This window comes from Barbatula barbatula, assembly GCF_947034865.1.
Source record: "Barbatula barbatula genome assembly, chromosome: 12".
NCBI lineage: Eukaryota > Metazoa > Chordata > Actinopteri > Cypriniformes > Nemacheilidae > Barbatula > Barbatula barbatula.
This window is the reverse complement of record NC_136775.1, coordinates 12119147-12189718: the sequence shown is the minus strand read 5'-3', so window position 1 is coordinate 12189718 and position 70572 is coordinate 12119147. Positions and strand designations below refer to the sequence as shown.

General features: G+C 38.9%; 6 protein-coding genes across 9 annotated transcripts in view; 1 reads left to right on the top strand and 5 right to left on the bottom strand.

Moving 5' to 3' along the window:
* atp8b2 (ATPase phospholipid transporting 8B2) overlaps positions 1–24341 on the bottom strand; it is a 28647-nt gene extending 4306 nt beyond the window's left edge. The window contains exons 1-27 of the mRNA XM_079469656.1: positions 24205–24341; positions 22371–22438; positions 14705–14763; positions 14463–14576; positions 14015–14113; positions 13782–13843; positions 13512–13584; positions 13173–13243; positions 12707–12786; positions 12084–12242; positions 11525–11613; positions 11027–11223; positions 10117–10325; positions 9681–9715; positions 9339–9507; positions 8977–9165; positions 8363–8478; positions 6975–7139; positions 6787–6898; positions 6557–6662; positions 6234–6459; positions 5879–6062; positions 4266–4489; positions 1022–1105; positions 687–932; positions 390–528; positions 1–68 (exon numbers count right to left, since the gene is read on the bottom strand). The exon at positions 1–68 is cut by the window's left edge and continues 63 nt beyond it. Of these exons, the coding sequence (XP_079325782.1) occupies positions 1–68; positions 390–528; positions 687–932; positions 1022–1105; positions 4266–4489; positions 5879–6062; positions 6234–6459; positions 6557–6662; positions 6787–6898; positions 6975–7139; positions 8363–8478; positions 8977–9165; positions 9339–9507; positions 9681–9715; positions 10117–10325; positions 11027–11223; positions 11525–11613; positions 12084–12242; positions 12707–12786; positions 13173–13243; positions 13512–13584; positions 13782–13843; positions 14015–14113; positions 14463–14576; positions 14705–14763; positions 22371–22395 (3300 nt within the window). The 5' untranslated portion in view covers positions 22396–22438; positions 24205–24341. The remainder of the gene's footprint in view (positions 69–389; positions 529–686; positions 933–1021; positions 1106–4265; positions 4490–5878; positions 6063–6233; positions 6460–6556; positions 6663–6786; positions 6899–6974; positions 7140–8362; positions 8479–8976; positions 9166–9338; positions 9508–9680; positions 9716–10116; positions 10326–11026; positions 11224–11524; positions 11614–12083; positions 12243–12706; positions 12787–13172; positions 13244–13511; positions 13585–13781; positions 13844–14014; positions 14114–14462; positions 14577–14704; positions 14764–22370; positions 22439–24204) is intronic.
* Positions 24342–26472: 2131 nt separating this feature from the next.
* Positions 26473–30009, bottom strand: aqp10a (aquaporin 10a). Its single transcript, XM_079469579.1, has 6 exons — positions 29837–30009; positions 29072–29198; positions 28851–28988; positions 28654–28772; positions 28219–28436; positions 26473–27557 (listed from the first exon to the last, which is right to left on the bottom strand). Exons 1-6 carry the CDS (start codon positions 29930–29932, stop codon positions 27332–27334), a joined length of 924 nt encoding a protein of 307 aa, XP_079325705.1. The 5' UTR covers positions 29933–30009; the 3' UTR covers positions 26473–27331.
* Positions 30010–30568: 559 nt separating this feature from the next.
* Positions 30569–41026, bottom strand: LOC306901967 (uncharacterized protein). Of its 2 annotated transcripts, none has more exons than XM_079470205.1 (7): positions 40959–41026; positions 34449–37168; positions 33096–33300; positions 32798–32896; positions 31521–31746; positions 31245–31361; positions 30569–31117 (listed from the first exon to the last, which is right to left on the bottom strand). In XM_079470205.1, the coding sequence occupies exons 2-7, from the start codon at positions 36896–36898 to the stop codon at positions 30960–30962; spliced, it is 3255 nt and encodes a 1084-aa protein (XP_079326331.1). In that variant the 5' UTR covers positions 36899–37168; positions 40959–41026; the 3' UTR covers positions 30569–30959. The 2 variants fall into 2 exon arrangements, with proteins under 2 accessions (XP_079326331.1, XP_079326330.1); XM_079470204.1 differs by lacking the exon at positions 40959–41026 and adding an exon at positions 39342–39685.
* Positions 41027–42779: 1753 nt separating this feature from the next.
* ltap1 (lipid transport auxiliary protein 1) lies at positions 42780–48903 on the top strand. The gene is made up of 7 exons (XM_079470530.1): positions 42780–43046; positions 43333–43434; positions 46362–46470; positions 46572–46625; positions 46700–46866; positions 47057–47115; positions 47210–48903. Exons 1-7 carry the CDS (start codon positions 42984–42986, stop codon positions 47415–47417), a joined length of 762 nt encoding a protein of 253 aa, XP_079326656.1. The 5' UTR covers positions 42780–42983; the 3' UTR covers positions 47418–48903.
* tuft1a (tuftelin 1a) lies at positions 48632–61684 on the bottom strand. The gene is made up of 12 exons (XM_079470529.1): positions 61287–61684; positions 56131–56196; positions 54672–54791; positions 54400–54486; positions 54223–54288; positions 54024–54116; positions 53196–53306; positions 51141–51364; positions 50947–51052; positions 50774–50857; positions 50307–50401; positions 48632–50190 (listed from the first exon to the last, which is right to left on the bottom strand). Exons 1-12 carry the CDS (start codon positions 61341–61343, stop codon positions 50118–50120), a joined length of 1182 nt encoding a protein of 393 aa, XP_079326655.1. The 5' UTR covers positions 61344–61684; the 3' UTR covers positions 48632–50117.
* An 819-nt stretch (positions 61685–62503) lies between these two features.
* LOC306902169 (uncharacterized protein) lies at positions 62504–66245 on the bottom strand. Of its 3 annotated transcripts, none has more exons than XM_079470531.1 (5): positions 66099–66245; positions 64263–64553; positions 63927–63974; positions 63650–63817; positions 62504–63236 (listed from the first exon to the last, which is right to left on the bottom strand). In XM_079470531.1, exons 1-5 carry the CDS (start codon positions 66166–66168, stop codon positions 63169–63171), a joined length of 645 nt encoding a protein of 214 aa, XP_079326657.1. In that variant the 5' UTR covers positions 66169–66245; the 3' UTR covers positions 62504–63168. The 3 variants fall into 3 exon arrangements, with proteins under 3 accessions (XP_079326657.1, XP_079326658.1, XP_079326659.1); XM_079470532.1 differs by having other exon boundaries at positions 62504–63151; positions 66099–66227; XM_079470533.1 differs by lacking the exon at positions 66099–66245 and adding an exon at positions 64647–64693.
* Positions 66246–70572: the final 4327 nt, after the last annotated feature.

The following is a 70572-nucleotide window of genomic DNA, read 5'->3' as shown; positions in this document are numbered from 1 at the left end:
ACAGATGACCGTTGCCAAAGCAATGGTCAACCACACCAATGGCTGTCCCAGTGTGTTATGAGCACTACCTGTGGTCACAAATAACACACACACAAAAAAACACAGCAAATGGTCACATAGATTACCACGTTATATGCAATATGCATTTTAAACCAAACAAGACTCCATACTCAGTTTAAAAAGCCAGTTCTCTAGCGTGTTAGGCAGATTAAAAAGGTTTAAATTGACATGTAAATATCCCTTTCAAATTCATTCTACAACCTAACTAAACCAAATCATTTCCAAAGACGATTTCCAGATGTAAGAAGGTATGGCAAGTAAGCTTGGGATTCTGGCGAGTGTGGGTTTGTTTGTTCATATGCACACAGCTGGCTGAAGTTTTGACTCACCCAGGAAATGAAACTGCTTGGGGAAGATGCTGAAGAGAATACTGGAATGCATAGCAAAGAGAATCGTGAAGTAGGTACCCAAAGAGCCCCATATAAAGAAGTGATTGATAGCTGTCCAATAACCAGTGTCCAAAGCAATCTATAGAGCAAGTAACAAAAGCACTTTAGCAGTTAAAAACTCAGAAAACGAACACGTTTGCGTAATATGTAGTGTAATACAGAGTAGTGATATCAAGTATTATGGTTAATTGCTGTGTGACTTTAACTAAACTCTATAATCTGTCTACATGGACTCACTTGCACGCTGACGACGATGACAAGGGCCGTCGCTGTAGTTACTGCAAAAGTCTGATAGTCTGCGAGGGGAATGCCGTTGCTCTGCGTTGCATGAGACAGAACTCCATACGGGATGAAGAACAGAACCACAGAGGTGTAGATTCCTTGTGCGATGCAGATGAAGAACTCACGTTTATTAAACAGCAGGTTCAGCTGACCTGGCTCATACAGCTTTGGATACTCAAGGCTCCTCTGTTCAGGAACATCCTGAGGGAAATGAGGAGCAGGTGAGGTGGTTAAAAAATAAATAGGTTAAGTAATTTTTGTCGATATATATGGAATAAGGGACTATTTACCTGATCGAAGATGCCCATTGCCAACACAGGCAGGGATGTGTACACAATATTGTAGAGCGTGATGAAGTACTGGTCGTAGACAGTCTAAGCAAAGAACAACAGAGAACAAAGCAAACAAAAACTTTTAGATATACAGACACAGAAAAAATAAAGAGACCCTTTCAGAGACCATTTTTTCAAATGTTAAAATGGACTATTTCTTAAATATTGTTTCTATTTGCATTTGCAAAAGAAAACAGGAGAAACAGGTCAAACTAACTCACATCTCAAATACTGCAAACGAAAACAAGATTTATATTCACTTTTAAGCAATACAATAGTAATATTTGTATATGTATTTGGGAAAAGATGAAAAACATTTTTATCGGATCACCTCGATTTTTATCACAGTTTTCATGCGTCTTGTCGTGGTTTCAGTCTTTCACATTGCTGCTGGATAACTTCATGTGATTTTGTTTCAATTTAACAAACACTGGACTGGAATGACAACAATACATCTAGAAATGCTATTTTAATGAAAATATTGAATGCTCTCTTAATTTTTTATGGATTTACAACATTACTAACTGTAACAATAATGTACCTCTACAGTACACATTTGTAGATAAAGGGGAACAATATGCAAAGTTTGGGAAATAAAAAAGTATATTTATACTGTAAGTATTTTAATATTAAGGGGTAACTGTGGCATGAATGACCTGCAGTATGCTATACAACAATCTTTGCGTGAACATACACTACATTTTTGTAATCACAATGTACCCAGAAATAAGCTATTGTGGATATGAATTATTATTATTATTTTATTACTTAAGCGAACATGAACTAAAGGGAAATGATGTGTTCAGTCTTTGTGCAAGCAAAACAACATGAACGAAGCATGCAGACTGTCAGTCAACTGAAAATCTTACTTTAGGATACATTTTTACAAATAATTTATTTTAATTATGAGTTACTATGATGAGTTTTAATGTGTAAAAAGGGTCATATTAATGTTTATGTTTCGAGACTATAATCAAATATTTCAAGAGCGGTTTGATTTGGATATTTATATGGCAGTTCCCCCTTTGCAAATTGTTCCCCTTTATCTATATATATATATATGTACTGTAGAGGTACATTATTGTAACAATTAGTAATGCTGTAAATCCTGTTTAATTATGCGATACTTTGTGGGCCGTAATCTAAAGTGATACAGTTTCATTTTAATAGGGTACAAATGTCATTTCTACGGTAAATTACACGGTGCAAAAAAAATCTCTTTATAGAAACACAAAATCTGTCTACTGTTCATAGTTATCAGAAATCAGCTAAAGCCATTTTTTTATTTACCATTTTCTACAGAAAAGTATCCAACATAATGGAAAGAACATTATATAAGCTTGAGCATAACATAACCTAAAAATATAACCTTGATATCTTTAATATTGTCTGAATGTCCTTGATATCTTTAATATTGTCTGAATGTCCTTGATATCTTTAATATTGTCTGAATGTCCTTGATATCTTAAATCTTGTCTGAATGTTTAGGTAGCCAACTTTCTGTACATTTGTGCAAAATAATAAAACAGTGTCAATTCAATTATTAATTTCAGTATTATATTTATGTTCAAGATAATAGCATTCCAACATCACTAACCAGATCAGTCACTGTTTTCGGTAGAGATTATATTTCTATATGGCAAATATTTTACTAGTAGGCGGAGTAGAGTAATACCAACAGACCCTACAGTTATGACACATGCTGCTAATTCTGTGTAATTGAATCATTCATCGAAAAGGGTGTGTTCAAAATAATAGCAGGGTTAAAATAGAGATGTAAATCATTCTGTGAAAAAGCTGGTGTCAAACAAGTGGCCCTTATTTAAGGACAAAGGCAGCAAATCTTGTATTGTTCATTTCTCTCTGAAAATCGGAGTAAAATGGGTCGTTCCAGACATTGTTCAGAAGAACAGCGTAATTTCATAAAAACATATAAAGAAGAACAGATAAGGATAGGCCGCTCAGTTAGAATGATATAAAATGCTTTAAATTGTCAACCAAAACCAGAAAGACGTGGAAGAAAACGGAAAAATACCATTTGATTGGTTTGAAGAATAGCCAAAATGGCAAAGACTGGCAAAATGGCAAGCCAATGATCAGCTCCAGTGTGATCAAAGAAAGTCTGATGCTGCCTGTGAGTACTGTAACAATTAGAAGATGCATATGTGAAGCTATCGGCAAGAAATAGCAAAGTCCTATGTGCGAAAGAGGATACGATTTTCCAAAGAACACATTGACTGGCCTAAAGACTAATGAAAGCAGGCACAGTATACCTTGAAGACAGTGAAGCATGGTGGCGCAAGCATTATGATATGGAGATGTTTCTCATACTATGGCGTTGGGCCTATTTTTCGGATTCCGGGGATCATGGATCAATTTGAGAACATTAAAATACTTAAAGAGGTCATGTTGCTTTATGCCGAAGAGGAAATGCCCTTGAAATGTTTGTTTCAACAAGACAACGACCCCAAACACAGCAGTAAGCAAGCAGCATCTTGGACCAACAAGATTAACGTTTTGAAGTGTCCAGTCCAATCATTTATTCATTTACATTTATTCATTTGGCAGACGCTTTTATCCAAAGCGACTTACAAGTAGTTTTTTTTACAGTGACACATTACTGCAGAGCAATCAGGGGTAAGGTGTCTTGCTCAAGGGCCCTTCAGTCATGACCTGCTGGCACTGAGATTTGAACCTGCAGTTTCTGATCACAAGCCCAACGCTCTAACCCAATTTGTAGGGTGACATCACAAATGCTGTTTCTGGGGCAAAACCAAGAAATGCTAATTAATTATGGACTGTAGTACAATCGTCCTTGGCTAAAATACCTTTTCACAAGAAGTTGGTCGACTCCATGCAACACAGATGTGAAGCAGTTCTCAGAAACCGTGGCTACACAACTAAATATTAGTTCAGTGATTCACAAGAACGCAAGATAATACAGTTTTCTTCACTTTCTGTAGAGTAATAACAAATGTGATGCTATTTTATTTAGAATAGAATGAGCCCTGTTCCCAATACGTTTGTGAATTGACATAAAAGTTATAATAAGGATTTTAAGCTTTACTCACAGCCAAATTGCAACTGAACTGTATTTTCACTATACAAAATTCCTTTAGTGTTGTGGGAAAAACACATAAAGGCTCAACCCATATGTCTGATGCTAAATGGATGTATTATTGCTACATTTACCAGCTCTCACCTGTGCTGAGAATCCACAGAAGAATCCAAACCAGAAGTGCACCATAGTAAAGGCAAAGTTCTTGTAGAAGAAGTAACAGAGAAAGCGACACATTCGCAGATAGGACCAGCGTCCGTGTACCAGCAGGAGTCGCTGCAGGAAGCGGAACTGGGAAAAGGAGTAATCTGATGCTAATACGGCCTGGATCCCCTCCTGACCGCTGATGCCCACGCCGATGTGAGCCGCTACAGGAAGACACATGCATACAGGTTCAGCTGGGTGACATGATAAGATATGTTTGGGGGTACTTTAATTCCAAACAGTTGAGAAGCACTAAACTACTACTACTGTAGTTGTTGTAGGATGACTCAAGAAAAGCAAGGGTCATGGGTTCGACCCCAGAGAATGCACAGACTAATAAATACTGTAGGTATAGAATAACTTAAAATTTCAGACTCTGGATAAAACTCTCTGTTTTTAATTTATAAGCATAAAGTCATGTGAACTAGTGAAAATGCATTTGTTTTTTTAAATAAATATTTTGTATAAATCTTATGATAAACTGAACTCTGAGATTGACACTTGACCTCACACAACAAAAAAACAAATACAGCCCTGCACACACCCACTGCAGCAAACAAACAAGAGTATGGAACACTGCTGCAGAGGCAGAAACCTGTGCGTGTTTGTGCGTTTCAGCACAGGATGGTGCAAAGAGATTTAGACATAAACCACATCCGTCACATCTTGTTGTTATCCATGTTCACAGGACCCTTATGAAATAAAGTTGTGACACCATGAGAGCCCACGGTAAGAATCCTGAGATGTTTTTGCTCAGCCAGGGGAAGTGACACAACCACACAACAACAGAACAAACGAACATCTCAAACTTTTGGTTTCTGTGGGCCCACTCTGGTTCTTACAGTGGCGGCTGAATGTGATGAGGGGTTTAGATTAATTTCAATTAAAGGTTGGATTAACCAATCAACATGAGATGCTTTGGGCATCCAAGGGTTTGGGAAGGACAGCGGCCATTTGTGATGTGTGTAATATTTGCCAAGTCTCTTTATTCTTATCAAAGCTGAGATTCAGTTTATACTCCAAACACATCAATGCAACATTCATGGGTGGTAGTGTATCCTATGGTGTGAGATTGCAAAATTTAGAAAACAAACTGTTAATATTACATTGTTTTATATATTATTCATAATACAAAATAGCATAAGAAAGATTTATCTTCATTATTCGTTTTTTTCTAAATCTTTGCAGTCACAAATATGCTTATTACTCTGTCAACTACCCAGATACTAAAGTTTTAGGATTTATGAATAAAGACTTTACTTGTGCAAAGTCGGATATCCCATTTGGACACCACTGTATTTACTGGAATACGATACAAAAATACGAATCAGTGATAAAGAATCAGTGTTTAATTCTGTCAAAACTGTTTAATAATAATGATCTGCAAAATGTTTGATTCTGTAACCATCTCTGCATTGATTTATGATGCACTCAACACAAATCTGCATTTCTGATCGATAAAGTCAAAGCAAAACAATTCAGCCTTAACTTACCACAGTGACACAGACAACTTAATTCACCAGGCAAACATAATGTTTAAAGAACTCTCTTACTCTTAATCATGCTAACGTCATTTGCTCCATCTCCAATGGCGAGTGTGACGGCTTTCTTATGGCGTTTAACCAGCTCGACCACCAGAGCCTTCTGTAAAGGAGTCACCCTGCAGCAGATCACTGCCCTACATGCACATGCCGTTTCCAAAAACTCCCGCTCCATATCCGCCTCCAAAGCATGAGCCTGCAAAGAGACAGTGAGAGAGAGAGATTCCTAAACAAACTAAACAAATTTAATGTATTTGCTTTGAAAATGCATGAAATGAACAAAATTAAAGGTATACAGCAAAAAATAACATGTTTATTTCCCTCTTCACATCCTCCAATTACATCTCAGGAATCAGGTGTCACCTACCAGGCTGTGCCCGCTGATGATGAGGGCAAACTCTCCACCGATTGACTCTAGCAGGGATAAGGGCGGGGCTTGAGGAGCGGGACATTTACTCTCATCAGGTGTACAATTAGCAGGACCACCTTCACATCCATTCCCAAACCCACAAGCCCCACCCCAACCCTGAGCCTCTGCTTCCTTCCCTCCATCCCTGGTGCGTGCTGACTCTAGCATCCGCTCTCTGGCTTTTCTGTCAAGATGTAGCCACAAGAAAATGATAAGAGGATGAAAAAGACACTCAGTGTCAGTATTTCAGTTACTGATGGATAGACAGATGTCAGTTGTACCTCAGTTCTTCACGCACTCTTTGGACAGTGTGTCCATTAACAAAGAAGATCTCCGTCATGTCGTCTCTCAACATCTTACAGGAATAACCAATATTCACTGCCGTCTCTGTCACAGAGAAAGAAAAAAACGTAATAAAGTTATACTAAACATACATCTTGTTTTATCCACGTTTGATGCAAAGTATAAAGCTATTGTGGTCATGTGTACCAGATCTAGACGTGATTCTTACCCTGCTTGTCTCCAGTTAGCACCCAGATCTTGATGTTAGCCAATGAAAGAATAGCAATTGTTTCAGGAACGCCCTCTTGTAGTTTATCTTCTATAGCTGTGGCCCCCAGCAGCTATAACAGGTCACACGTAAACAACAATAAACAAAATGATTCAAAGCTAAACCAGATCATTTCTATACAAACACACCATCATGTCCTGTTCGATCTCCTCATAGGCGGCAGCCAGCCGGTCATCTCTGGAGTCTGTGGCTTTATCAGCACCACGGTAACGTTCAAACCACTTCTCCCACTGTTCCTCAGACAGATCCCGATACGCCACAGCAAGCGTTCGCAACCCATCGCCCGCATACTCCTACATCAACATACAAACTTCTCAACATGAGCTCAAGGTAATAAAACATTTAGTTACTATGCTTATCAAAAGAGAGCAAATGTTAGAATTCAGTGTTAACTTACTACTGCAGTTGAGCATGGTGCTTAATAGTGTTGTAGTACTCAAAACTAGTCTTAAGACATTTTTTCGAGGTCTTGACCGCATCTGTCAATCTTGTTAAAACTCATCTTGATTGAATTAATATATGAATTGTTAAGGGCACAAATACATGTTTTTATGTGTCTTTGGTGTGTTACAAGTTGCCCATGCAAAACAAAAGATGCAATCTAAAAGCGAATGTTCACCCAGACCTGCCTGAAACACCTTGTGTAACCACACTCCCACAAATATACGTCATTTCGTAGAATGATTTGATCGCCCATATGTATACGCAAGTAAGGTGGGCGTACCTGTCAGTTCAATTTCTTTGGAAACTGATGCTAAGAAGCGTTACATATCCAAATTGTACACACGCTTGCAGTATTCGACCAATCACTATGCACTGCTTAACTGGCCAATCATAGCACACCTCGCATTTCAGAGTGAGGAGCTTTGTAAAAAATCTGCGCGTTTCTGAGAAGCGGGGCAAAGAGGAAATACAAACATGCATGGTATGTGGAAAATACAGCGTTATTGAACCTTAAATCGTGACTTGCATTTCCCACAGACACACTACGGCAAAAGATGTAAATAACTGACTTAAAACCATTTTTGGGGATGGTGAAAATACTAGTGTTCTAATTTGGCCACCACTGTATAAATGAATCTGTGAAGTTCTAAAACACCCACAAGAGGGCTCTGTTGTTTAACTTATAAAGTAGGAAGTAGACTGTAGACCTCCTTGAGTGTCATTTTAACCACCAGCCACAGGACAAACAAGCCAAGGTGAAATCAGATATTATAACTCTGGATAAAAAAACGAATCACATTGTTTGTGCAAATCTGCTGGTGCAAAATCTCTATATATTTAAATGCAAACACACATTTAGACAGAAAAAAAAAATATATATACTAACCTCACTATTCTTAGCTTTGTATACTGTGCTAGGCTTTAATGGACTAGTTTTGATGCACTTATGTATTTTGTTGCCTATGTTGTTATAATTTCTTCCAATGTTTCCTCATCTGTAAGTCGCTCTGGATAAAAGCGTCTGCTAAATGACTAAATGTAAATGTAGAAAAAAACAGGAAAAAACACTTACATTAAGGTGGTCTGAAGTGACGTTCATCAGCTCCTGGTTGCAAGAGTGTAGTCTTTCGAAAAGCACCGTGTCTGCGCCCTTACAGTACAGACGAATCCGGCCTTCTGGATTTCTTACTGACACAAACACACACACACACACACAGATTCTCAATTACAGATGTTCTTGTTTTGTGTTGCTGATGTGCTCCCAATATAGCTAACACATCTCCTTTTCAAATAAACACAAACCACCAGCAATAATTTATCGTAAACAAACACAAATGAAATGCCTGCTACACCGAGATCACCACTTACCCAGATATGAAGGGCATTATTTAGAGTTACATGAGGGTTTCTGACAAACACAACATTAGTGCTAATGTTCGACTTATTTATGATGCTTGGCAGGGCAGCCTTAACACTGCATCCAGATTTCTCAGTCCCACAGGAATTCTACTGCCTGTTTCTCTGTCACAGTATTAAGCCATCTGGCATTATGGCAATTTAAGACAACATTTAAACGTGAGCTTTCATTGAAAAAACTTTGCTTGTGTTTGCATCTGTACGAGTTACATGTTTTGCCTTTGATTTCTGGTTTCTGAAGATGCATGTGTGGATATGTGCTTGTAATACCTATGACAGACATTCTTTTGCGAATGTTATTGAAGTCCAGGATGGCAAGGAGTGTATATGTCACTGCATTGTCGAGCTCTTGGGTGGTTATGGTACCCGGTGTCCGAGAGCGAAACACAAAGCCAAAGTTACGAGCAGCTGTTACCAACGCTCCTTCATCCGGAGACTGAGCCTTATACAACAGTTCTCCTTCAGAGAGAATGAGACACGGACAGAGAGTAAAAACACATAATGACAAATCAGATTAAAACCCATTTCCCTCTAACAATATTAAAGGTAGCCGCTTCCTTTTTTAAACTCTGTTTTATCTCATATTAGGCATCAGCTGGATAAAGAAGCTTGCGAGTAAGGCAGGTTCTTACCCTCACTCTTCTCCTCACTCATGACAGTGTGGCAGAGAGACAGCACCCGGAAGAATTCATGCACGGCTGGTTGCCCCACCATCACTGCCTCCAGCAGGGACTGGTCATAAAAACAGAAGCCACGGTCGGCAAAGGGGTTCCATGCGCTGAAGTCCAGGGGCTGAGGTCTCTAATAGATTCATAAGAGAATAATAGATTGTTAATAAAACAAACATTTAAGTAATATCTAAGAAAATATGTATGACACAAAGATACTAGATTTATATTTTAAACTTAACTTGAACTACATGTGGTTTATTAAAAAAATGTTTTGCCATCAGCAGCACCACGTACTTAACTCACCTTTTGCGGGGACCCCGGAATGTCCATGACCTCACCTGAAATACGCAACCAACATGTAACACTATGAAATATAATGTAAAATTTGTGTATATAGGGTATATATAGCCGCGGACAAAAATTAAGACACCATTTCAGAATTCAAAAACAGTTTTTGTATTTATAATCACAACTACTAACAATATTTCTCCCAAATTTCATACCAAAATGTTTCGATTTGCATTTATTTGCAGAAAATGAAACAGGTCACATTAAAAAAAAAGATGCTTTGTATTTTTTCAGACCTCAAATACGGCAAAGAAAGCATGTTCATATTTACTTTCAAGCAATGTATTTACAACAGTAAAATTGAGAAAAGCATGTATTTGATATAAAAGCATGTATTTGATATACAGCTTTTCCAGAATAGCAATAATGCGTTTTCATGAGTGTGCCTCACCATATGCATGGCCATTGATGGAGCACTTGTTGAAGATCATGATGTTCTGAGTAAGGGTTCCCGTCTTGTCACTAAAGATGTATTCCACTTGTCCCAGCTCTTCATTAAGTGTGGTGGTCCGGGCCTCCGCTGCTGTGTTACTACGGCTACAGAACATTCGCCGGTCCCAATTAATAAAATAACTATGACCCAAACGAATCACCTCCACACTAACACATTCAGACACGTGGAGAGAGAGAGAAAAAAGACAGGAGGTTGTCATCACAATAAAAATGTGACTATTTTCTATTTGCTTTTTTGTGGAAACAGACAAAATTGGTCAGTGAAAATGGACAGTGATTAAAAACAATTCAAAACAATTTTGGTGGTTCAGTCCCTTAAAATACTTTGTTTCTTCCTGAAAGTGACACAATATAGAAGTGGCAGAGGCTATGAGTGAGTGCATGCTGTGCCATGATGCTGCCCAGAGAATTCTGCAGTTCTTCCTTATACGTCTGCAGAGGTCAGAGGAATTCATTACAGCACCATACACCAGAGTTAGAGCTCCTTCAGACAGCTGGTTTGGAAGGGGTAGGTTAGGTTTTAGTGGTTTTACATTGAGTGTGCAATAATAAGGGGCTAATGTTATTTCTAAATGAACAAAAGGAGAGTGACGAATAGGGGACTATAACTTACCTGTTAGCGAAAGTCTGAAGATACATGAAAACAACAAAACAAGAATAAACTGAAAAATGAATAGGGTCCTATCACACTTAAACAGTTGAACTTGAATGTGCACCAGCAAAAATGTGCTCTGGAATAGTCCAAAGCAATCCGTTCAATAACGCAGAAGTGAATGTCTAAATAAGGTGTCGTTGGCATCTTTAAACCCTTTTACAACACTCTCCACACATCCTGCTCGATCTCTCACCTGACGTAGAGGGAAATGGGCACAACTGTGTTGAGGATGATGACATAGGACCAGAAGGAGAGAAAGGCAGAAAACAGGAAGTTGTCCACAGGAGGGTCCCATGGTAGGAAACTTTGGAATAGAGCACCCACTTCTTTTTCCCATACCGCATTCCCTATAGCCAAGATCACTCCCATACACACCAGGAACCCAAAGATCTAACAAAAGAAAAAAACGGAGAAGCAAGCAAATAAGGAAGAGGTAGCATTTTAAAGCCAATGAAATTAGCAGAAAATATTCATGTGATTATTTGCAGCGAAAACCTGGCTGTCTTTTTGCCACCACAAAAACCCATACAGTCCCTAATTTAAAATAAGGTTGTTTGTTGACAGACATGTAATTCATTTCAGACAACGTGCTACCTAAAAACCCACGGTACTTTTGAACCTTCACAAATTGAACAAGCCATACTAATTGCCTATGTGTGTGTGTGTGTGTGTGTTTTAAAGAGTTTCTCACCCATAAAACCAGTGTGTTCATCAGTCGATCGATACTGGTCCGCTTGAACTTAGTGCGACCGCTGTTCTGCATCAGCTTGGTGTCAGGACCTGGGCATTACCATCACCATAATGACAGGTTAAAAACACGTTTCCTATCCAAATGGGACATTCCATAGACAAAGCGTTTACGCACGGCTAGTTATAAATACAACAACCTAACCTTACCAGACACTAACCTTACCAGAAAGCTTGTTTTTTTTGTTGAACATTTCTTTTAGCTTTGTACATTCATATACCGTTTTAAAAATTAGTACAAATGCTCACTTTGGGTAAAAGTTTGTCTTAAAATAGTTACAGTTACACACATGAACATTATGCTAATTATAGTGTATTTTTGATCCCCTTACCGGTAAACACAGAACTAAGAAAGATTTAAGAGCAACTGATGATAAACCAGGCCCATTTAAAAAAAATAAAAATGTCATATTTGTTTATTTTATATTTTATTGCTAGGACGTTCAAGAGCTTGAGGATCTTCAAAAACTGGGTCAAACCTGTAAACACATACACATATTAACCTGCAAATATAACAAGGCCATAGCAGCTCTCCGTGTTGCGCAGTACACAGCCACGCAGCAGCATGTTCTGGTTGCTGAGGGCATATTTACAGTCTTTCCAATACAGAGTCCCCCAGAAACGGTCAAGCTTGTTGTTGGGGGGCTCACACACCACTTCTCCTGCACATGCACAGAGAGCAAATAATAAAACAATAAATACTGAAATATTGTACCATTTGATGTAATGTAATATTTACAAATTAGTAAAACGTGTGAGTGCGCAGATGTGTAAGACTTTGTGAATGATGTAGGCTCTGATTCTGTCAAGTTTTTTGTTAAAATGCCTGCACCTGATTATAATAGAAAGTGCAGCATTCCGGGACTCTGATCATTTTGAGAGGTGTGTGGGTGGTCTGTGCTGACACAGGTTTGATGTAGTGAATGTGTGGCAGCCGCTGCTATGAAACTGCCCACCACACACACTTTTTTATGCTTGCTGTCTCTCTTCACCTGTTCTCTTCACCTTCTTTTGCATTTCCTAACAATTTATAACATGTTTTTTTGTTCCCCTCTTTTACTGATCCTGTCATTCTTATCCTCCCTGACACACACATGTACACACACAGGGTTTGCCAGGTTCGTACCATTAAACTGGGCCAGACTGTTAGGATCTCCCAGCTCTGAGGTGACAGACAGAGACTGACGCACCTTCATGTTTGTTTCACTATGACAGAGAAACAAAGAAATTAAACAAAGCAACAAACAAATCATAAAAAGTTAAAGTATGGCCACACATTAAAGGTCTGGGATTGGCAACAGTATTCACTATGCTGTGCATCTTAAATTGCTTGAATGCAGAAGCAGCACAAAATCTGCCTATACAAAAAAGAAAATAAAATCAATCCTGTGAAATAGCTGCTTGTAACTATAGTGGGTAACATGTAAAAAAGAAAACTACGTCATCATTTAAAAGTATGGTTCTGAAAACAAAACTAGAACTAAATTTTACAAAACTACATGAAATGTTGAAAACTACATGAAATCAGATAATACAATTACCTTAGCTGCATGAAATCATGTCACAACTGCAGATGAAAAGAAAACAATTACCCATCTAGTTCTGCAGTCTCAATGTAGCACAGGCTGTGAGGTTCACTGCTGGACAGCAGGAGCAGGTCAGCCTGTAACACATAAACAAATGCTGGTTATTCTCAAGAGAGAGAGCGTCAAAGTAACCTATCAAATCAGACCTCAGTTACTGGATCAAAAACATGGTGCTTTACAGCAACATGAGTATTCAAGTGTAAATTCATCAGACATTGTAGGTGAGTATACCGTACATTGCCATGAATTACTGAGAGCTGATGTCTATTCATTGAGCATGTTTAATGGAAGGCCATTTATATTGGGGTCAGAGGAAGATGTCATAAAACACCACAGATGACTCACTGCTACAAACTGATTGTTCTCCAACTTGATGATGTCACCCACTCTGACATTCATCCATTTCTCTTTCTGAAGACTGAAAACGAGAAAAGAAAATAATGGAAACTCCTTCCTGCTTTGTAAGGCACTGTAGGCCTACAATTGCATTTTTTACGATACAAATGCATTTTTCTACATTGAATTTTAAAATTTTATATTAATAGAATGATCTCTCTTGTCAATGTGATGTTAAAGGAAATATAAGGAAGCATACAGTATTAATATAAGACTCACATGCCACCGATGAGGACCTGAGACTGACGGTTATTCACCTGGTTGTCACTTTTGTGACGAAACTGTAATGCAAAGAGACAAAAGTGAAGTGTAAGCAACTGTTCATGAAACTTGTGGTGTGTTAGGTGGTCGTCGTTGCTAGTGTATGTGAAATTTGTGTGTGGAGGGGGTTTTAGGATTTACAGTAAGTTACAGTATGTGTGTGTGTGTGTATGTATGTGTGTGTGTCTCACATAATCATCAGTGGCATCTTTGACTGCAGTGATGGTCAGCACCAGCACTAAAGGCACGATGGTGGTGAACCAGGATAATGAGGAGATCTGTGGAATCAACTGAGATAGAGACAAACACACATTTACCCTTTTAAACATTTCTGTAGCACATTTAAATTCTCAAAATCTTATCAATTCAATCTACGAAGGGCAATTCAATGTTTTTAATGTTTCAGTACAAAGACAGATAAGCAGATTTCCCATGAGCGCCTAGCTCTCTACTATTCGTGTATCTCTTCACATAATTCAACACACTTTTCTGCATCCACGTTTTTATTTCAAGCTGACATCACTGAAGCATCAATCCTGGATGCTGATTTATACACGATTACACACAGCTATTACCCCACTCTATGTAATCCTTTACACACTCATGTGTATTAAACACTGCAGTAAAAGCGTACAGTACCTGTAGTATGAGTAGAAACAGGAAGTATGTGTTGGCAACTTCCTGGAACTGCTCAAACAGGTTGACAGCTAAGAAGGTGACAATGTTGTACTTTGAGGTCATGATGCAGTTGCTCTGTGGACACACAGGGAATAGGGACAGTGGACAATGACAACTTAGTTCAATGATGTGGGAGAACAAGATTAAGAGAGTAAAATAAAAAATCAGTCTCAAACTGTACAGGTTGTGCGTGTGTCACTTACAGCATACTGAAACTTCTCATTGTACTCTCTGTCGTTGGCTCGGACTCTCCTTTCCTCCTCTGTTATGAAACCAAAACACATGTGACTAACAGGAAAGACATAGGCCTACATTTTTAAAGAATAGAGTCCCTGTACATTATTTCAGACGACAAGCAAACAAAACAACAAATAAATTACATTAGTTGGCAAGTTAAAAGTATGTCTGGCCAGTATTATTTTGGGTTACCAGTAGAAGAACCATTACTTGGCTAAACTTAAGTGCTAAAACAAAGTTACACAATGTATTCAACAAATTGATTATTTAAAAATATATATTTAATTAAATTCAACAAATTGTTTATTTAATACAATTATTATATTATATAAATAAAATATAATATAAATAGTTAAATTATTAGTTCATTAATTCGGTCCAATGAAATCGTCTATACAGTTGCCATGCAAAGAAAGTGGTGGGGAGATGTACATGAAAAATGTATAAATGTCAACTGACCCTACACGCAAATGCACACACACACGCAAATACACAAAACTCATCCAGTGATATACCGTACAGTCACTTTCTGCTTGAAAACCACCTGTTCTCTATGAGATGGAAACTATACTCCATATCCGATGGTGGTACAACAACTCCTATCAAGTGGGAGAAGAGCCGTGTGGTTGCTACATCAAGCACAGCACGGCTGAGAAATTAAAGAGGTGGCTGATTGTGAGTCCGAATTTTTTTTGCATTATACTGAAAACAGAACTAACCGTGACAGAGAATAGACTGTGGTTGTTATATAATCATAAACTTCTGCTGAGAGCGAAACTCAATGTCGAGAGCAGTTCGGGAGCTCAGCTTCACCTCAGCCTGTGTCTTTCCAGCCAGAGTAACATACAAAACAAACACACCTCCATCTATCAAAGAAGAGCTTTTTCCATTGCTTCTCTCCCCTTCTAAAGAGGAGAAAATGGCTCTCTCAGATTCACTTTGCCATGCATCTGTCGCAGTTCATTTCTGCTGGGTAATGGCCACTGTGTCTAGCAGAACGTTGTTTGTGTGTTGGGGGTGGGTTGGTCGTTGGTGTCATCAGACAATACTATTGTTGGGCGACTGACTCGCTTCTTAAGGACAGAGTGAGTTATCAATTTGAATCTGATTTGGTCTTTAGAGAGACTAAAACTCACTCTTATCTGTCATCACTCATGCACCATCCACTACATAACCTTAGGTCGTTCACACTGATAAACACATGGTCACGCGTGTCTCTGTATATCTGCTTATGCAAAAAGATGTAGAGAGTGAGGTTTCTTTTTGTGTATTGCGGAGGTCTAATTTTGCAGTATGTTGCTTCTTAAATATTGATGAGAATCTGTTCAATACAACGAGGCTGACCTGATCATAAGAGAGGCAAAAAAGAGACCAACTATGGTCATCATACCCACATACAAACCTAACACGCTTTAAAATGTATACGTTAAACAATCTTCCAGAGAGAGATGAATCTCAGTTTGCATTGAGACCTAAACCATACCTTAACTTTGATTATAAACCTTCAAAGAGAAAGAAAGAGGAAGAGTGACAGAGAAGTGTCTGTTGAATAAGCTGCACCATTTATGTGCATCATTAAAGGTCAAAGCCCTGCTCGCAAACAGATATAGCCAGCCTGTAACCTGTTTCCTCACATCTGGTCTGGTCCTGTTCTCTTTGACTGAGACGCTCAATGTCTGTGGTTTCCTGTGTAAATTCAGGCCGGCTCTTGTATGTGTTTCTCATCTGTACTGCCCGGAGACAGGTTCACAAATACGGCCCACACATTGCCAAAAGACTGCAACACACACACACATATACAGACTAACACGTACAGCGTGCATAAAAAGCATCTCCAGCTATATTTGACTTCTAATGACAAGAGAAAAAACACATTATTAACTTATATTAGTGGTTGACCTATATTGTCTTTCAATGGTTGATTCTTGCATTATATTTGGTTCCCGATGCTGAATTAGTCATTAGCAGTAGAGTCACAAGCAACAGGATGTAATTACACATGCTGATATTTGGTTTGACAGAGTGATTGCAAGTATGATATTGCTTTTTACCACCATGGTCTGACACTCCACGGACAAATGCAGTTTCTATTATGTACATTTTCTATAAACCTACCGATTGACGGAGAATGTGGTCTTATGAGCCTTTCTCACGCTTCCGGGTTTTTGACTTCTGCATCATTCGATGCAGGGTAAACAATCTTCTGGTTACAGCAGTATCCAAGTCTACCAAGAGTCTCTGGATTAAATGTCTTTGTATAAACAATGCAATCGAGCTTAATAATTTATTACCGCCTGTTAAAAATTAAGATCTTCATTTAAAAACACCTCGCAGCTAAGAGGGGACTCTAATACTGCTGTTTTGGTCTTGAAAATTCTGAGCCGAGAACATTTTGTAATCGTGCCGTGTCGAACCAGGCTCATGTGGAAACATAACTGTAACCGTTTAAGACTGTGCTTAGAACCGTTCGGCGCGACGGTGGAAAAGCGCTCTTTGTTTCAGAAAATGTCAAAAAATGTCTTCTGTTGTCTGTTCTTGCTAGTGCTTCTGACATTATCAAAAATATTTTAATTATGTAAAATATATAAGATAAGACGTTTTACTCGCGGTTGCATTGGATCATTGGCATGCATTTTATATGCATGTTTTATTATTATAGTATGCTCTGTGTTTACAGTGATAGGGGAGTAAATAATTGTTAATGTATACAGTATTAAAATAAAGGGAAGGCCATGATTATTCAAGATCATTAGAATCTAATGTGCAGTATTGAAAGCGACCCATTAAAACATTGGAGAAGGACAATACAGCTGTTTAACGTAAGCATTCATTTAAATGACAGTGACGCATCGTGTTAATATTAATGTCTTTGGTATAATTTACAAGCACAAAAACTGTAACCTTAAAGAGTTTGATCCCATCACTCTACCCACTTCCCCAAGGTCACATTATTCTTCCCACATTCCTCCGTGCAGGCTATCTGCTGTACTCCGTCATCAATCCGGATGGAAACCACAGTGCTGTTGCCAGAGTCTGAGAGTGCATTACCTGCCTATTGGCTGCTGATGACATAATGCCTGTCTGAGGCTCTGGTTCCAACTGAAGAGCACCTCAGCAAAACTGGCCCATTAAGCACTTTCTAACACTGCACCCTTACTAATACGTCCAAGGACAGCCCTGTGAAAGCCGCAGTGGGGCGAAACGCTGCTTGGGTGACAGAAGCAGTAATTCAGCGCTACTGACAAGGACATGTTTGATTGCAAATCTGTGCAGATTCAAACAGACCAGCAATTTATTGGAGGGCAGTGATGCAATAAACATAATTTACTGTGTCAGCTACTGCCACATGGAAGAATTTCATTTTATATGTCATGGAGATTCTTCTCAAGTCCATTGCGATTAATGTCTGGTGACACCAGAAGTCCAGAATTCACACACTAGTCATTTTAGACAATACTGATTCTTCAACCACTTGTAAGCGATGTAAATAAACAAACAATTCCTGTCAAATGCTTCAATGATGTTTAATGTCTATTACGCTGATAGACATTTAGGCGACTTGCCATGTGCTCCAAAATGAAGGGGACCCCTCATAAGACATGATTCAATTCTAGCACTGAGTATCGCTAAAGCACCATTGATGTCCTTTCGACAATTTCTAACTATTTGTCACTGTTTATGCCTCAAAGAGCCAAACCACAGGCTCAAATTAGCGTCATAGTGGGTGAGCTAATTGCTACAGAGCTTCAACCTTTTTGAACACACAGCAGTATTTCAGCCAGAGCCAAATGTTGTACATGACTCCATCCTTAAACAGAGGCCAAACTCTCACTAATGTCTTCATTAATAATTCTCTGTGTTTGCTGAAAGGGTTGTGTGTGTTCTTCTTATTTACTTAGAGTGTCTAAAGCAGAAAGAGGATTTGTTTTCCAGAGACTGATATAGAGCACAATAGTGTACGCTGCAGTGAAGAAACATGTACTAAGTTGCTATACTAAGTTGCACAGACACTAGTACGATGTAAATGCTGCGCAATCGTGAAGCATTTGTTTGACAATAACAAGTCTGCCCTTTACATGACCTTGAACTCATATCCTACTCATTCTGCACCATTTATGTGAAAATTCTATCTTTTTGCAATCTGCTCCCTTTTCCTCATTCAATGTTCTCTTTGCTTGTGGTCAATTACCCGACTGATCTCTCTGTAGATAAAGTGCTAACCTACTGTATCTACTTATACAGTATATCCCTATGCTCTGCTGGACTGACTAAACACATCCATAACATTTTAAAACAACAGACAATATGCATAAAACTGAACATTAAACTAAAAAAAAAATTCTAAACAAGAAAAGATATGAAAGATATTTAAAAGCAAACTACACTTCGGGTTCTTTGTCACATCAGAGCTGTGTGAAAAAAATACAAATACAGTTTACTGTGCTTGACAGCCAGACATATTTTCAAAAACTTATGTTTGACCTTACAGCTAAACGAAGTATGGTGTGAGTTGTCTATTTTAACTGTAAAACGAAACTGATACTTGTATCGAGTCTTGTATACCTGTACACAAGGCGCACATCACTGATGAGTCATCCTGGATGTTTTTAGTGAGCTAATCCTAAAATGACTGATAATATGAGGTCACAAAGATATGCTAGATGCTGTACTTAAAGGGCTAGTTCACCCAAAAATGAAAATGCTGTCATAATTTCCTCACCCTCAGGTTGTTTATAACCATTTAAAATGTCTTTGTTGTGTTAAACACAAAGAAAGATATTTGTAAGAATGTTAGCAATTTTCAGTTCTGTGACATCATCCACTACCTTTATAGGAAAGCAAATATTGTAAATTTTTTTGTTATGTTGAACACAAAGTGAGATATTAAGGAAAACAAACAGTTTAGGGCACATTTGACTACCATTTAATGATTACCATTACCATTAATTGAACATTCTTCCAAATATCTTTCTCTTTGTTCACCAGAGCAAGTAATTTAGGAAATTCTGAATTTTCATTTTTGGGTGAATTATCACTTTAAGATATCTTATTATGAATTATAAGACATAAATAAAGCAGGCAGACAGACAACTTGGATATTTCTTTGTTATTCTGTACATGCAAAGTCATTAAAATAGCCTCAGATGACTGATCACTAAATTCAAATGGCTACAGGAGACCACAGAGAAATTCCCTAGACCTATTACCTGAGTGCATGAAACCTGCTGACAATTCAATACAAATAAACTAGAGATGGCAATTATGGCATAGTGAAATACAGAACAAAGTTCAGATTGACTAACTTTACAAACCAAAACAGCTACAGTAAACATCCCCCTGCACTGATTCATTTCACTGATATAGGTTACAAAAACTTTATATAAACTATTTTTTCTTCGCAAAACAAAAACTGAAAACATACTGTAGTGTGCTGCAACAAAACAGCACATTAAAGTGCATATGTTGCAGGCTGTATTTGTAACATTAAAAATGACATTTAGACAGGGCCAATTATACAGCAACCTGACCTCACGCTGATAAGCAATTCACACTGGTGATAACAGATCGCACATTTAACACATTGTAATATAAATTATTGAAACAGCATGAAAATACTGGTGAGTTGGATCGAACTCAGTCGGAGTATTGTGAGAATATTTTTATGACGTAGATAGCAGAAACAGTTTATATGCAAAAATGCTCACTCTCAAAGCAGAAACAAGGTCTGCAAACATTTCTATAACATTAATAACAAAACCCTAGAGTTTTTTATATTTAAATAAACAAAATGATAAAGATTGCGTGTGTAGTGTGAAGAAAAATACAGATGATGACAATCCTCAGCGAGGGGGGGGCATGATGAAGATTATCATCATCACAAGGTCATGAAAACGGGACACAAACACACATACTTATACAGCGTTGAGTGATTAAACTGTTTTAAGGTGATTATGTGAAACATGAGGGTGAAATAATGAATGAATGGACACATTTATGATGAGCACAAAGTGTTTTTATTCACATATGTCAAACAGGAAGGGTAAACATTGACGCATTTGTTTATAGTCCAAGTTAATGTGATTGTTATAAATAACTACATTTGTTATTATACAATTGTTTAGATGGTCTATATTTTGATCAAATGTACGTCTTGTTACATTTTAGAAAAACAAAAATAATGTATAAATATCTCAAGTAAAAGTTGGCTACCTGCGCGTTTTCTTATTTTTGCCGAGCTGGATAATCCCTCTTTCTTCCGTTTTAGAGGGAGAATGATTGGGAACCACTTCTCCGGGATGTCTTTCGGGATAGTCATGATGTCCCACAGTTGTTGTGTTTACAGAGCTCTGCGCACACAGCAGTCGGGACGCGCGGAGCGTCGGAAAAGCTCGCGCAATGACGGACACATGAAACTACAGTCGCGGAGTCTTCGATCGCTCTCTTATTTCATTTGCCGCAGCGTGGTCGAGGTCAATCGGGGTGAGGTAGTCCTATCCAACACATCTGAACTGGATGTAGTTATAAAACGACGTATATTCTACACGTCATACAAATGGCCTTAAACCCTCTTCCAGTCAGCGATATCTCCTAACTTCGTTCGTTTCAGATACAATCTGACTAACGCGGTCCTCCATGTTTACTTGTATTTGAGGGTTTTACAACTTCCAGATTAACGTCACAAATACTAAGACAAATAGGCCTACTAACTGTCGTAAAAAAATCACAATCAATTATTTTATTGACTGCGAATTATTCAAGTTCATATACTAACAACATTCTCATCCGGAGGCGCCAGGGGACGTACGCCGTTGTTTTTATATGACATAACCAGAAAGTCTTTTTATTGGCTGAGGACAGGTCCAATAGGATTTAGCTGATGAGGTTGCCAGGGCAACTGGCACTGCAGAACTGTGCGTGAGCACGATAAACTAACAACCACGCAGACTCCATGGCGATTAAATTGGGATACGGTAATGAGATTGAGAGCCTCAATGGCTCAAGACAGATAGGTCGTATCGTTTCTTGTAGGATAGGTGAGGAGGGGTACAAAGGGTGGCACTGCGGAAGACATCTGGACTGGTCTGGTGCCTGTGCACGTGCTGTATGCGTCTCACAGTGAGTAGAGAGAAAGGGGCAGTCTCCTGCCAAGGGAAAAAAACGTACTGACTGCTAAACACTGTGCTTTGCATGCACGTGCAGCGGTAGATTTCTATGGTTTATAGCCTACTGTAACTTCTGATGTTGCAATGCACCACACACAAACATTGTCTCAGTGAACATGCTTTAATCTATATGGAATAGTTTCCTAAATGACAACTCAAATGACAAGCACAGTTCATATCAAATTGCCCCATGTAACAGAATATACCAAAATAAATGAAAAATCAACCAGCAGAGGCCAGGAAGGTTATAAAAAAGTCTCTTAACCCCCGAAGAACTGAATGTGTATCATTTCATTAGAACAATACCCTCATGCATTTTCATTTATTCAAGCGAGAAATCAAAGAGGATCAAATATATTTTGAAAACGTTTGTTTAGTATTCATAAGAGGTAAAAAAATACATTTTGAAGTTAAATTCAAAGCACAAACCGGCAATGTGTGTGCTTAGGGAGAGAAACTAATTGTTTACCTGTGGGAGGTCTCTTTCTGAACATTTCCACACCCCTGAATTTCTGCCGCTCCGTCCCATGGGAAAATCTACACCAGCGGGCAAAAACACACGCAGTGAGAGAGTAACACTGTCAAGAGGATCTCAAGGGTAAAACAAGGGGACACATACCAACAGTTTACGCTCACTCAGGAAATTCAATGATATTTAATCCTTGACCACTGTGTGTGCAGAGCCGTCAGCTAAAACTAAGCCACTGGTAATGAACCTGCTGCCGTAAACTCCATACTTGACTCTACTTGATACTTAAAACATTACATCCATTTTGCGTGTATTACACAATATCATAGGATGCAGACTCCATCATGACATGAAATATACCTGGTTCTTTGGTAAACATTTTGAGAAAAGACATTTAAAGTGGTTACCTGTAGCCCTTATTCTAGGGTGAACTTAAATGCTAAGTGATAGGTCTGGGGAGGTCTTGACCAGAAGCACATAGAGGTCTGTGTGTCTGGTTACCAATAAATCTGTCTCTGAAGACGCCACATACTGTCTGCTTCCATCTTCTGCTTATGTGCACAATAAATACATAGAGAAGCAGAGCTCATCTACCTACCTATATTTTACTAAATACTAGTAGTTATATATATATATATATATATATATATATATATATATATATATATATAGTGGAAATTCAACAATAAATAAATAAATATGTATCAAAACAAACATAACATTTGATCTTTGTGTTCTAAGAAAATAATATAGAAGTAACAGACAGATGATGAGTCTAAAATTAATATAAAAGCATCACTACCAAAAAAAATAATAAGTAATGCTGGGTTACAAGATCTATGACCCCATCCCCTGTCTTATCACCACTGTAAAATAGCATTGCCGTTCTGATCTTGACTTTAACATTTTGAATATAAACACAGTCAGAGAAATGAACATCTATAATTTGACAACAGATTGCAGTGGTGTAAAACACGTAATTTGACTCAGCATTTATAAAAAGCATCATGCAGCAGTGTGCAGACACACAAACACAAATTACACATATGCTGTATGTATGCAATATAAGAGCTTATCCATAGCTCAACTGGTAAGCCATTGTGCTACCAGCACTAAGGTCATGAATTTATGGCGACCGAATGAGTTCTGTACAGAAGGCTAAAGGTAGGCTAACAGATAAGCATAAACCAACCGAAAATAGAGAGGCGCAAGTACTACCAAATTATTATAAAAAAGGGTTATTTTAAAAGGACCACACCATCTTCCATCCTACAATATTAGTTTAATCTCTTATTTTATTTTTCACGTTCATGACTTAAAAGGTCAAAAACAAATCAAGACCACAAACACAATAAGTATACTATATCTATATTTATACATACAGTATAAAGACGTTTTTGATTCCACTTTTGTTGTTGTTTTTTCCCCCTGGGAAATGATTACATTGTTGGTTCTCTATTAAAGCACATTTCTTGCCTGCCATTCAGAATTTTACTTTCCAAAAGGAATTTCAAGAAGTTGCTTAAATCCTTGGTTCAATTAAGTTTATAAGACACGTGGAAATGCCTACGAAAACTCTGAACCCATATCGCAGAAACATTCAGTTTGACATAACATAAAAAACTTGTAATCGTTAATGACCTCTCGTTTAACATTTTATTGAAGGCGTGTCAATACAAAAAGTGTTTCAAAGTATTATTTTGCACGTTTATTGTCTTAAATAGGATTAAATACACACATCTATAGTGACGTGACATTTATACCGATATCTGTTATTATCAGACGGCGCTGAACTGCTTCTTGTTATGAGCGGGTAAGAATAAACCACCGTTACCTTTATCAGGTCCTCCTATATGCATTTAGGATTTCCGTCATTTCTCTGTCTGTAGGCTAAGGACTTTTCCTTCTCTACAGGTATCCAGTCGCTTTAATGCAACATAGGTATGTCATACGTCCCTTCATCATCAAAACATCCTTGTAAAGGTGAAAATGTATCGGACACGATAGGTCAGCAGATTCTCGTAATAGAATGAGGGAGGGAGGGGGCGGTGTTTTCATCTGCATCCGTGCCTTCCGATTTACAGGCAGGCTAACATCAAAACGCTCTTCTATGTTTTGTGGGTATATGCTTCTTGACAACTGCACGCTTCTAAGTGCGTTCATTAATGGACCTCGTGTGCTAAGCATACCAGTTACAATGTGAGATAAGAGGTGTAAAATACGGTGCAAGTTTTCTTCGCGATGCTGCACAGCCTGACTTTCACCATGTGCTCATTGTTTTGGTTTGTCGCGAGCGCACTCTGCTGGTCATGCGCAGTAACGCTTGTATTTCTAATCGGTGTTGATGACAAACAGTTCGTCTAAAATCAAATAACAACGTTGTATCACCTTATTATACACTATAGCTATTCTTTTTCTTCTTACTTATGGTTCGCTTATGGAGTTGTCGGAACAACTGATGGTGCGTCGTGCTGGTTGGCTAGACTATTCAATTTCCAGCTGCGTCCCTACGTAACACGTTGTAGCCTAACGTCACCGTAGAATGAGGGAGGGAGGGGGCGGTGTTTTCATCTGCATCCGTGCCTTCCGATTTACAGGCAGGCTAACATCAAAACGCTCTTCTATGTTTTGTGGGTATATGCTTCTTGACAACTGCACGCTTCTAAGTGCGTTCATTAATGGACCTCGTGTGCTAAGCATACCAGTTACAATGTGAGATAAGAGGTGTAAAATACGGTGCAAGTTTTCTTCGCGATGCTGCACAGCCTGACTTTCACCATGTGCTCATTGTTTTGGTTTGTCGCGAGCGCACTCTGCTGGTCATGCGCAGTAACGCTTGTATTTCTAATCGGTGTTGATGACAAACAGTTCGTCTAAAATCAAATAACAACGTTGTATCACCTTATTATACACTATAGCTATTCTTTTTCTTCTTACTTATGGTTCGCTTATGGAGTTGTCGGAACAACTGATGGTGCGTCGTGCTGGTTGGCTAGACTATTCAATTTCCAGCTGCGTCCCTACGTAACACGTTGTAGCCTAACGTCACCGTTGATTTAGTTGACTATATCATGTATATATTATATAATTTATTTTGTAATTAATTCATATTAATATTATGAAAATCTAATTATTATTCTGTGCATATTACTTATTTATATTTTTAATATTGATTTATTATTATTTGTGGTAGGCTACTTGCAGTGCAGATTTTTGGGGTTAGGTTAGAAACGTTTGTTGTTGTCAATCATCTTGAACTTACAAACAGAGTACATCATCTTGTCATACTCTTTTTTAAGCGGTCACGATATGTATGTGCCTCTTGATTCACCTGTTGTTATGCCCATGTTCCTGTTTTGCTAAGGTGCTGATGAACCAAGTGGTTTCTATAGAAGATCAACAGAGCATATCTACATTTGTTCATCTCTTATCTCCCCTAAATTTCTGCAGTTTGTGACATCCAAAAATCTTGCTATTACCATATTAATAGTCTAATTATATGGTTTTCATCTTTAAAATACCTCAGAATGACAGAACGTATTTAAGTGTTCAAATGCTGTGTTTATTTTAACACAAGCCGTTGTCTATTTTATGAGTAATGGCTGCCTCTGGCTTCATTTGCTAAATGTCTGGGCCAGAGTGTACATGTCAGACATTTCAGCTCAGTGAACACATATTGAATACAGCTTTACAGCTTTATACAGCACACATATTGCAGCTTTATATTGATCAAGTTGTTATTGCCACTGTATTCAAATGGTAGGATCCAATGCACTTTGCTGTATTGGGAAATCTTTTCCCTGAACAGAAGGTAAATGTTGGTTTTCCGAATAAGTACAATCATTATAACTCTCTTCCCCTTAAGTTAAGACATGTATTTACTTTAAGGGGGCTTCATACATTCTCTTTGCCCTGTAAGCTCTTTGTTTGTAAATTTGCACCAGAGGACATAAGCAAATATACATACTGTACAGTGGCTTTCAAACCTGTGTGGTTCTGAACTTGTACATGTGTTGCATTTGAAAGAGAGCAAGTGAGAGGTCAACTACTGATAAACAGAAAATATATATAGGGTCATTTTAAACCTCTCCGAACCAAATAATAAAGGGACAAAAATAATTTATTGGTAAACACAATTGTATACCCAGGCACGCACGCACACACACACACATACATATATATATATATTTTAACAGAGAGAAAATGTAATTACAGTCTTAACATTAAGCAAAATCAGGTAACCAACTGTCAGCATGCAGTAAAATACAGAATACATGGTCTAATTGACATTCCCTAGCATAAATATCAACGGATTTTACATAATCTCTTGTTACATATATAATTGGTTATCATATAAAAAACACAAACAACATAGACCTAGTATAAAATAAATAGTTGCTGTGCAGTTTTAGTCTAAGTCTGAAATAATATGCAGATTCTTTACAAAGAATACAGTTTTTTATTTGTGTCTTGGAACTGTGTATTAAATTTTAGATTGTACTGAACTACTAAACCTCATATATTGTACTGTAGCTGCCACCAGTCTACCAATAGATTAAAGGAAATATTGAAGATGTACATTTTAAAATATTTTATACACTTTATGAGCTTCTATATACATTTTAAGTCAGCTCTTTATCAAGTTATATATGTAAAGCAAGCAATTCCCCCAATGTCCTAAGTGTCCTTTAAGTCATCGTTATTGAATTGTGTTACACATAGGGATGGGTATCATTAAGATTTTAACTGTATTACTACTCTTATCGATACTGCTTATCGGTCCTGTACTTTAACGGTTTTGAGCAGACGCTTCAGTACCAAAAGCAAAACAGATAAGGGTGGAGCTTATCAATGCTCCGGTCTTTCATAATTTAGCCCCAGGGCTCTTTTAATACCGGGTTTCAGTACCCATCCCTAGTTACACATGAATGTTGTGACCAAACCGTAGTGTCCCGAGGTTTTCACAGGTTTGATACTTTAAGGTACATCTCGTCCTTTTTGGATGATTGTTGCGGGTCATTGTGCTCCACAACCTTTGTTTGATCTTTAACCTCCTCGCATTCAGACTCGGTGTCACCATCCACCTCAGTCAAATGCCATTGAATGAAAACCATATATATGATTGAGCCCACCACACCCCCTACCATAGGGGCCACTATTGGTATCCAGAAGAAGTAGTTGTAGCATCTGTGTAGTTCATAAGAAAGACAGAAAAGTTTAAAGTCATGTTAAAAAAACTAAACTTAAAGTGATAGTTAACCCAAAATTTTTAATTCTGTCATCATTTACTCAACTGTCTTGTCATTCCAAACCTGTATGACTTTCTTTCTTCACCAGAAAAAAAAGAAGATATTTTGAATAATGATAACTGGCCCCCATTCACTTGGTTTTGTGTCCGTCCATACATGTGAATGAGGGGGCAGTGCTATTCGGTTACCAACTTTATTCACAATATCTTCTTTTGTGTTCTGCGGAAGAAATAAAGTCATACAGGTTTGACATGACCAGTAAGTGAGTAAAAGATGACAGAATTTTGCTTTTTGGGTAAAATATCACTTTACAGAAGTAACATTAGTATAGTCCTTTATATTTCAATGTGATCACAGCACTGGCTTTTAAACATTTACTAAAACATAAGAATTGACCAATGAGTCCTAGTAGTACATACAAATCATAAAGCTCTTAAGAAATTAGGTTATTTTTGGCAGAGCAACAAAGCTGAGCAAATAAAGTTCTCTGTCAAGTCATTTATGTGAGGAGAGATAAGTACAGAGATAAGAGGAATGGGGTAAAGTTAAAGAAGCCTTTAATAAGAGATAATAGACTGTTGGCAGATCAGAGTACGTACGTAAAGACTTCAAAGCCCCAGCCTGCAGTGAGAGTGAAGAGACGTGGACCAAGGTCACGGGCTGGATTTATGGCTCCTCCACAATTAGCCGACATTGACATGGAAATGCCCAAGACAACGGTTGCTACGATAGGAGGGAGCAGTGCATCAGGTGCAGGAGCATTTCTTTTATCACTCAGAGGTAGAATGCACAACATCAGCATGGCTGTACCAACCACCTAACCAGTGCACAAAAAAAGTCAGGTCAAGTGACCCAGCATGCATTTCTGGCAATATCTGTGTATTAATGTTATAGTGACTAATGGTTGCTTAATGTTATCTTTCGTTGTGGTAATTGCATTAGATAAGATTACACAGACTTATGTAATATCATTTGTCCTGTGCATGCAGTAAATACCAAGCCCGTGTCCAATCTGCAATGGCATTTTATCTGACCTGATCCAGAAAGTTGGTCTGCATTGACACCACGTCGGTTGGGTAGGTGGCAAAGATGCTTGCAGTTTCATTAGGGCCATATACAGTCAGAACTCCACCGCTAAACTCCATAATTGCATCTGGAGGAGAACAGAAGAGAACTGACAGTTTCAAAAACATATTTGATATTATTTTTAATAGGTTTTGTATTTTCTTACCATTGTAGATGAGAAAGACCAGCCCGGAGGCAAGGTATGCCCCCAACACCTGAGCCAGAGAATACGGCAACAACTTACTCCAAGGTAGATCACCCAACACACAAAAACTCAGAGACACAGCTGGATTTAGATGAGCTCCTGAATGAGAAGATGCGATACAGTTGGTAAACAAGTAGTATTTCAGCAAACCACTACAATATCAATGGCAATCATTGTTTTACCCGAGACTGCCCTGCTGAGGTACATTGCTGACATGACACCTACAGAGAAGGCCATGTTAACAGACAGAAATTGTCCTTTAGTTTCTCTGCTGGTTTTCACTTGGGCTGCTGCAGCACAACCAAACATCTATAACAGAAGAAAAACATGATATATTAATGATATTGTTTGCGTTATATCGTTTTTGTCCAGTTACTTCACATCGTACAATAGAGTATATGGTCCTTGATAATTATTTGTTGACTGTATAGTACCATATAGATAACAGGCTGCTGCTAAATTAATTAAACAAACACACTGTTTCAAGGTGGCAAACAGAGAACCTTACGTCAGTTGTGAAAGCTATACTATCTTATGGTGTAACACATACCCTCTAATAAAATATGAACACTCCCCCTCTTTTTCCGTTTCACAATATTATTTATAGAGAATTATGTAATTAGATTCTACTTTGATGTGGTCCGTTATTGGATACAAATTATTGTATTAAATGTATTTGTTGTAAAATGTTGAAAAAGCAGCACATAGAAAAAGTCTCAGCAACAAAATATATGAGGAATTTTCCTGTCTGTGTTAGGAATAATAGTTTAAATTTGTTAAAATTAATATTTTTCAAATACTATTCAAATACACTATGTATGAAAATTCACTTCAAAATAAAATTAGCTGAAAGTCAACATTAATGGAACAATAATATTTACAAAATTCTATAAATCAATAACTATGCTCAAAGTTCATTTAAAAGTGCAAACTATGAAAAAACTTACCAGGAGGACAAAAGTGCCCAGGAGCTCTCCAAAAATCTGTCGAACCAATTCATTTTTCACCTTCATCCTCTTAATCGCCTTTTTAACGTGGCTCATGTTTGCAGGTTTTTTGGATTTCTGCTGTCTGTGCAGAGATTGTGAACTCACTCCTGTCTCTCCAGGCTCAACTTTAAACCCTCGTTTAAATAGATTCACGTGGTACAAACATCACTTACATCAACCAGTCAGCATTCACATCCGCTAGTCTGATCTGGACTATTAGACCATAACCCCTTTATAAATCATTACTGATCATGGAGAACACTGAGATAGTAAAAAGTTATTTATGATCTATGATCTTCTGTTATAACACTTTCAGGGGCATTAAAAGGCAATCCAGATGATTTTATGTAATCAATTTGACATTGGAAGGGTACATTACATATTAGATGATAATCTACTGCATGGTTTTTAAAGTCACCATCAGTCCGATATACTTCAGAATGTCTGAGTTAACACCATTGCAGCTTCTGTTTCATATTGACTTACAAGTTTTTGTTACTGTAAATAAAAGTTTTAATGTAATGATTAAAGCTCATTAAGGTTTAATTCACAGGTTTAATTTTAAAGTGAGGACTGGATAGGAGTCTGATCAATGCTCTGTGGTACGATAGATATTAAACTTATCAAACTGCAGAAAAGTCTTGTTTGGCCAATGAAATATAAGAAAGTCATAAACACAAACAAGAAGTTAGTTAACATTGGCTTTAATATTTTAAAAAATGAGGACGGATCTGTGCTGTACAGGCAACATATTCACATATACACAATTTGTAGCAAAAAATATATGGCCTCTGACTGATTGTAAAATATAACTATCAATAATGTGAGTGTATAAACATTATTTCAAATAACACAGTAATATTGAAAAGAAACTGGCCTCCCGTACTCAAATGGTCCTTGCAATTAGGGTGTGATCGTTCATAGATATCTTCTAACTTCTGTGAAAGATACACTTTCTAAATGTGTAGCAGACATTTTCCACTTCATAGGACACCATAGGTAACAGCAATTTCGCATTGCAAAAAACAGTATCCATGACTGAATCACAAAGTGCTTTGAGAAGTGAGCAAGGAAAAAGTATTTAAATTGGTTGGTGAGGACGGTGTAGTAAGACCTCCACGGGTCCAGGGGTCAGTTTTCTTATTAGATTCCACGCTTCAAGACGCCTCATGCCCATCAAACTCTGACCTTGCACTTCCAACAACTCATCCCCAGGAAACACTTTATTCACTGGTCCACCTGGAAACATCCAATAATTGGATCAAATTATTGATGAAGCTGTTGTGATTGGTATGAAGGTGCTCCTCTCAGGTATTGCACGATCAGATAATATCTAATAAATATGTTGAACAATATTGATTCTCACCCTGGAAGATTTTTTGTACAGTCAGGGGTTTGTCTCCAGAGCTGGAATCCAACCCTCCTTCCAGACTAAAGCCAAGATCATAGCTGGACTTGTTTAGGGTGACATACATTCTCTTGCCTACAGGGGGCACACACACAGAATACAAAACAACTGAATCAGATTTTACAAGTCTCTCTACCTCTTTTTGTTTTGTTTTGTCGAATACTCTTCACAAGCTAAGTAAGGAAATGCATTAAGTTTTGTATTTGGCTCTTATTATCAGATACTAGTAGCAACCTGTCTGTGGTCTGCGAATGGCCTCTTTTCTGTGTTGTGTCTCATTTTGGTCGCCTCTCTGCAGAACCACCACTGCCATGGTCTGACTCCTTGTTTTCCTCAGCATTCTCAGAGCCTCCCAGTGAGCACACTTCTGCAGGAGCGTGCCGTTGATCGACAGAACCCAGTCACCCTCAAAGATAGAGCCTTCCTCTGCTGCCACTCCACCAGGAATCACTCTGTGGACCTAAAAAATGAGATGGGTATAAATCGCCCCAGTTATGAAACACTCACATTTAAACCAAACAGACATGTAGACATAATACAATTAAACAGAACTTTTTTCATGTCATACTTTTTGGAGCATTACACCTTATCCTACACAAACGTGATGCGATGAGATTCCTGCGATAAGCAATTTGTTTGTCAATACCGAACGGGAAAAAACGGGCGGGACGTGACAATCACAAAACACAGCCAATCAGAACAGTATTTCTCTATGCATGCACCTCTCATGCTGCAGCTGAAGAGTGCACATTCAGAGAGATGCGTCCTGTTCTCATGAGTTCAATGATGCAGAATGTTGCAGAATTTACATCGAATGAGATCGTTGTGTGGGCGGAGCTGTCAGCCGCGACTGCAGAAATACGGCCGTTGCTCGTCGCGCAGCCCTGTCGTGGCTGGTTTGGACAAAACCTCTGATTAACATGGAAAAGCATCGCGTCGCGTTTGGTTAGGACACGGTGTTAAAATACTGGAAAATATAATCCAATATATAAAAAATAAATGTATTTTCATTTGCTAGAACCCTGTTTATATTTTACTTTATTGTTAGTATTTTTTTATATTTTTTATATTAGATTTTATACAAAGAAGCAAAAATATGTAATATTACATTCTGGAATATTATAATATATTAAAGGGATACATTTACTCAACCTCAAGTTGTTCCAAACAATATTATTAAAGTAAATATAAATATTTTAAAGTAAATGATTAGTTAATTAGTAAAGTAAATAATTGTATTTATAATATTTCTCACTACACAATGTCTGCACCTGACACGACCGGTGCGACACGACACATCAAAAGAAATTAGAAACGCATTGGAATCCATTATAATTGTACATTTTCTCCACACTGGAAGCCTGTGTCTTTTATAATTAGCTGCTTTTTCTCTTATCTTTTTAAGGGAATTCTGTGACACTTTTAGTTTTCTGTATTTGTTTCTGTTTCTATCACTCACGTCAACTGTTTTGTTTTGTGTAAAAATGTTTCTGTTGCATTCAGACACTCACCGTGACTGGCTTATTCTGATCCACTCCACCTGCCAAGGTAAATCCTAAACCACACCCCACCTCCTTGTGCAATACAACCACCTGAATATCTTCATACTTCTGTCATAAGTCAGAGACACGGGTTATAATAGCAAAAGGAAATAACAAAGCAACAATAGCTGCCAGTAACACAAACATATTTGTAATTGTATATTTAGCTGGCAACAAACATTTCCATTTCCATTCAATTTAAATATTTACATTAAAAAAGATATTTACTGAATGACTTCATAACAAAGTCTTATGTTACTTATTCCACCTGCAGGGTATCGTCTCCCAAGTTTTTTACATCATCCAGCAGGCGATCCATCTCATGACTGCTCAGCAGGGTCACAGAGGAGAAGGCCGATATGTCTGAGCTCAGGGATGCAGAGCGTAAGGGCGCCCAGTCCTCACCATCCTCTGACACACTGCCATCTGATGGTTTATAGTCCACCCCACCGTAAATACATAGTTCCACATAACTGTACATAAAACGTGAAGTAGAGATGACAAACAAAAGGCAGAAAGGGAGGAATTAAGTGATGGGGTGAAAAGGACAAACTGAAGTTTAATGACAAACAAAGGTAATATTTAGGGATAGTTCATGTTATTCGAAATCTATATATGACTGTTTATTCTGTGGAACACAATTTAAGATATTTTGAGAAATTGTATTGCCGCTGCTACCTAAACAGGCCTCTTTCGGCTGAAATCACACTTGTAACTTTGGTGTGCGGGTAGGTACACAAGCCCTGCCCACCACCAGCTTTACGCCATATGTCACGTTTTACTCCTAGCCTGGGTGAAGTTAGCCAACAGCTAACAATTAGACAAACGATCTAGTTCAACGCAAGTCTGCAAACCACCACCATGGCAAAGCCAGCAAAAAGAAAAAACAAAGAGCAAAAGAGAGCTAGTGATCGGACACGAGCCCGAACACTAATCAATATCTGACTAACTTACACTCGGTGGCGCGAGCTGCAATAGGCAAGGGGTTGCAAAACGGATGGAGACCTAGGCTTCCTGCAACTGGATTTGAAAGTCATATATGTAATTCTTTCTTTCTGTCCTGTACTTTTGAGCTTACTAGTTATTAGGCTGTCCTCAGGTCGTTTATTGGCGCTGTTTACTGGTTCACACCCTGGTATAAATGTACCAACCCAGAATAAATGTTTAATGGTCAAAAATTCCTGAATCCTTAATTCATGCATGTAGACTAATGTTATCGGTGTCTTTAGTTACGGTGCTAGGCACTATTCCCATAGCGAGTTTAAGTGTAAGTTAGTGATTGCACCTATTACACAAAGCACAAGCCTGGTCGTGAGTGTGTTTCCGAAAATGTAACTACAGAACATTTTGCTTGGTTAATAAACACATTCACGTCCATGCGTTGTGTTGTGTTTTGAGTGACTGCAAATGTACGTTAGGATGTTAGCTGCTATGTAGCGATGCGCTAATGGCTAACAACCAGCTGCTACCTCAGAATCTAGTTTGAGCTATTAGTATAGCCCAGTAGTATACCCCGCGGGAGCCAAGAGTGCTATTGCTTATACAAGGACAGTATTTAGCAAAGCTTTTCTAGTGTTGCTTTATGTAGCCCGCAGTTAATGCATAAGCTCATACACATTACCTCAAAGAAAAGCTTCTGCGATCCGATTGGCTCATGTTGCTTGTTATGGTCATAGATGATTCTCCAGAGTCAGAGTCTCCTGAATCTGTTCCCTCATAGTCCTCATCTTCGTCTTCCTCATCAGAGCTCCACCTAGCCATGCTAATGTCCTTTGTGCCTGGATCATTCCTTGTTGTGTTATAGTTATTATTGTTAGAATTATTGAGTGAGGAATAGAGTGCCTGATCAGGATTGAGAGAATCAGAAGGATTGGAGACCGCTTTAGGGTGAGTGCCATTGCCTGCTGACATCACTGAGGTGAATACACCTGTAAGTGAGGTATGCGCTGAGGTTTGAGGTTTTACTGTGTTGCTTTGCCTCTGCATGCTTATTGTGAGAGGATCTCTATTCGGAGAGTTAGTGGGTGTGTCATCATCATCGCCGTCGTCTTTATCATCATCCATATTTACTTGAATGCTTTGTTGCTTTATTAAACAGTTAATGTTTGACTGTTGTGAGACCGCAGGTTGAAAAGTCGGATTCCTTGATTTCTTCTCTATCGTTCCTGTGTTTGGAAGCCCTGAACGAGGAACGATGGCAAGATCCGTTTCATCCATGTGGCTGTTATTCACAGTCCTCCTATTTTCATCCCATGTGTTAGGTTGATTAGGATTTGGTTCATAGAGTTGTGGGAACATCGGAATAATGTCAATACTTGTTTTGTACGTCTTCATCTTTTGGGCTGGTGTGGGTTTTACATGGACGGTGGGATTTGACTGGGGAGTTCTGTTTGGATCTAGATTACCTCCTGGCTCCTTAACTTTATTAACAGGATTTGTTCCTATGCCTTCTGTGTTCCCTGTGACTCTTCGAAATTTAAGATTTAAATCTGAATCACTCTTCTTCACAAGGACCACAGGCTTGGGTTGCTCTGGTACTGAAAAGGCTCTTCTGGCACGTATCATTTGTGGGGCGCTTTGTCTTTGTTGAGCCAAAGCTTCGAACTTGTGGATGGTATTTTTCACGGATTCCGAATAGGATTCTAGCACACCATCTTCTTTCCTTCCTTCAGCCTTCAGGTCCTCTTGATACATTTCACCATGGGCTGCTTCTCTTGAGGATAGTGGATACTTGGGTTGGGTTGGTTCTTCTTTCTCGGTTTCTTTCTTGATACCTCCATACGTTGCTATTATTGGTGGCTGTAGATTGGAGATATTTGAACCACCTTTTAAATCCATGGACTGAGCATGTGTTCCACTGGGATGAGCAATGTCAGAAAGGTTACTCCTGGTTCTTTCTAAGGACACTCTACTAAACTCTGAAGACCTCATTTTACTTGTCTTCTCATCTGCGGCCGTAAATGATTGAAACTTTTTACGAGTAGGTGTTTCCATACTCATAGGCTTTGACAAAAAAACACCAGAAGAAGCATCCCTTTGGTCATTTTTTATCTCTGGGGTAGATGGTTCTTGAATCTTACTGAAGAACGTTTGTTCATTTTTAGAAAACACTCTTGGGAATGTTCCAGCTTTTTCTACTGTGTATGAAGGCCTTGTCTGTTGGCTATCAGAAGGAGATAGCGGTCCAGAAGGCGAATTGGTGCATGTTTTTCTGTGACGTAGGACCTGACCAGAATCAGAAGTACAGTTACGTTTCTCATTGAGCAAATCTTTTGAGTTTGCATCCGACTTAGTGTCCGTACAACTTGCCCCGAAGAGCTTCTCCATTCTTTCCTTAATTGTTTGATTTCCAGTCACCTCCTCGGTATTGGTAAGTCCTTGCTCTCTTGCCCAAATTCCCTTTTTGTTGTCCGTCTGATCAGGACCGGAGTCACCGTGTTGCACCGTTGCCCAGGTTCCCCTTTCATCTCCAATACTACGTTGGCTAAGTCTTGATTTCAACCTGATAGGGAGTGACTGACCACCACCTGTCTGTTCCATAGCAAGCGTGATATGATTCATTGTACCAGGTGCAGATTCCAAGTTTGGGTAATCCTTTCTGTCCCCTTGTCCGGTTCCACTGGAACCCTGAAACCTCCATGGAACACTATTAGGTTGATTATCTTCAGTGTACGGTGTAATCTGGTTGTTTGGTTCATTTTTACCCAAACTTTCAGTGTGCCTAAGATGCTGACCGAAGTTTCGGATCCCACTAGACACTTCTGTTGTGTTTCTATATCCTGTTCTTGTGCCTTCCCCTCTCCAGTCTAAGCTTTTGCTTTTGTTTGTCTCTTTTTTGCCTCTTTGATCTGCTGTCTTTTCTTCATACATGTATCTTGCGGGTCCATACTGGAGTGTTTTAGCAGAGCGGATTTGAAATCTAGCGGCTGCAGAGCCAACAGGCTTCACAGGTGACTGACTTTGCTCCTCTGTGGCTGTTCCACTGGATGAATCTACATCTCTAGTTGTGTCACCTGATGCGTCCGATTCAGAAAACTGACGTCCAAAAATTGGTTTCTTATGCAAATTCATGCTTTTAAATGTCTCTGAATGACATGCAGTACATTCATTACAGTGTAAACTGTGGGCCAGTTTTTAAAATCATCTTGAATTTCATTGTTTCATTGATAAAAGTGCAGCGTTTTGCCACCTTTATTATACTGTGAAGAACAGGTAAGAAAGCTGTGTTTGCAATCCAGAGATAGATGAGACCATACGACTTCAGCTGTTTTTTGTAGCTCTTCTAATAGCTGTGATTCTCTGTATCCAAAGACAGCTTTTAGTTGATCCTTCCCAAAAATCCTGCAAGAATCATATCACAATCAGTATTTTGTCTTTAACATATCATGTTTATGTGTAGAAACCACCCAAAGAATGCAGGGACAGTGACATGTAAAAGCTGCGATTATGATACACTATATTTAAAAATATTAACTTCAGCAGGTAACATTTTGAGTCTGTCAAAGAAAGCTGAATTGAAAGTGTTCACTAACTTTGCAACCAGTTTTAAATATAAATAAGTAAATCACATTTAAGTTAAACAAAAATTACTTGTCCTATGTACATCCACTAATTGGGCCTTAACGTTTAACCTGCCTCAGGCCTTTAAAGTATACAGTACATTCGTAAATTTACCTTGCTGAGTTCATCCTAGTGCCTCAGAATTTCAACATACTGAAACTCTGCATTTATTACAACGAGAGTCAATAAATCTCAGCCAGGCGCTCTGCATCAATACCCTCATTATGTTAACATCTTAAATTACACAAACACCCCCAGGAGTGCTTGTAAACTTCGCCCAGCACAACCAGACCAAAACGTTAAAACCGGGTTAACGTGACTTTATAGTGTCTGTATTTCTGCATGTTTACTTTGACAACATTCTTTATGTTACTCGTCACAGTCTTTAGTTCTGGTACGAAACGCGATAAGCATTCAGATAACAAGTCAAACACACCAGACCTGTCTGACACCACATATGTTACACAGTCAGATATGTGCACATCACAATAATATGGAATTTTGTCCTGCTGAGACCCTATTCGTTTCAGTCCTCTGTAGAGGATTTGTGTATTTACCAGCGGTTCTTCACAGTGATGCCATGGAAGAACCATTTTTGGTTCCACAAAGAACCGCTCAGTCAAAGGTTCTTTAAAGAACATCTCTTTCTTTAAGTTTTATGGTTTTTATTTGATTCTAATTCATGTCCGCATTTATTTAACATCATGTCAATCAAATCCTGAATATGGCGGTTTCTTCTGTGAAACACAAAAGAAGATCTTTTGAGAAATGTCTCACAGGTATTTTGATAATACAATATAAGTCAGTGAGGTTCAGTGTTGTTTGGTCACTAATGTTCTTCAAAATATATTTTGTGTTCTGCAAAAGAAGAAAGTTTTTAAACTATGATTTTTCATTTTTGGGTGAACTATCCCATACAATTTTGTAAGTTTAGTTTATTTATTGAGTATATTTGTTATTGCGCATATTTCTGTACAAATATTATTTGCTGCTTAAAGCAATAGTTTCACTATTGAGACACTACAAGTAAATGATGTATTTAGATATATTAAGTAAAAAATACAAATCAAAACTATATTTTATACGATTTTCATATTTCCTGGGAACTTGCATTACTACAATATGCTTTTCTTAGCAAAAGTTCTCCAAAGTTTCATTAAGTGCTCCAAAACATGTTTACATAAAAATGAAGGGAAGCATAAAAGAGAAATTGGATGAGGAATATATAATATGAGGAATATTTAAATACTACCATTATGTCATAAATCTGAAATTTAGACTGGAAGGATCTCTGGAGGCAATCTGCCTCTTCTACACACCCACGTTCATTCAAAGCAGCACATTGAAATTCATTCAAACATTTCACTAACTAATCAGATTCACATGCAATCAAGCAAGCGTGATTTAACAATTCAGCTAAAGAACATTTTAAAACAACACAGTCCACAGAGTCCAAATGCAAGACTCTTTATGGGAAGAAACAGAAGCGTATTCCAGGGCTTTAAAATGTTGTAATGCAGATTTGTTTGCCCCACCTTTGCTGTTGTTGTACAAGGACTGCCTTTGTTATCTTTACCTGAGCGTATATAGGTCAGGAGTTCTATAATTATGTATAAATTAAAAGATTTGAGCAAACAGCGAGCTGAGATATGAGTGTGGGAGGAGTAAAGGAGTGTGTACACTTCACGATAACCAACACATTAAACAAACCTAAAGTGATGTAAAAAAAAACACTTGATCGTTGACCACAGATATAGACCGCAAAATAAGATTCAAGTTCCTTATAACTGCAGCATTGCAGAATTTCCAAGTACAACAGATCAGTGTCAGTTTACAGAAACACCTGTTCTCCCAAGACACACACAGACGTATGAACAATGGAGATACACCCCACGTAAAACGGCACATCAACTTATGTCAAACGCTTATGTTGACGCAAACAGACACAACGTACCTCAGACGACTGCTGATTCCCTCAGACACTTGAGAGAACAGGTGCCTCCATCCTGCCTTCACCTCTCTCTCTCTCTCTCTCTCTCTCTCTACCCGAAGTCTGTCATTTTTCTATAATACATCTGTACTGTAACAAGAACTTGCCCGACAGGTTCGACATGCTCACCCTTTCCACCCCCTTTGATTGTTAGGCCTTCCTCTCTCATTTCCCTAGCTCTTTCTCCTCCCCCATCTCTTTCTATCTGCCTTTTTCTCTCCTTGCATCTATTTCTGTTCGGTTTCTTTGTCCTTCTCTTTCCGGCAGACACACATACACACCTGTCAACGTGTACACCCTTCACATCTAATGAGAACATTCTTGGTCCGTGGTTTTATCTGTGACTGTGGGTAGAGCAGGTGAGACCTATTTGAGCATGCAGCTACAGCACCCTTAACATGCTTCAAACATTCAGAACATCATAGACAGCATTAAAAACAAACACTAAAAACTACAATAAAATGTCTTCCTTTGATATTTTCTGTCCTCCACCCTCTAAATACACTAGCTTTACATTGTGTGAAGTCTTACACGGTTTTGTCAATTTGCTGGCCCTAAGTCATCAAGCATCTTTTTAGACAACACAACCTTGGATCATGACATCATTAAAGCCTTCAGGTGGGGAGTTTACATTATGTTATTCAGAGTTTATCAATCTGTCTGAACTCTTCATTCATGTCCTCCCTTCATTCCCTTTACTTTGTTTCATTAAGGAAAAACGGCATTTGGAGAGACCTGTTTGATTGTGGTTGTGGTTAGGAGCAGTTAACTTATTTGTATCTCAGCTGTGAATCATGAATACAATGGATACTGTTCCCACAGCTTTACACACAAACACTGTAAATCACGATGACCAAATATGAGAGATTATTAAAGGAATAGTTCACCCAAAAATAATGTATTCATTGTCATTCCAAACCTGTATGACTTTCTGTCTTCTGCAGAACACAAAGGAATATATTTTGAAGAAACTTGGTGATCAAACAACATGGGCCCCCATTGACTTCCATTGTACGAACACAAAACCATTGAAACATTTGTCCAAATATCTTCTTTGTATTCCACAGGAGAAAGACACAAATACAGGTTTTTAGTGACATGAGGGTGAACGAATTATGACAGAATTGTTATTTTTCAGGGTGAAATATCCATTTACCAAAAGAAAAGGTGTTTGTCAGACAGATTGACAGGCACTAAACCCAGTGCGGATAGACAGTCTTTATTTTTAGACAGACAACTTTTTGACAAGAGTAAACAAAACACAATACTGCAAATGTTTGTGATGGAACAGACACAAAACCATTTACTATTACACAAAATAAAACCAGAAGCACCAGCTTTCAGACTGAGACGGTATTATTGTGGAAAATGCAAACCATACTAAATGCATATTTGCAGACACATAGTGCTTAAGCATTTTAAGACGAGTATTAAGCAAAGTGCATGTACACAGTTACAGTACACTAAACATACCTTTACCCTCAAAAGACACCTTTAAAGGTTATAATTACGTTGAAAATAGTCATTAAACATTATAATATAGAATTATGAATGGAAGTGAAACATTAAAATGTTTATTACCTGGGTGACTTTCAGAAGCACACTTAGCTGCTCAACTTCCTGCATCTGCAAGAGCACATGATAAATGCAGCACAAGAAGCTGCTCAGAGAGAGAGAGAGAGAGAGAGAGAGAGAGAGAGAGAGAGAGCAAGGATGGGCGGGAGTCACACTGTGAATGTAACGTATGTGAAGCTCAGCTGCTTGAACTTTCAAAAGCTTTAAATTTGTGAATGAAGGTGAACACGTGTTCAGGCAAGATTGAAGAATAATTCATAAAACATGGCGACAATGTACAATATCAATTGTAAGTATACAAATAAATGATGTATAAAGTACATTACATAAATATGTACAAATTTATGTTTAGGCTACAAAACAATACAACGTATAAATGTTCTGTTGTTCAGCAAGCATTAAGTGTTTCTTTTTACAGGTGGACAGTAGGTAAATTCTATTAAAAGCAGTCTTGAAACCCTCGTCACTCAACCGTGTGTCTTGCATCAGCGACTTGCTGCTCTGCACATGCCAACAGCAGAGGAAGCTGGTTTGTGGTTTCAACAGACATAAAAATGTAACACAGCAACAGTTTCTTCTGACCAGGTTCTGATTGCAAGTGAATGCACGTAACACACTGACATCAAACACATAATGGAATGACAAAGAAACAACATAAACCACATTGTTGAGCTGCTTGTGGACAAGGGCTGTAATTAGCAGTTTCAGCATATTCTGTCCTTTGGTTACCTGTTTAGCCAAAACTACCTTTCTGCACTAAAAGCAATTAAAATGATCCCTATACCTATAAAGATATGTCTGATATCATATCTCAGACATGTAAACCGACAAATGCATAATGCAAACTTCGAGTGTGCTTCATGTTGCACAGGACAGAGGTCATGCTTGTCTGTGCTCTTTCCTGTATTCAAACCAAAAAATGAATGAGACAGTTTACCCTAAAATAAACATTCTGTCTTCATTTACTCACATTTGAGTTGTTCCAAATCTGTATAAATGTCTTTGTTCTGATGAACACAGAGAAAGATATTTGGAAGAATTCTTGTAATAACCAATCAGTTCATAGACCCAAAAGAAGATATTTTGAAGAATGTAGGACAACAAACCGTTCTGGGGCACTTTTGTCTACCGTTGTCAAGTGCTTGGAAGCATTCTTCCAAATATATTTCTCTGTGTTTCTCTGTGAAAAAAAAAAACATGACAGAATTTAATTTTTTAGTGAACTATCCCTCTAAAGTTGTCAGTTCTCCCTATTTTTTTAACCAAGACCATTCACAGAACAGTATTCTGGGCTGGTGCAGTCGATGTGATGTGCTGCCGTATAGTCTTGGTAACAATTTCGTTCCTTGTTGTCATTTCATGTATCTGCCACCCACCTCTGTTCCCTCTGTATGAATTGGTGTCACTGTTCATTGCGTTGATCAGATAAAGACCAGCTGTCCACTTGGTCAGATGTTCTTCTCAGACAGTTCACTTCATTTTCTCTAAAGAAGTGAGAAGAAAGAATCACATATTTGCATGTCTGTATAAAAATGTGAACTCCTAGAAACTACATTCTCACAGAGGAAAACATGACAATATGGTTTGGCACAGAGCGTCAACAACAGACTCAATGAGAATCTTTGCAAATGTAGCTATTATAGATTACAGACCCGTGTAGCCAAACAAAAGAACAAAAAAACATCTGCCAAACTCTTACGCCATTTGACAATGTTGTTAAATGAACAGATCAAGATGGTAACAAACTGACAGATGCTTGACAGGCCCTAAGTGTTTAATATCTACCGACGAATGACATCGTATCGCGTTATGTCCGCCGAGCCACAAGGTGGCGAAAAAGTTCACAGGCGTCTTCAAGTTCACATTTTAAAAATACGACGACGAAGCGATCGTAATGTCAACAAAAACTGAGCAGCACATCCTCATTTTTGGGATGTAACGTAAACCTTCGTTAAAGTACTATAACTTATTTATGTCGGTCGAGAATTTCTTACTTTTTATGTGGATTCAATGAAGGATTGATATTTCACAATGGCAGAGGAACACCCGCTTTCTGGTGTAAATATTGTGCTTGTTATGGCCTACGGCACCCTGGTGAGTTTCAGACCTGCTAGGATTTATTAAGCGTTTTAATAAACTGAACATGTACACGTTTATTTGCCAAACAGCTAGGCAAGTCTTAATGATTAACAATATTAAGAATCATTTTCTGTTTGGACAAGAATTTCATTTGAGTTCACCTGAATGTAATTTGTGGCCATTGCGGTAACGTTACTACTGAGATGATCAGCTCCAAAGCAACAAACTAAAAAGCAAACTCGTGTCACTGTTTGTATTAGAAGAGTATGACGTGTGGATTTAAACTGTCTGTCTCGTGCAGGTTTTTGTGCTGCTCTTCATCTTTGTGAAAAGGCAGATTATGAGATTCGCTATGAAGTCTCGCAGAGGACCACACGTCCCATTGGGTCATAATGCCCCCAAGGTAGAACACTTCCTCTACTCTTCTGGGTCCATCGTCCTTTTTTATTTCTGACATTCATGCCGAGGAGTTAAGTCATGGTTTATGCTTTAGTGCATCTTTTTTAATAATAGGGAAATGTTTTTTATAAATCATGTAGAAAATCAGGTGTGTGAATTAATCATAAATGAGTTTCGGTACAATGTATTTTATTACATTTCCTTAAAATCACAATAATCTAAAACATGAGTCCATCATCTTTGTGTCTTTTCGGCATTAATACAATTAAATATAATTACAGTGATGTTTTTTTCTGTAAAGGTCATTTTCTTACCAGAGCATTAGATGTTTTCATAGTTTTTGTGTTTATTATTCTCATTGGGGTATAAAATGTTGATTTACTCTAGATGGCAGTATATACCTGTTTGTAAAACATTTTAACAGTGCACTGGCTGGATCTGCTTTGTACTGTCAACTTTTGAGTTTTATTTAATATTATTATTAACGTTTTATGTAAAACTTTTTCTAGTCTTGTTATTTTTATACAGTTCTGATTAGGGATGCACCAAAATGAAAATTCTTGTCCGAAACCCGAAAAAGAGCAAACCAAGGCCGAAAACCGAAATACCGAAATAAATGATGCGAATTATTAGTACCATGGGATTTATAGCTATTACCTTGTACTAACTTTACTAAAATCAAGGCATTGCAATTGCATCAGTTAATATTAAAGTTTCAAAGAATAAATCAATTATAAATTATGCAAATATTTATTTAGCACATTGCAACAATGCACAGTATAAAATAAAATTCAAACTTAAATGTTTAACTTGACCCTACTCATTAAATAATAATGTACAGGACTTCAGACAGATAACCATCTAGCGGTTGAGCTTGTCATCAGCATGACATTTTAGAAAGATTTGAGCTAATGTATTTAAATAGGGCCAGGGCATAAACATTTTTATCAAAAAATATATCTAGCAGAAATATGGCTACAATCTCAAGCCCGTAGCCAGGGGGGGTTCGGGAGGTTCGAACGAACCCCCCCTCACTGCCAAAGGTCCAGAATTTAAGTCGTTTTTTTTTCATTTACATTAAGTCATTTGGCAGACGCTTTTATCCAAAGTGACTTACAGATTTTCATGTGATTATTGTCATCATTGTTTTAATCAATGCTTGTGACAAATTTCTGGGTTGCTGTTTCAAATTAATATGATTATTATTGCAGGACGCGTGTGTGTGCGTGCGCAGACAGAGAGAGTTCTCGCAATACACTTTTTAAAGCAACGTGAAGAAGCATCGCCTCTGAATGATGCGGGGGGAGGGGTTATATATATATATATATATATATATATATATATATAAATGAATGTGGCCCGCCCACAGATTTTGACCGGCCCTCTGAACAATGCCTTATAGTGTGTTCACACCAAACGCGAATGAAGCGTTAAGCGCGAGTGATTTACATGTTAAGTCAATGCAAAGATGCGATGACAAGCCCGTAGGCAGGGGGGGTTCGGGTGGTCCGAACGAACCCCCCCTCACTGCCAAAGGTCCAGAATTTAAGTCGTTTTTTTCATGTGATTATTGTCATCATTGCTTTAATCAATGCTTGTGACAAATTTCTGGTGTGCTGTTTCAAATTAATATGATTATTGTTGCAGGACGCGTGTGCCTATGTGTGTGTGCGCGTGTGCAGACAGAGAGAGTTCTCGCAATACACTTTTCAAAGCAACGTGAAGAACCATCGCCATATGAATGATGCGGGGGGAGGGGTTATATATATAGAATTTTTTTTATTAAAAGGATTTATCCACTCAAAAGTCTAGAATATAATAGCCATATAAACATAGCGAAATTATAATAATAAAACATAGCAAAGAGGCATTGACAGAGAGTCAAGAAATGATGAGAAGAATTATTATTAATATTTCAGTAAAGTTCATTAAATCTATTCTGTTGTTAGTGTGGTCTTTAAACTTATGAACTGTGTATGGACTGACAAAAGTGTTACATGAGGAAGCAATTTGACAACAATGCGATAAATATTTTAGGTGCATAAAAAAGCGTGCTGGTTAAGATACCAGCAGACAAGCTAATCCAGCAGAAATTAGTGCATAAAAGGTCACCAAAATGAAGTATTTGAACCTCATAATTAAATACAAAAGGAGGAGGAAAACTGCAAAAAGGTCCACTTTCTGAAAAAAAAGAACCTCCCCTTTCAATAGGCTGGCTACGGACCTGGATGACCTACTTGCGGAGCGATTTGTGCGAATGACGCGAATTGACCGTTCGCGTGATTCGCGCGAGTTGAAAAATCTGAACTTTGGCGAAAATTCGTGCAGCGTTAACCAATCAGGAGCTTGCTCTAGTAGGGATATTGTCAGAATATTGGCTTTCAGACCCAAATTTCTCTAAGTTACTCACATAGCCTAATAATTAGTTAAATTCATAACGTACCATTGCGATAGAACTGACGCGAAGAGACGACAAAATGGCCAAGCGGTTGGGAAAGAGAAAGGTTAATTAATATGCATAAGAAAATGTTTTGAATTTGAGTAGCACTAAACTAGTAGCTATTAATAAACTATTATACCATTTGGAGGCATAATAAATACATTTCAAATCATAATTAAATCTCCACAATAAATCAAGTAGTACCTGTGATGCGAGTGAACACAAAGTGTACAAGCGTCCATTTAAAGCGATTGATGTGAACACTATAAAAGAGTATATACGAGATTTACTGAAATACGTCCACACCGCAGACTTGTCGCTTCAGACAAGCACGTGCAGGTCGCGGTCTCTGTTTGCGTCATCACATCATTTCGGCCGTATTGTTTCTGTGATAAAAGTCGGTGGCCGAATATTCGGTGCATCCCTAGTTCTGATGCATGTTATGTCATACTAGCTTGTAAAGTCTTGAAACAATGATGCGTCTCTTACAGGACCTAAGAGAAGAGATTGACTTCCGTTTGTCTAAAGTGAACGACATTCGCTATGAGCCACATCTGCTCTCTAAAGATGACCACAGACTGAGGCACCACGGACAGACAAGTGAGAGACAAAAATAAACACCTAGCATTGGTCTTTTTAACCCTGTTACACCTATGAACACTTGTAATATATATACTCATGTGTTCACTGTATTTGTACAGGCTGTTATAACTACCTCTACAGAATGCAAGCATTAGATGCCATCAGAGACTCTGGTAGGTCTCTTCCGAAGGTCTGAGTTTTTTTCCTTGTGTGTAGTCTAGTCTAATAGTATATGTACCGCATACAGATATTCCATTCCATGAGATGTGTCGCAGTGCCAGCGCTTTAACTGGACGGCGCTACAGGAACTGGCTGATGGAGATGCGAAACTCTCACTCTCTCTTTAAGTCGAGTCACAGCGCACTCATAGAACGCTTACTGGAGGGATACGACAGCGCTCGCTACGGAACCGGGGTGAGTTTGATTCAGAAAGTGTGTGTCTCGAAGTTTTATCATATTTTTTTCATTTGCACTCTCCATGTGAATTGTCATGATATTTAGTGGGTTTAGTAAGTGGTGTTGAGTGCTGGTGTGCAGCAGGGGGCGCTGTGGGACACTGATGTGTTTTTAAGAGGATAAAGGTGTGCGTTCTCTGTTTTATTAGGTGTTTGGTGAGCCAGAATATGTCAAGTATAAGCATGATCTGGCGCAGCTGGCCACTATGTAAGTTCTGCTGTTAATCTCGATCCCTCTGTCCCACTCTTCTTCTCCTTCATCACTCATTATATGACGATGTCTTTTTTCTCTTTCATGACAGTGTAAAGACCCACTCCAGTTCAACCAGTCTAAACCAGCACCACCAATCAGCCGCCAAAGATCTGACCAATTCTTCTGGACCCTCGAACGCCTCTACCATTCAGGTCACGTACCTGCCCTCCACCGGGCAGCGCAGCAAGAGGCCTAAGCACTTCCTGGAACTCAAAAACTTTAAGGACAATTACAACACTCTAGAGAGCACACTGTAGGTCCTTAAACCTGTTGTGTAAACAACCCAAAGACTTTGAACCAGAATCAGTCATCATTCACTAGCAGCGGTGGAAGACTTTTGATCAATGCAGTGGATATGTGAGATGGCTGAGAGATGTGCTTTTAAAGGTTTACATTGAACCAGGGTGTATTAGAGAGCTTCAAAGTGCCCCCCTCAGACTCAATGATTATTTCATTTGTAGTCTTAAAGTGATAGTTCACCCAACAATAAAAATTCTGTCATCATTGTCATTACACAAGAGAATATATTTTGAAAAATGTAGTCGACCGAACAGCGATGACAGCTGTTCACTTGCATTGGTTTTGTGTCCATACAACTGAAGTCAAAAAGAAGAAAGAAATTCAAACAGGTCTGAAATAACAAGAGGGTGAGTAAATAATGACAGAATTGTTATTTTTGGGTGAACTATCCCTTTAATGTGTCTCTAGTGTACCAGAGCTGTCATAAAAAGCACTATTGTCTAATGTGTAAAGGCATAGCCATTAGTATTCATTTGATAACAGTATGAACTGGTTGTATTGTCATACTCAAAAGAGCAACATCAAAGCAGTAATTTAAATTTTTAACTAAAAATAGCAACTGCAACAACAGTATACCAAGAGTATCTCAACTTGAGGTTGAGATTCATAGAGGTTCATATGTGACCTATGCCTTCAGCAGTGCAACCAACAGTTGCACAGGCCAAGCATATTCATTCCAACAGACAAAAATATGTTCATAGCTCTTTTAAGTGAGTCTCTCTTTTATCAGTCCTGTAAATGTCTACAGTATATTTGGAGAAAAGGTAGTTAGGACACCGTATGTTGACTTTCTGTTTTATAAAGTCTGTCTGATCTACAGAAGTGTCTGTCTGCTCTATACCTCAAACTGATCATTCTTATTTAATACTTTGTGCATGTTTCAGTGTAATATCTTGTCTTTATTAAGGCTGCTTTTTGTCATCTTTACGCATGTAATAACTACTGTATAGAACATTATGAGCAATGTCTTTTTACACAAATAGTCACCCTCAAATACAATAGCTAGACAAATGAAAATGTTTATATTGTTAAGAGTCTCATGTATTTCCATGTGAAAATACTGTTCTGGTTTTAGTGCTATCACCCAATATCATATAGTTTAACAGAATACGTGATTGACTTTATGCCTGAAATTACCCAACTATATTTCTGATTGAAAAAATAGTCTCAGAAATGTCTCAGAAAATATTTTATTTAAATAAAACACAAACTGAGTTGGCATTAAATTAAGCTTGATTGAAAAAAAAATTCACAACAAAAATATTAAGCGAGAACTGTAGTTATGAGCCCTTTCTGAAGAATTCATAAATGGTTAGTTCACACAAAGAAATGAGTTAACTAAAACAATGCATACAAACAATATTTACAAAAATGAAAGTGTATAAACAAGGCAATGAAATGCATACTTCAACATCTTTGTTTGGAATTAAATATTAGGTTTATATATAAATAATCTCTGTTGCAGCTATTCATTCGGTCCTTGTAGAGGGCAGGTGCTCCAATCAAGATTAACTTCAGGTACGATAAAATCACTTCTAAATGGCTAACTGAGTAACTAGATTGTACTGCGTCGTTTCGCTGGAACTGAGAACAGAGGCCACACTGTGCCCTTTTGGCCTGGACTGGTGACGCGGTGGGGGGTATGTGTTACATTCTTTCAGACTTTTGAAACATTCACAAGATTGTTTGGTCAAGTCATTGGATTGTCCCTGATGAAGTCTTTGGTTGAGAAAAGTATGTACACCAAACATAAATATCTGTTTCAGTTTTGAGCATCAGAGGGAGTGTGCAGCAGTAATAAGCATAGCATAGCAACATTACAAAGACATAAACAAGACGCTTGTGACTGTTGTTCACGTTCCCAGACTGTCCTCTACTAAAATAGCCCATGTTGCTTGTGAAATGAGGGCTTGGCTTGTCTGATCCTTTGCCTGACCTTCGACCCCTTCATTTGAAAAACAAAAGTCAGATTTGTTTTGCCATATTGTCAATAGCCTCAACACACTTTCCTGCCTTAATTCAGATAGAAATGTACAAAAAACAGCAAGGAATGATTTTCACATTCTCTGTACTTCCCTTCATATAATATAATGGAAATATTATTTTCATCGCTCCTTCGTCCTTTTAACACATCTTCACGTGTGACTCTAATACAGAATAAGAACCTCTAATTGCATTAAAGGTTTTCAGTGGAGTTAATGCGGATTAAGAGAGATCAAGAGAACTCCAAAGAGGATGTTTAACAACACAGTCTGTCCATTCATGGTCAGCGAGGGTCCGCGTCGTCTTTGGAGGTCCAGCCTCAATAAATACCAAAATACTCCCAGCATAAATCTGATCTTCCGTCACTGTTATTTCAGTTATGATTCCTTCATTATTATACGACACTTTAACAGTCTTGTTGCGTCAAACCTAACAAGCATTACATCAATGTTTAAAAACATGACGGCAATAATATTATTGATAGGTAACAGACATGTACACATAACTGTAATGTCACTCGGCAAGTATTGAAAAATGTTGGACATTTAGGCAATCTGAATGTCCTCTGGTGAAGGTCTGTGATGGCGTGTGGTCATTGTGTGGTGATGCCTGTGGACCCATCACATTCACTGTGTGATGATGGTGCTGTTGTCAAAACAGTTCTGTGGTAACCTTCACGATTTCATTTCAATGACCTTGATGAAGGGCAGATTCTTGTTGGTCAGGGTGGATGGTCTCAGCGGCTTGCTGTTATGAAGACACATAAACCGACTGTCAGAATGTTTCCTTCTCAAGTATCGGTCACAAATTTTTGCATAAAATAATTTGAAAGCACTACAGATATGTGTGTGTACATGGCCTACCTGTAGACAATCTGGGCGTTGCTATCTGACGGCAGGTATGAATTCGACCTTTGACTCCCGAGGTAATAATCCATCTGATCATGCATTTGTTTGTTCTATAAACACAGTACGTTCAAAAAGGTCATACATCCGAAATTAGGGTCAGAGTTCACTGTGGACATGCTTGCAAACTGTGTTTTCAGGAAAAAAGTCTAAGTCACTAATGACCGGCAATCAAGTTTGACCAGACGTTAAATGTGCTGCACCCTGAGTATTACGCTTATGTCACAGTCTTTTCAGCACAAACACTAAAAGAATCAAATTATATGTTACATAATCCACTATACTTAATGTATTTGCCTGGAGTCAATAATCTTGCACTATTGCTTTCTGCAGTAAAAGAGGTTTGAGTATACTGTACTTTCTATCGATCAGGAAAGATTTGTGTAATGATTTTATGATGGAGAAAAGCATCTCTATACACTGACCTCTGCCTCCAGCATGGCCACCTTCTCCTCCAGCTCTCTGATCACTCTGTCCCTCTCCTGGATCACCATGCGAGAGTTCTGAAGCTATACAATAAAAACAAAGCTTGTGTGAGAAGTGATGCTGACAAGCACAGGTCAACAGTAAATCTGACAGTCTGTGTTTGTGTGTCTACCTGTTCAATCATCTGCCGGAGTTTTCTCTGTTGACTTTTAAGCATATCATCCAAGTGATGAATCTTCTCTTTCAGAATAGCGTTCTCCTTTGCGAGCTCTTCTGACCTGTTACGTGACGGCACCAAATTACAGTTTAGAAATATAAACTAAAAAAAGCTACAAAACATCACCCCAAAGAAATTTGCAACCTCACCTCTCCCTCCCTGCTTGGCCCTCCTCCCTGTGTTCCCGGAGCTGAAGGAGATCTGCTTCTCTGATCATCAGCTGCTCTCTGAGGGTGGAGCTCTCCTGCTCCATCCCACCCATAAGACGGCGCAGGTCTTCGATCTCTTGATCCTGCTGCTCTTTGGTCAGCTGAACTCTCTTCAGATGGTCAGTCTGCTCTGATAACTGCTGCTTGTACTGTTGAGCTTCCGCCTAGGAGAACATGAAAACAGAAATTTGAATAAAATCCAAAAACTTTTTCTCGGTTTTGGGGGATTTATCACTCTAAGAAAATGTCACACATTCACTGTACATTATTTAGCTGGCTTAAATTGTTAAAGGAACAGTTCACCTAAAAATAATCTGTCTTCATGTACTCCCCCTGATGTTGTTCCGAATCTGTATAAATGTATTTGTTCTGATGAACACAAAAGATTATATTTTGTGGAATATGGGAAAGCAAACAGTTCAGGGGCACTTTTGACAACCATTGTCCTTTCTAGTATGTCAGTCAATGGTGTCCAAGAGCTGTTTGGTTACAAGCATTCTTCCAAATGTTCATCAGAACAAAGACATGTATACAGGTTTAAAACAACTCGGGGGTGAAGTATTTTTGGTGAACTGTGCCTTTAAAGGAAAATGGGCTCATTCTCCAACTCCCCCAGAGCTAATAAGTTGAGTTTTACCATTTTGAATCTATTCATCCGATCTCCGGTTCTGGCGATAGCACTTGTTGCATAGTTTAGCATAGATCATTGAATCCAATTAGAAAATGACCAAAGAGTTTCGAAAACAAGACTTGACTATTCTGTACTTTATATATCGTGTGCTAAGACCGGCGCTAAATGAAAAGTTGCGATTTGCTAGGGCGATATGATTAGGAACTATACTCCCATTCCGAGCTTAAGAATCCAGGAAAGTTGCTGCCGTAACGTGGCCGAAGCAGGCTCAGTGATATCACGCATATGATAGCTTACCTAGTCCCCAGCTAGGTAACTTCCACGGTCCCAGCGCTTAAAGTTGCCGGATATCACTGCACCTGCTGCGTATGGAGATCGCCCATCATGTTCACGGATAAGCTAATGAATGAATTTGATTTTATTTCATTGTAATGAATTAGCTTGCAAGAAACGTGAAATGTAATGCTACGTATGGTGTATACGGTGGCTATATAGATGCTGTGAAACCACTTCCGCCTTTGCATGTTGCTGTAGTTTCTCTAACTGGAAACTGAGGGTATTACAGAGCAACAGATTTTAAGTCACTGATATGCGACAAATACAAGGGAGACAAGGGACGAGCCATTATTTTAATTAGGAATTTCTCTGGATTTGCACATTCTTGGGAACATTCGGGATAATGTAAGTACACAATTACATGAAATCTATCACACTGTGCAAGTGATTCTTGGATATTTCAAATCAAAATTCTTCTATATTGAGGCTTTAAGTACAATCAAATTGTCTTTGCATATGATTTCAACATAATGTTTTAAATTTTTTGAATGTTTTGCATATTACTTAAATGTCCAATCAGTAATATCATCCCAAAAATTACACATTGGACCTTTAAACTCATCAAAAAAGTTTCCTTTTTAAAACAGTAAGTTCAAATAACTTCTAAACCAAAATGTATGGCATACTTAAATATTTAAGGCGACAAATACATTTTAAATAAATTACCTTACATTTCAAACAAACAGTGAACAGAGTCAGTAGGCTGATAAAAAATACATTTAACATGGAATGTCAAACAGTAACAGTATATTTGTGTAGTATCATTTCACATTAGCTGATTGCTTAACATTGACTCATTTCATTTGACGTATTGAAAGCAAGCAGGGGCGGATAGAAAATCCCATGTAATAATAAAGGAATGTGTGCTCTCACCCCAGCACACACTTTTCTTTCCCAACCTGGATCTATCCCAGCTGGCTAGCCAGAAAAACTCACTTTCAAGTGAGTCACTACCCTTTATACAGCTAATAAACTCTCAGAGGAGGGTGGGAAAGACTGGTAGCAGCAATAGGTAGCAAGAGACTTACCAGCAGTCTTTCTCCTTCTTCCTGGTGTCTCTTTTCTGCGTCTTGCATTTGAGCGTACAGACGCTTACTGGCCTCTCTCATCCTCTCTCGTTCCTGCTCATCCATACTCTCCTGAGAAAAAGAGAGAGAGAGAGAATATAGCGGCAACACATTAACAGCAGATCCTATCACTGTTCTCTGTAACTGTTTTTGTATTCACACCTTTTCGCTCCCAAACAACATATTTGGTTTATGTCATGACAATGGAAGCAATAGGACACAGTTTCACATGATCGTGATATCACACCCCCAAAAAATATCGCTTGTAGATTTTTTTCTTCAATGATTCTCCTAAACACACCCACATCTCCCACTGAGGTTATTAATAGATTTCATTGAGCCAGATAGCACAATATAAAAACGAGGGAGAAATAGGGCGGGAGCTTTTCTGTGCATGCGTCAATAGGGCGTGCTGTAACCGTCAAATACTGACAAATTATTTTTTTCCGCCCATACTACAACTCGGACAAACACATCCAAATGGGAGTCGAATCCACCCTATTCATGCTGCTCTGTGAAGAATGTGCCTCAACTACAATAGGTTTCAATAAACAACAAAGGCAGGAATTTGAAAAATGAGAGAAACATTAAGACTTGTTTAACAATAATATCAATTACAAAATATTATGGAAGGCGGATTGACGGGTTTAATTGGAGCATTTTTGCATGGTTTCCAGCATTATTGTTTCCTAATGTTTAATGTTTTGGTGGAGAATGTCAACTTTTTTTAATGAGCATTTTTCTAAATTATTTGTACAAAAACTCCAATTATTAACACAAATCTCTCACCTGTCTTTCAAAGCTGTTCAGAGTCTTTGTTGGCACAGAATGAGTACCATTAACACCATTAACGTTTCTCGGGCCAGTACCAGCTAAAACCAGCTGAGGATGAGAAAGAGAGAGAGAGTTAAGATTGCATGTTTAAAAAAGCTTAACGTTTCACACACTCACACACCCATGTGCAGATGAATGTGTTTGCTTGTCTCACCTTGTGTTCGGTCCTGTGACTTTTAGCTGCCATTTGCTCCCGCAGGTTCTTCAGACAATATCTCACCTGCGTGCAGCACAGAAGTGTTTTAATGCAAACATTATGAAGATACACCAAAACGTCGAGAAATGCAACTCGCGGAATGACAAAGAGAGGATGTGATTCTTTTGCACTTACCTCCTGTATTTGTGAAACTTCCTCTGAAAGCATCTTTACGCTCTGTTGGTGTCTGGCTTGGCCTTGTTTACGTTCGTCCAGATAAACCTATTATGAAAAATAATGAAGTTACAAAACTATGTCAAAATGACAGTGAGAGAATAAATAAATACAACCATGCATAAGGTCTGTACTTCTATCTGTGAATAGTATGGGGGATCTTATTAGATTTCAAATCAGATTTTTTTAAAATTAGTTTTATCACATTATTCATGTCGGTAAACACCACCCACCTTAAGGACCTCAACTTGACCCTCAGATGGCTTGATCCGCTCTGTCTTGTCCTGTTTTTTCCAGCTCTCTGGTTGCCGTTCATAGGTTGGTTGCACCAAAGCAAAAGCTCTGCCAATTGGCTGGAATGACAAGATGTGAAATGATGTAGTCACAGTACATAAAATAACTCAACATGTGCATGACACAAATGACTTTCACTACTCTGTGAATACACACAGTATGTCACACTTTTCATAGTATAGCTGCTATATAACATGCTTAGTTCTCATGTAGGTGTCACATATGTGTCTTAACTGGTTTAAAGCTTTGGTAAGAGAGACTGTTTCTTCCTTGTGTGATATTATGTCTTCAATTGTCCATGACGCAATCTAAATACATTCTTGAGTACTACATAATACAAGTGATACAATATACTTATGTAAGTTCACATTGTTGATGTAATTATACGTACAGTACTTATTACACAAACATTACCACGTTAAAGTAATCTTTTAATCTGACATTGGAAATATAGTAAAAAATGACTCTGTGTCACAAGAGCCAGTTACATCTAAAAACAAAAACTATAGTCAGTAAATATAATAACATTATATGATGTATCTAAATAAAATTATATAAATATCTCTGATACACAAAGGGAAGGAAGCCCCCAAAGAGCCGGAATGGACGTAGATGTGGGAAAAGGGACATGGAAAGTTATGTAATTCCTGGAGTCTAGAACAATGAGCCTCTGGTTCTGCTGGAATGTCTAGTGTAGGAGACCCTTTACCCTGGAACACAGCCACATGCCTGTTCCTTGTTTATAGAGCTTTGGCCGAGAGTCAGGAACAGATAATGACAGAGAGAGAAAGAGAAGGGACCAGAAGGAAAGAGAAGGTGGCTATTCCGGTAAAGGTAAACTGCACTGATTTCACAGAACCTGCACAGTCTCATGCCATAACAAACCAACTCTGTACAATACTGTTCACAGTTAAAAAACATGGAAACATACAGAGCCGGCAAATCAGGTAAACTGATGCATACATTCTAAAACCTTAATGAAGACCATGTACCACCTCTGATCAAAACAGGCATTTCATAAAGACTTGACAGTTAGTCAGCAGCGTATAAAGCCATCAAATATGCAAGCCCAAAGTAGCAAAGTAGTATTGACTGTTATGATTTATTTATTTTATGGAAATGAAGTTGAATTGCATATCACTGAGAAAGTTCTAGATTAGTGGATCTCAAACCTACCAGAGTTAGAAAAGCATCATGTTTAATGTTAAATACATTTTAAAATGACAGCATATTTGTGTAAAACATGTCAGCCACGTCTATTCTAAAGAAAACACACAACAACAGCTCTAAACGAAAATAATGTCATTACCAGATGCAGTTTAGATCACTCCTAGTGTACATTTCCCTATTTGACTAGATTTGAGACAAAAAAGAAGAAGATAAATATTAGACATGTACCTTTTCTGTGATGGGCTGCTGTCGGTTCTGGTCGTGGAGAGTGAGTCTGAGCCTCCTGCACCCGTTCTGAATGAAGAGATGAAGAGAAGAACAAGTGTGAGGGATGCAACAAAGAGACCGTTATAGAAAGCGAAAGGGTGGGAGCCACTGGATGAGGGGAACATGTGGGGTGGAGAAATTGAGTAATACCCTCTGAGAGAACCAGAGAGAGAGAGAGAGAGAGACACTCTGACTGGACGCCATTTAGGTTTGGCATGAATGTCTGTGGTTACTCAATGTGAAAGAAAAAAGAAAATGTAAAAGGCCTTTACAGATATACAAAGCTTGATATGATTTGTTTCCTAGCTTCTGGAAACTTCCAGAAAAGGCCTCCGTCATGCCAAAACTTTGAATTTGAATGTAAATTCTGTGGTGAGGAGAGAGGCGGAACGCTGCGAATCTAAATGGAACAATGCACTCCAGTAGCCAACGGAATATCGCCATGACAACCCTGGCAACCATCAACATAAACTACGTCTGCCGGCCACACAAGAGACAAAGCAGGGGATATTTTGCTTTGGCACAAACACAACAGCTCAACATTCTTACGCAACAGTCAGATAACACTCACATTACCAAATTAAGAGATGTAGAAACGATCCCGGAGGATACAAAATAACTCTAAATGGTTTTCAAAAGCAAATTTTATCAAATCTAAATGACTAAATTGACTAAAACAGTTTGTTGTGTTGGTGGAGAAGGGATGTGAAAGAGTATGTGTGTTTGGTAGACAGACGCGTGCACAAACATGGTGACATATTTCTCAAATGTGTGTGAGACGGTGGGTTGATTTACAGTATGCGACAGACCCAGATGGACTGTAACATGCACCTGGTCATAAATGTGATACAAGTCAAATGCTTAAACTAAGTGTTTGCTAAGGACATACAGAGATCTTTACACAATGACACATTCCAGTCATGCTGTAAACGCATCTTCTTTTGACTTTTGAAACAAACAACACATGGCATATGCGTGAACATAGATTTCCTTTCACGTTGTGGATCACTAGACCATATGGCAATGTGTGTATAGGTGCTGTAAGCCAACCGGCAGACCACAGTTAAGTCCAGTATAATATATGTACTTTTTTATTCATACGTTTGGCTGACGCTTTCATCCAAAGAGATTTACAAAGCTATATATTTTATCAGTAGGTGTGTTTCCTGGGAATCAAACCCATGACCTTGGCGGAGCTCACGCAATGCGCTACCAAGCTACAGGAACAGAAGCAAAGACAATGTTTGTGCACACATACAGTATATAAAGAGGATTTCAGACAGGTTATTTAACTAGCGAACTATAGCATGCTGCCATACAGTTTAACAGCAAATTACAATCCTTGTTTGGTCTGGACAACACAAACAGTCACTCCTATATTATATGTACGTAGTCTTGTGGGATTATGTTATTAGTGATGCAAGTGTGCAAACGCAACCCGGTCGAGTAAAAATACCTATTATTAGTGTACCTGTTGCTAAATCAGTCTGAGACGGTACACGGTTATACCTCAACCCACAGGATCAAAACAACAATCCCATCAACACTACACATAACAACAACATGAGCAAACAGACGAGACATATGTGACGCAAAATGTCTGAAGCAACGCAATCTCAAAGATTCTGCAATAATTACAGCTAAAATATACAATGTACAAAGGATTGGAAATTAAATGTCCATGATATGTTTACCTGAGTACACCTACTCTTCCTGGTTGTCTTTAGTGTGATTGTTATATACAGTAGACTGAGACTGTGAATACAGTGGCTGTCTGCGACTGTGCGTCAGATGGGTGTTGCCATAGAAGGTTGCGTTTAGATTTGAGAGCGGTAATATTCAACACCACACCTCAGGCCAGGGCAGCAACAAAGGCAAAGTGTACATGCGCTCACAGACACGTATGGAAGGTGACACGCACCCAGCATAAAACAATTATCATGCCTGTAACGGGAGAGGATTAGAATCTCTTTGGAAAAAAGGATTCTACCAGAGGCTTTTAAGACTTTGTTTGTCCTAATATGAGCAGCGAGACATTTAAACTCAAACTTACTGTACATTTGTGTATCGACTATAAGATAGAAATGGTTGGATAAACACACTTACGCAGGAAGACTTTATCAGATTATGTAAGCTTTCCTGTGGCTAAGTGGTTAGAGCACGGTGATAGCAAAGCTAAGGTGATGGGTTCGAACTCACGGATTGCACATATAAACAAATGTATAGTACAATTTGCTTATTGATTGCACTGAGGAAACAGAATGGGATGTATAGACGCAAATGAGCAGATGGTGAGAGATTGAGCCCTTGACTGGCATTTGTTTTTCCACTGCAAAATCAGGTCAGGGTGAAACCTGAGCACAGGTGTGTGTGTGTGTGTGTGTGTGTGTGTGTGTGTGTGTGTGTGTGTGTGTGTGTGTGTGTGTGTGTGTGTGTGTGTGTGTGTGTGTGTGTGTGTGTGTGTGTGTGTGTGTGTGTGTGTGTGTGTGTGTGTGTGTGTGTGTGTGTGTGTGTGTGTGTGTGTGTGTGTGTGTGTGTGAGGTATACAGAGAAAAAAAAGAGTAAGAGATGAAGAGCGAGAGAGAAGAGAAAGTGATACGGAGAGGAGAGAAAATGGGTAAAAGAGGGTGATTGTTGGAGACCTGTGAGCGGAATGTGTCATTGGATACACGCTTGCAGAGAGTCACATAAGCGATTCATCTAATCTCAAAAGCGTAAGATGCAAAGGTCACGCGACACAAACTGAATAGCCGCGGGAAATCTGAGACGGCATACAGACAAAGGTGGCTTACATAAATGCTGAATCTGAATCAGAATGCCACATCGATGATTCATTTTATTGTTCATTTTAGAAAATATTGATATATTAGTAATATATATTAAGTAAATATCAACCAAAGATGTTCTCAAAAACACTAAATCTGAGAAGTCAAATAGACCTTAGAATAAACCCAAGTTTACGCCAGTAATTCGGTACTTAAAGCGTAAAGTTACTTTTCTAGAATTTCTTAGAGTAAAGTATGCTATGTCATTTTTTATTTGCAATATGCAAACGAGAGAAAAGCAAACACATCAAAACAAAACACCAAACCCCTTTTTGATGTAGAGTAAACAACACCCACTGTACTGTAGTTATTTTAGTAGCTATTTTATCCTGGCAAGTTTAGCAGGATGGTTACATAAGGCGGTTCCCTCTTTTCAAAAGAAAAACCCTTTGTTAAGGCAGCTGCATCTGTAGTATTTACACTCTCTCTCCCACTCTCATCCATTTACCTCTCCCTCGATCAACATATCTTTCACTTCTACAAGTCAAACCACAAATATTTATCTCCAGAGCTGTATTTAGTCATCTCTTAAAGAATGAGTTTCCCCTCGCTCATAAAGATGAGCCCACATTATGCGCAGGTGGTTAAGCAAGACATGACCTTAGCCATTAATCCTCTGTTTGTTACATCTATTGTACTTGTCCTAGGGTGATATCCTGTTGTGAAGTACACTATGCGTACACAATGCTGGGTTGTGTTGCCATGAGATGATGAGATGAGTTTGAGGGAGCACTGATATGGTCTACTACTGAAATACACAGTTTGGAATCAGAATTTTGAAAAGAACTGGCAAATCGATTAATCAACCTAACTAAATCCAAACTAAATGTTAATGTAATATAAGTATGTGTGCCTTGTACATTTTTATGTATATATAGTATAAATACACAAACATACATGTATATATTTAAGAAATAGTAGTAAAATAGTGTGTCTGTGTAAAACATTGAGCCCTTCGCAGTTTATTTTAGCTCATGATCTTTGACCCTTAAGTTCTTGTAGTGTCCATTCGAAAGCTTCCTGCTGAGATAACATTACATTATGTTGTCAGACATGCAAATAAACATCATATATGTACTATGCAAAAGCATCAGCTTCAACACATACAATTCAGTGCTGTATGCTCAGAGCTTTGGCAGAGAGTAAAACTGCACATACCACCTCCACTATTAACCATCACAAGACCATAAAACGCTGAAATTTCACTCTCCATAATTTCATGTTAAAGAACAACAGGGACCTCCAAAATAAAGCTGTTAAAATGTTTTAATGGTGTCCTGCAAACCTTCTTCAAGCAAATAAGCTACTTGCTGTCTCACTCTGTATAACCTCTGGTCTAGTTTACATGCAAGATATGCAAAACACACTTTATAACTAACGGTCAGTTAACCGCCATATAAGTACAGTACATGTTTCAACAAGCTCAACGTGCAAACACAATAAAAAGAGTTGTTTTTAAATGAAGGAGTTCTCTCTATACCTTATGAGATCTTATTCAGAATATGTGGAACAGAATAATTCCAGTTAAACAATTGCTTTTTTCCAAGTTCTCAGAAATACTCAGCAATGAGAGAAGCCGGATGGAAAATGTGAAGTTAATCATCACATCGTCTAACTCATCATAGCTTCATATTAATATTACAAGACAGTAAGATGCCTAAGGTTGAACGTGACAGGTGATGGAACAGATACATACACAGCTGGGGTTTGTCTTAATACTGACCCGTGTGCTTATGGGTCTGCCTGTCACAGGTTAATAAAGAAACAGTAATGTGCCAAGGAATAGACATGAAACCTGATGAAGCACCTGTTGTGCACACTGTAAAAGGCAAGGGATGGTGCTGTAGTGCACTTTTCCATTAAATGTGTCAATCAATAAAGATCAACATATAAATAAAGATTTTACTAAACTCATTTCGACTACTAAAGTCAATAAAGGAAGCATTTAAATAAGTATTGACGGAAAGTTGAAAAGTGACCGAGGACATCGGAGCGCATTTAATATTTTACCGGGCGGAAATGAATACATTACACGGATCAAAGGTTTCTTTTTATGGTTGAGAAAACGTTGACCTAGAAACAAACTTCTTGTACCTTCAAACTCTAAACGTGCTTTTAAAACGATCAATTCACTATTTCTCACTTTATCAGCTAATCTCTTTCCAAAAACTAAGACGATACGTGGAAATATAAACGTCTTGTAAAGGTAAAAAACGTGTCTGAATTGTTTAATAAGCCGCTTATATTTTGTCAGAGATAAAACAGATAAGTAGCAAACAAGTTGGTACATACCGCTCTGTCGTCCCATCGGATTTCATCCAATGTGCACAGGCTCCCTGTCCGATTCATTTTAACTGATCGGATCGATGATCAGGACTGCAGAAAATAAATGAATTGATAAATCGAGGCAAATTGGTGGATATTCTCGACTCCTCGTTGTTCTGTTCAGTTGTTTTGCTGTCTCTTATCTGGGCAATAATATATAGCCTCAGCGCTAAACGATTGTGTCAGACACACCCCTCCCTTCCTTCTCTTCTCCTCCGCGGGTTTCACACTATTGTGATCAAAAGCGTCAGAGTGAAACGCGTCGTGTGACCTCACTGCTGCGGCAGCTGCCTGCGGGGCGAGCGTCCTGTAACGACACCTTATGATCTCATTCACTCACCCGAAGTTACGAAAAATGAGGCAATGAGGTAAAAAAGTGTGCAATGAGGTTCGACAGAAATAATTGCTCAATTACTCGTGCGTAGTTACACAAAACGACGACGCGATGTGTAGTAAACATAACTACAGCATGTACAGAATTGACTTTTAATAGAGTTAACCTTTGCAAGAGTTAGAATTTGATGTGACACTCAGATCTACAAAGTTAACAGCACTGTAACTACTCCACCTAAAATATTTTCGTTGAATTAAAGGTATAAGTACAAGACCGGTATTCCAGGACAGCTCGGGGGCAAAGTGCAACAGTGGTCAAATAAATAGTGTAATATAGCATGTGTGCAAATTCTGTTGTAAGGCTGAGCACCAGATTGTGATAAACAAGCACTTCCAAAGAATCTCACAGTGATAAACAGTTAATGGCACAAATTGTAGTTCCGTACTATAAAATCAACATAAGTGAGCAAGAAGGCATTTCATTAATGTAGACTAAGCATAATGAAATGTTATGGAAAATATTGGATTTTATCAATTCTTATGAAAGTCTTACTGATTATTTATAACCACCAAATTCACATGTTGGTATATTGCATTTAATGCATTTAAATATTCTGTTTCTAAAGGGTGTATTCACATACCGTAGTTAGATCACTCGAGGAATATTACCAGAAGAATTGCATTCTTTCCTTTTATAAATAGTTTCAGCTATTGCACCTTGACATTAAGCAATAATAATTTTCAGAAAAATGGGATGGATCAGTATTGGCCTGCTGTGTGTTTGTGTTTGTCTAGGGTGTGGATGTTGACAGGATGAATTATTTTATGGTATTTTTCATATTGTTTATTTTGAAATTATCATCTGTTTTTGGCATCATACCAAAGTTATATATAGTCGCTTTCACCTGATTCTTTTCTGCAAACCAGTTAAAGAAATGCACTCTACAGTAAATTGCAACAACATTTCGTCTAGGTAGAACGGGGTAAAACAAATTGGCACGCCACGGCTAAAAGAAACAACACACAGTATTTGCACATTTCAAGCCACCTGGGTCTTAGACCAGATACAATATGTCCAGAATTATTCAAAAAGTGAACAAAAAGTGGCCTTAAATGTACTCTGTGAATTTAATATGCATACTGGCGATTTATGTGTCTATATAATGTATAATGTTAGTCTTTTTTTTATTATGAGTCTCTCACAAAACAAATCTGTCACAGAAAATATAAACCAAAAAGCTAAAGAAAACACATGGCAACCAAACATATCAGAAAATAAGCATAATAGCATTCCACAGTAGCATTTAAGAAATGCTGATGACAGATTCTGGATTTTGTTAGAACTTGTGAAAGATGCTTTCAATTCAAAGTTAAAAGTTAGACAAAGGGTCCTGCTAGTGAAAAAAATACTTGGGAGTGAAAAACATATTAAGAGCTACAATTTGTTGTAGGCTGGTTGACGTATATTCATGCAGCAGCTTGTGTTTGTTTATCACCAACTGTTGAGAGATAAGGTTCAACAATTCATGTTAACAACTGTAGCTGTATTATCTTCCAGTACATGATGCAATGGGAATTGCAGCCCTGTAAAGCAGAAACACTTATATTTAAAACTTTTTAGTGTCTAATACTTAAAAATTTTGAAGTCTTGAACTGTCTAAAACTTTTTAGCCCTTGCATGTTGTGCATGTCTATGTTCTGGGACCCATTTTCAATGTTTACTAAATATCTTTTCATAAATTGTATGTATAGCTTTAAAAACAAACAATGCTGTAACAAAACATGAACACAACACCAGAATTGAATACATAACCAAATCATTTTTTTACTACAGATTCTGTAGGGACCACTTACCTTCTGAAATCTGGGAATAATATACTGAATCAGGAGTAAAATATAAGGAGTTCCGACTAAAGTCAACTACAAGACTACAATTTAAGTATATCTCAATATAAACTTTGCTGTAAGCGTTTTCTGGGCTTTAATTTTAGTCTTACTTTGGGTGGTGGTTTTGCTCTTTCGTTTTGTCAGATAGAGAATAACACAGATGATCAAGGATGAGATGATACACACAGATAAAACAGAGGCCACTGCTACAGTAAAGCTCATGCTGTCCTCCATCTGATCAACATAACTGACAGCTGAAACTGTTGCATCTGTGCACACTACAGGCAGACAACAAACATACACAGCATCAGTCCATTTGCTTAGATTATTATTTATGTTACAGACTTGTGCATGCACACATACTGTATTATTAGACTGCTATCTTACCTGTGGTTGACAATACTGTGGAAACTGTTAGGTGAGGCGTTTCAAGACCTATTATTAAAAGACAAAAAAAATTCAAATGTCTCCAAAATATATTAACACTGCACCACATAATAACACATGCAGATATTAGACCAACAGCTCTTATTCTCACGACAGCCAGTCTACCTAACACAAGCTAATGATAACCCAAACCTTACCATAAACATACCGAAATACAACAATAACGTTGCCTTACCTATCACAATAGCTACATAACACTACAGCACAGTCTGTCTTTATATAATGTCAAGTCCATCAGAGGTTTTTGGTTCTGAAATATTCCATTAAAAAACACACCTTTCACATGCAGCTTTACATCATGGCATGTTTTATTCCCTCTGCAGCGAAACCACAATGCATCACTGTGCACCACATCACGTATGATCAGAGATGTGTTGTTTCTTTTTGATCTCTCACACAGGGGCTTCATGGCTCCTTCTGTAGTTTCAGAGTGCTTGCATAAATATTTGGTGATCTCTGTCGATTGGTCACCACGAACAACTTCCCAATTCACGTTAAGAAGTTCAGGACATGATAGCGTGACTGTAGACTTTGCTGTTGTCCAGACTGGTTTCAGGACTTTGCACCCTGAAATATGCAGCAGAACATCTAGTGGTTAAATTTACACAGCAATAAATATTTTTTATATACAGTATGTATAGATATATACAGTAGCTTTACATTTGCAAGGAAATGAAAAAGAGAACATGCTATTGTCCGGCTTGGTTCTGTGTAGTTTTATTCTAAATGTATTTTAGTTAGGGGTTGTGTTTTGACAGGAAATAGATACATCGTCACCCTGCACATGCATAGGTGATGGTGACCGAAGTGACGCATTTGCAGGATGTCTGTGTCTCGGCTACAAGAAGGATACCAAAAAGAGAACATGCTTTTCAGAGTATCAAAAACTTAAAAGAACTGAGAAATGCAACAACAAAAAGCTTTAGCTATTATTATTAGCTATTTTCATAAGCAACTTAATTTCCTGTTTAGCAATATCAAGACATGTACCGCATAATAAGTGTTGAGCAAGTCGCTCTGAAAAAGTTAATAAATTCTAGTTACTGATTACAAATTCAATAGTTAAACTCTCTCCAAAAAGTATCTAATACTTATTTCTTATTTCTTTCTATATCCTACATCAACTTTGATTAGTTAAGTGATTCAAGGATAGACATGAAACGTCGTTCAATTTATTCAAATAAATAATATAAAACTACATAAAGTAGTATTATTAATTGACCAAAGTATTATAAATGTGAGAATTCTACATTAAAGCATAGATTTTTAAGTTAGACTTCGAATTTTGATGTCAAGTAACTAATTGTAAATGTACAGTAACCAATTACTTAGTGAATAGTTACACCCAACACTGCGTATAATGAACAACAAAAGCATCATAAAACTTTCCTAAAACACCATTTATTTTTTAAATGCAGACGTTATTTTGTAGGAATAATACTTTATACATCAAATGGATGTTTTGTAATACAGTCTTCATGCCCGAGATCTGTTTTTGGTAAGTGTCACATAGCACAAAGATGCCTTTTCCCACCTTCATAAAGTTTCGGTGGGCTTAAAATCAAAGACCACCATTAATTTACAATCGTGTTTTTAAGATTATAGTTATGCAAAATGCAGGTGTAATTAAAGTGAAATAAATTCATTACATTCTAACATTATTTCATTGTTAAAGAGATAGTTCACCCAAAAATATAAATACTGTCATCATTTACTCACCCTCTTGTCATTTCAAACCTGTATGACTTTCTTTCATCTGCACAACACAAAAGAAGATATTTGGAAAAATGTTGTTAACTGGCCCCTATTTACTTGCATTGGTTTTGTGTCCATACAATAGAAGTGAATGGGGGCCAACGCTGTTCAGTTGCCCACTTTTTTCTAAATATCTTCTCTTGTGTTCTGCAGGTTTAAAATGACAAGAGGGTGAGTAAACTATGAAATAATTTAAATTTTTGGGCGAACTATCCCTTTAAAATAGCCAGAACGTAAAAAAAGTGTAATTAATAAACATGAGTTTAAGCTATGAATGCAGACATTGATTACATATATCGTACCATGTACATTGTGTACATTGAGAAAACACAGAATGAATTTAAACATAAAACTTACCTTTACATTCTGATAGGGCTGCTATTAGTATATTCAGAAGCTGTAGATATGAATGCTGTAAAAACCCCATCACACAGACAGCACACTGATGTTCACTGTTAAACAACTGAACTCTATTTCAACACAACCGAGAAAACCTTTTACTGTCATCCTCAGAGCTGGTTTCAATTTCATATTCAAAAGAAGGAAATTTGAAGACTGACTCATTGACTTCTGGCTCAGTGACTTCTACAACCAGAACACACATACTGGTAGCATTGACTACCATAGTAGGACAATTGTTTATAATTTATAAATTTCTTTGTGTTGAACACAAAATAAGATATTTTGAATAATGTAGGAAAGCAAAGAGTTCTGGGGCACTTTTGACTCCTATGGTAATTTCCTACAACTGTATGGTAGTCTATGGTGTCCAAGAACTGAGCATTCTTCCAAATTTCTTTCGCTGTGTTCAAGAGAAATGAATAGAAATGTATTCAGATTTGGAACAACTGGAGGGAGAGCAACTGTGACAGAATCTTCACTTTGAGTGAACTGTTCCAGCATAATGGGATTCTTAAAAAACTTTCAAAAAGTAACACATTTTGTCAGGAAACATTAAAACATTTTATTTGTCAAACTATTTAGTTTAACTGTACACTGTAAAAAAGGATTTGAGGATTTAGTTGACTCAACTTATTTTCCTAAGTATATGAAACTAAAATGCTGAGTGTACTTAAGATATTAAGTTTACCTGTGTCCAACTAATCCGTTTAATCAGACTAGTTTATTCAACAAAGATTTCTCAGTTGTCTGAGTGGCATGGAAACCTCGCCCACCGAGCATGTCAGCCGCACGGGTCACTCACCGTTCACCCCTGCATAATTGCGTCAAGAAACCCTATCAAAAATACACACGGATCACAGGCGACAACGCACTATAACTGACGAGAAGCTTCCATTTTTTCTATCAAGGGTTTTTCGTGGTAAGTGCAAATTGATATCTTGTTTTTTGTGAAAGTTCCCGTTAAGGTGTTTACAGAACCCTGCACATGTATGTTCCTAGTTTTACGAATAAGCTATTATTTTACTAGTTAATGAGTTCCCCTAATTTTTTATTCAGTTGTGGCCACATGCAGTATATATATATTAGTTACAGGGAACCCGGGGTCGGTGCTCGCATGCGAGCGCCTGGTGGCCGGACCTTTCCCCACGGGGTCCGGCCGGGCTCAGCCCGAAGGAGCGACGTGGGGCCACCTTCCCATGGGCTCACCATTTGCGGGAGGGACCATAGGGGGTCGGTGCGTAGTGGATCGGGCGGCAGTCGGAGGAGAGTGCCTCGACAGCCGGATCCCTGGACATGGAAGCTAGCTCTAGGGACGTGGAACGTCACCTCGCTTGCGGGGAAGGAGCCTGAGATGGTGCGTGAGGTTGAGAGGTTCCGACTAGAGATAGTCGGGATCACCTCTCCGCATGGCTTGGGCTCTGGAACCACACCCCTCGAGAGAGGATGGACACTTCATCACTCTGGAGTTGCCCATGGGGAGAGGTGGGGGGCTGGTGTGAGTCTGCTTATAGCCCCCCAGCTCTCCCGCCATGTGTTGGAGTTTACCCCGGTGAACGAGAGGGTTGTTTCCCTGCGCCTACGGGTCGGGGTTAGGTCTCTCACTGTTGTTTGTGCCTACGGGCCGAACGGCAGTGCAGAGTACCCGACCTTCTTGGAGTCTCTGGGAGGGGTGCTGGAAAGCACTCCGACTGGGGACTCCGTCGTCCTACTGGGGGACTTCAACGCCCATGTCGGCAATGACATTGACACCTGGAGGGGCGTGATTGGGAGGAACGGCCCCCCTGATCTGAACCCGAGCGTTGTTCAAATATTGGACTTCTGTGCTAGTCTCAGTTTGTGTATAACGAACACCATGTTCAAGCATAAGGGAGTCCATCAGTGCACGTGGCACCAGGACACCCTAGGCCGCAGGTCGATGATCGACGTGGTCGTTTCATCTGACCTGCGACCATATGTTTTGGACACTCGGGTTAAGAGAGGGGCGGAGCTGTCAACTGATCACCACCTGGTGGTGAGTTGGATCCGATGGCAGGAGAGGAAGCTGGACAGACTCGGCAGACCCAAACGTACTGTAAGGGTCTGCTGGGAACGCCTGGCCGAGTCTCCTGTCAGAGAGATCTTTAACTCCCACCTCCGGCAGAGCTTCAACCAGATCCCGAGGGAGGCTGGAGACATTGAGTCCGAGTGGACCATGTTCTCCGCCTCCATTGTCGAAGCGGCCACTTGGAGCTGTGGCCATAAGGTCTCCGGTGCCTGTCGAGGCGGGAATCCCCGAACCCGGTGGTGGACACCGGAAGTAAGGGAAACCGTCAAGCTAAAGAAGGAGTCTAATCGGGCCTGGTTGGCTTGTGGGACTCCTGAGGCAGCTGACAGGTACCGGCAGGCCAAGCGGACTGCTGCCCGGGTGGTTGTGGAGGCAAAAACTCGGGCCTGGGAGGAGTTTGGTGAGGCCATGGAAAAGGACTATTGACTGGCCTCGAAGAGATTCTGGCAAACCGTCCGGCGCCTCAGGAGAGGGAAACAGTGCCCTACCAACGCTGTTTACAGTGGAGGTGGGAGGCTGTTGACCTCAACTGGGGATGTCGTCGGACGGTGGAAGGAGTACTTTGAGGATCTCCTCAATCCCACCGTCACGTCCTCCATTGAGGAAGCAGAGGCTGAGGGCTCAGAGGTGGACTCGTCCATCACCCAAGCCAAAGTCACTGAGGTAGTCAAGAAACTCCTCAGTGGCAAGGCACCGGGGAAGGATGAGATTCGCCCTGAGTACCTCAAGTCTCTGGATGTTGTGGGGCTGTCTTGGCTGACATGCCTCTGCAGCATCGCGTGGCGGTCGGGGACAGTGCCTCTGGGATGGCAGACCGGGGTGGTGGTCCCTTTTTTTAAGAAGGGGGACCGGAGGGTGTGTTCCAACTACAGGGGGATCACACTTCTCAGCCTTCCCGTGAAAAGTCTATGCCAGGGTACTGGAGAGGAGAATACGGCCGTTAGTAGAACCTCGGATTCAGGAGGAACAGTGTGGTTTTCGTCCAGGCCGTGGAACGCTGGACCAGCTCTACACCCTCTACAGGGTGCTGGAGGGTTCATGGGAGTTTGCTCAACCAATCCACATGTGTTTTGTGGATTTGGAGAAGGCATTCGACCGTGTCCCTCGTGGCATCCTGTGGAGGGTGCTTCGGGAGTATGGGGTCTGTGGTCCTTTACTAAGGGCTGTCAGGTCCCTGTACGGCCGAAGCAGGAGCTTGGTTCGCATTGCCGGCAGTAAGTCGGACTTGTTCCCAGTGCATGTCGGACTCCGGCAGGGCTGCCCTTTGTCACCGGTTCTGTTCGTAATTTTTATGGACCAGAATTTCTAGGTGCAGCCAGGGGCTGGAGGGTGTCAGGTTTGGGGACCACACGATCTCGTCTCTGCTATTTGCGGATGATGTTGTCGTGTTGGCCCCTTCAAATCAGGACCTTCAGCATGTACTGGGACGGTTTACAGCAGAGTGTGAAGCGGCTGGAATGAAAATCAGTACCTCCAAATCCGAGGCCATGGTCCTCAGTCGGAAAAGGGTGGCTTGCCCACTTCAGGTTGGTGGAGAGTTCCTTCCTCAAGTGGAGGAGTTTAAGTATCTCGGGGTCTTGTTCACCCGTGAGGGAAGGATGGAACGGGAGATTGACAGACGGATCGGTGCAGCTTCTGCAGTAATGCGGTCGATGTACCGGTCCGTCGTGGTGAAGAAAGAGCTGAGCCGCAAGGCGAAGCTCTCAATTTACCGGTCAATCTACGTTCCTACTCTCACCTATGGTCATGAGCTTTGGGTCATGACCGAAAGGACAAGATCCCGGATACAGGCGGCTGAAATGAGCTTCCTCCGCAGGGTGGCTGGGCGATCCCTTAGAGATAGGGTGAGAAGCTCGGTCACCCGGGAGGAGCTCGGAGTAGAGCCGCTGCTCCTCCACATCGAGAGGGGTCAGCTGAGGTGGCTTGGGTCTGTTACGGATGCCTACTGGACGCCTTCCCCGGAAGGTGTTCCGGGCCCGTCCGACCGGGAGGAGACCCCGGGGAAGACCTAGGACACGCTGGTGGGACTATGTCTCACGGCTGGCCTGGGAACGCCTCGGTGTCCCCCCGGAAGAGCTGGAGGAAGTGTCTAGGGTGAGGGATGTCTGGGCACCCGCGACCCGGCCCCGGATAAGCGGTAGAAAATGAATGAATGAAAGTTACAGTGAAGAGAAGAGAAGCGAACAAAACTTTGTATTTTATTTTCGCCAATTTGTTTGTGATTTTATGAGGTCATCATAACGAGGACATCTTCTCAGTCAGCGGCCCCTGCAAAAACCCTGCGGAGCCTTCCTCACAACACAGAACACAGGTGACCATGCGCCGTGGCTGACTTCTATTTGAGTTCTTGAGGAAAAATGTATATCCAGATAGTATTTGTAAAAG

Excerpts from the sequence above, each read along its gene's own strand:
- aqp10a (XM_079469579.1), bottom strand. The coding sequence starts at position 29,932 with ATGAGCCACGTTAAAAAGGCGATTAAGAGGATGAAGGTGAAAAATGAA. Across the intron at positions 29,199-29,836 it reads TGGGCACTTTTGTCCTCCTG|ATGTTTGGTTGTGCTGCAGC; the intron begins GTAAGTTTTTTC and ends CTTCTGTTATAG. Across the intron at positions 28,989-29,071 it reads CCTCAGCAGGGCAGTCTCGG|GAGCTCATCTAAATCCAGCT; the intron begins GTAAAACAATGA and ends CTTCTCATTCAG.
- tuft1a (XM_079470529.1), bottom strand. The coding sequence starts at position 61,343 with ATGAATCGGACAGGGAGCCTGTGCACATTGGATGAAATCCGATGGGAC. Across the intron at positions 51,053-51,140 it reads GGCCAAGCAGGGAGGGAGAG|GTCAGAAGAGCTCGCAAAGG; the intron begins GTGAGGTTGCAA and ends GTCACGTAACAG. Across the intron at positions 50,858-50,946 it reads TCCGGCAGATGATTGAACAG|CTTCAGAACTCTCGCATGGT; the intron begins GTAGACACACAA and ends TTTATTGTATAG.
- ltap1 (XM_079470530.1), top strand. The coding sequence starts at position 42,984 with ATGGCAGAGGAACACCCGCTTTCTGGTGTAAATATTGTGCTTGTTATG. Across the intron at positions 46,626-46,699 it reads AGATGCCATCAGAGACTCTG|ATATTCCATTCCATGAGATG; the intron begins GTAGGTCTCTTC and ends TACCGCATACAG. Across the intron at positions 47,116-47,209 it reads CTGGCGCAGCTGGCCACTAT|TGTAAAGACCCACTCCAGTT; the intron begins GTAAGTTCTGCT and ends CTTTCATGACAG.
- LOC306901967 (XM_079470205.1), bottom strand. The coding sequence starts at position 36,898 with ATGAATTTGCATAAGAAACCAATTTTTGGACGTCAGTTTTCTGAATCG. Across the intron at positions 31,747-32,797 it reads ATCAGAATAAGCCAGTCACG|GTCCACAGAGTGATTCCTGG; the intron begins GTGAGTGTCTGA and ends CTCATTTTTTAG. Across the intron at positions 31,362-31,520 it reads CATTCGCAGACCACAGACAG|GCAAGAGAATGTATGTCACC; the intron begins GTTGCTACTAGT and ends TGCCCCCTGTAG.
- LOC306902169 (XM_079470531.1), bottom strand. The coding sequence starts at position 66,168 with ATGGGGTTTTTACAGCATTCATATCTACAGCTTCTGAATATACTAATA. Across the intron at positions 63,975-64,262 it reads TGTAAAGCTGCATGTGAAAG|GTCTTGAAACGCCTCACCTA; the intron begins GTGTGTTTTTTA and ends TTTTAATAATAG. Across the intron at positions 63,818-63,926 it reads CACAGTATTGTCAACCACAG|TGTGCACAGATGCAACAGTT; the intron begins GTAAGATAGCAG and ends GTCTGCCTGTAG.